The sequence below is a fragment of the Chenopodium quinoa genome, unplaced genomic scaffold (genome assembly GCF_001683475.1).
Source record: "Chenopodium quinoa cultivar QQ74 unplaced genomic scaffold, ASM168347v1, whole genome shotgun sequence".
NCBI classification, from domain to species: domain Eukaryota; kingdom Viridiplantae; phylum Streptophyta; class Magnoliopsida; order Caryophyllales; family Amaranthaceae; genus Chenopodium; species Chenopodium quinoa.
In genome coordinates this window covers 2455053-2527141 of record NW_018744949.1, presented here as the reverse complement: position 1 = coordinate 2527141, position 72089 = coordinate 2455053, and the positions used below count along the sequence as shown (strand labels likewise).

Sequence of the window (72089 nt, the reverse complement as noted above, 5' to 3'; positions counted from 1 at the left end):
AATTACTTGTAAAAACTTTTACACTTGCTTCCTTCTTGACTAGGTCTAACTTGCTTTTTTACGCTTGATGCAGCCAAGTCAATGATCAAAGTAGTTCCTCCATCTGAAAGGGAGGCGGTCAGGGGTGCCGACACCCTTGACCTTGATGGATTGCAGGGGTCCTTGCTGAGGTATACTCCTTTGAGTATTTGAATTCCAGGACGCCTGTTATCTTTTTTGTTTGGAAACTGACGCCTGTTTTTTTGTACTTAGGCCCTGCTCCGAGTTAACAGCCTTCGCAAGCCGCTTGATCGGAAAAACAAAGAGGTAAAGGCTGCAAAAGCTATGGCCGCCTCTAACTGTGATAAGGCAATGTTTCAAATTGCCCAAAATGAAGTACTGACCATTGATATTCTTTATTATCAGGCGCAGGCTACCGCCGCTGTTCGGGCTCAGTTAGAGGCGGCCCAGAAGAAGAATGACGAGCTGGAGGCGACCATCACAAATCTTAAGGCCGAGCTGAAACCTCTTCGCCAAAAAATGTACTCTTACGAAGCCATGGAGAAATCCTTGGCCAACGTAAAAGAACGCCTGGCGAGCCAAGAGAAGAGTCTTACCCAAGAGCTCTCGGAAAAGGCCGAGCAAGAGAAGAAAGAGCTCGTCCGGGAGATGATGGAAGACTCCGCTCAAATCCAGCGCATGACCTGGGCTGCCTGTTCCCCAATGCCGACTTTGCCTCTTGGGAAAGAACGTACCGATAGTGTTCGGAAACATATAATCAAGAGATCCTGGCGGCTGCTGAAGAAGAGGCGTTGGGAGATGCGTTGGAGGAGGAGGAAGAGCCGGTTGTGGCGCTTGTGCCACTTGGGGGTAAGGCATCAAAAGAGGATGCAGCTGAAGCCGAGTCCAGCAAGAAGAGTGCTGACCAGGCGGCAGCTGCTAATACTGAACTGCCCCCTTCGTAAGCTTAATGTATTTTTTCCACGGCCTGCGTGTCGTTTGCTTTGTATTTACCCGGCCAGGGGGCCGGGGCTTTGAATATTTTGCTGGTCTTTAATGACCGGCTTATTTTTAATCAAATTTTTGTTTTGCTTCAAATTTGTCTAAGTATTCCATATCTAATATCCCATTGTTCACTAGACCGACTGTTGTACATGGCTGAACGTTGCAGACAGGTACAATTAGTAAGTACGCCGCCTATGCCCCTGGACGACTGGTTGTCTGTTTCCAGGATAGACGATCAGTCGGCCATTTATTCAATCGGTATTCGAACTATTTAGTCTGGATCCTTTTTAGGTAGGCGTGCCTGTCTTTTTGTAATTTTAGCCAAGTAGGAAAGTGGTCTGACCAAGTAAATAGTATTACCTAGTCGCCAAGGAATTAAGTAAGTAGGATAACAAGCGGCGGGTACTGGTTGTTTCCCTTTATTGCCAATGTTGGCTTTTAACTCGTAATTTGTTAACCTAGCAAGAGTAGTGGTTGAGAGTCCCTGTTTGTTAAAAACAGGCGGACGACTCATACCTTTTAGGCTCCATACTAAGTTTGAGTGACTATTAAGTTAACATAGGAGTTACTTAGTCTTCGTCGCACTCTAGATTGAGTAGTAGAGGTACCAGGCGGCGGAGGCCGGCTGATCCTCTTGATTTGCCAATGTTTGTTGGCTATTAACTCAATAGGTTACCTAGTATGAATAGGGGTTTGAGTGCCCTTGTTTGTTAAAAACAGGCGGACGACTCATACATTTTAGGCTCCATACTAAGTTTGAGGGAGTGACTATGAGTTAACGTTGGAGTTACTCAGTCGCCGTCACTTTTGTTTGAGAAGTAGAGGTACCAGGCGGCGTAGGCCGGCTAGACCCCTTGATTCGCCAATGTTTGTTGGCTATTAACTCAATAGGTACCCCCTGCATTTATCCCAAGTAATACAGGCGGTCATCTGACTCAGATGTCAACTGCTACCACTGGTTTGGTTAGTGATAGAGTTATCCTTGTCTCAAAAAACGGCTACGTGGTTGCCCTTGGGGACAGTCGTATAGGTGCCGTGTAATTATTTTATAGAACAATGTTCCAACCAAAAGGGAGCTGCTCTCTGCGACGAATTTCATCCGGAGGGATGCCGTCGGACGCCTGCTATGATGTTGGGACAGGTCGTATTAGTTTTGTTGATTTGATCAGTTGGCTTGGCGCCTGGTCTGATCATTCGGCCGGTGGCCTTGGTAAGTTCTTGGTGAACGTAGGTGCTAAGTAAAAGAAGGGTAGCCGCCTGTTAGGCACAGGGTCGGCCAGGCCCTAATCTTTTTAGCTAAGTATTGTGAGTAAAATACTCAATGGAGAGTAGCCGATTGTAGAGGTACAGACGGCATGCCCCTCTGAAGATAGAGTGAAAAACTCAATGGAGAGTAGCCGACTGTAAAAGTACAGACGGCATGCCCCTCTGAAGATAGAGTGAAAAACTCAATGGAGAGTAGCCGATTGTAAAGGTACAGACGGCATGCCCCTCTTAAGATAGAGTGAAATACTCAATGTAGAGTAGCCGACTGTAAAGGTACAGACGGCATGCCCCTCGTAATACAAAATTGAATAGTAAGTGCAAACTTTTATTAAGTAGCTCTTTACTTTACATTATTCAGAAGAAATATTTTTTAAGATTATCTACATTCCAAGTTCGAGGCAACGGTTGTCCGTCTGGTGTTTCCAGGCGGTAGGAACCGTCCCTGACTTCCTCATAGATTCGGTAGGGTCCCTCCCAGTTGGGAGTTAGTTTGCCAGACTCATTAGCCCTACCAACTGCTTCCATTTTTCTAAGTACAAAGTCCCCTACTTTGAGTGGACGCCTGTGTACTTTTTTGTTGTATGATCTAGTCATTCTCAGGCGATAGATCTCATGGCGCAAGACAGCATTGCCCCTCTTTTCAGGAAGTGAGTCTAATGCCAGGCGCATGGCTTCCTAGTTTGCCTCTTCGTCATATAGCATTACTCGAAGAGTCGGCTCGTAGTGTTCTATTGGGAGAACAGCTTCCGCACCATAAGTTAGGAGGAATGGAGTTTCTCCAGTCGCCCCTTTTTCAGTCGTCCTAATGGCCCAGAGAACATGTGGTAGTTCATCCGCCCATAGGCCGCCTGCTCGTTCAATCTTTTTCTTGAGACCGTCTGAGATGATTTTATTAAAGGCTTCTACCTGGCCGTTTGCTTGTGGACGGCCGACAGATGCAAAGTAGTGTGCAATTCCTTGGTCTCCCAACCAGCTTTTGAGAACAGGCGTCTCAAATTGGGGACCATTATCAAAAACCATAGACATGGGAACCCCGAACCGAGTGATGACATTTTTCCAAATGAATGAAATTACATCTTTCGTCTTGATTCCCTTTACAGCCTCCGCCTCTACCCATTTAGTGAAGTAGTCAACGGCAACAAGTATGTACCTTCTGCCGCCTGTAGCAGGCGTATATGGACCCAGGATGTCCATGCCCCACTTAGCAAATGGTAGTGGGCTGTGAATGGTAGTGAGGTCAGTAGCCGGACGGTGAATTAGTTTCCCAAACCTTTGGCACTTGTCACATTTTTTCACCATCTCCATTGCATCTGCTTCCAAAGTAGGCCAAAAGTAGCCCTGCCGCCTTGCCCTTTGAGCAAGCATCCTACCACCTATATGCGAAGCACAGTAACCAGAGTGAAGATCATCTAGTATCTCTCGTCCCTTTTCAGGAGTAACACACTTTAAGAAGGGTGAAGGTACCCCCTCTTGTGAAGTTCTCCCTTAATCATTTCAAAACAGGTGGCTCGTTTTCTCAGTGCTGCCGCCTGTTGAGGATCATCCGGCAGTGTACCGTTTGTCAGATATGCCCTGATTGAATCCATCCAGGTTGAGCTTCTGTCTAGGATTCCAATAGGGTTTTCCTCGATGCTTCTCTTCTCCATTACTTCCCAAAAAACAGTTCGAGGAGTATCAGAGGAGGCGGATGATGCTAATTTTGACAGCGCATCCGCCTGGTTGTTTTTCTGACCTCGGCACTTGGATCAGATGGAAATCCTCAAGGGAGCCGACTGCTTGTCGGACCGCCTCTAAATACTTGATCATGGCCGGATGGGTTGCTTCATATTCGCCATTGTACTGACTCACTATCAATTGTGAATCGGAACAGGCGTCTATTTTTCTTGCCCCTGCCGCCTTGCACATGCGGATCCCGGCTAGCAAAGCTTCATATTCTGCCTCATTGTTTGAAGCCTGAAAACTGAAGCGTAGAGCATACTCGAACCTGTCGCCCTCTGGAGACTGACATACGACGCCTGCTCCACAACCATTTGAAGTAGAGCTTCCGTCCACATATACCTTCCATACTTGGTCTGGAACTTGAGAGTCAGGAGGACGAGTCATCTCTACAATAAAGTCAGCAAAGGCTTGCCCCTTCACTGCTTTTCTAGGCTCGAAAGTAACTTCGAGGCTCTGTATTTCTATGGCCCATTTGATCATTCGGCCTGACGACTCCATGATGGTCAGCGGCCGCTTGATAGGTTGGTCTGTATACACGACGACTGCATGTGCCAAAAAGTAGGGCTTCAATTTTTTAACAGCCATGAAGAGTGCAAGACCAAATTTCTCCACTAGGGAATACCTCAACTCGGCATTTTTCAGTACGTGACTGACAAAGTAGACCGGGAGCTGACAGCCGTCCCTTTCAGCAAGGAGAACAGCGCTTAACGCATGATCAGAGACGGCCAGGTACATATAGAGATCCTCTTTGGGCAAAGGGCTGACCAGCCTCGGCAAGGAATGCAAGTGAACTTTTAATTTCTGGAAGGCGGCCTCAGCATCCGGGCCCCATTCAAACCTTGCCTTTTTCTTAATTGCCTGGAAAAAGTATAGGCATTTGTTGCCTGATCGGCTTAGAAATCTTCCCAAGGCCGCCAGACAACTTGTTAACTTCTGAACCTCTCGGATGGTACGAGGCGACTGCATGTCAATGACCGCCTGCACCTTCTCAGGGTTCGCCTCTATTCCTCTCTGATTGATAAGGAATCCGAGAAATTTCCCAGACTCAACTCCAAATACACATTTCTTGGGATTGAGCATGACATGGTGCCGCCTGAGTGTGGCGAAAGTTTCTCGGAGGTCCGACAGATGATCTTTCCGAAGTTTAGTCTTGACAATCATATCATCAATATATGCCTCGACGTTTCTCCCAATCTGATCAAAGAACACAGTGTTTATCATTCGTTGGAAGGTAGCCGGGGCATTCTTAAGACCAAACGGCATGACCGTGTAACAGTATAGCCCCTGATCAGTGACGAAGGCCGTCTTCTCCTGATCTTTCTTCCATAAAGGAATTTGATGGAAACCAGAATAGGCGTCCATAAAACTCATCAAGGCATGGCCGGCTGTTAAGTCGACCAGGTTATCAATTTTATGCAGAGGGTAACTGTCTTTGGGGCACGCCTTGTTTAAGTCTGTGTAGTCTACACACATTCGCCAGGTGCCATTCGGCTTTTTAACAAGCACCACATTTGCAACCCAGTCTGGGAAGTAACATTGCCGAATGAACCCTGCATCAAGTAATTTTTTAACTTCGGCGGCTGCCGCCTGACTTCTATCTTCGCCATGGTTCCGCTTCTTTTGCCGTACCGGCTTCTTTTTTAGATCCACAGCGAGTTTATGTACCGCCAGATCAGGACTGATGCCTGGCATTTCATGGACTTCAAATGCAAAGATGTCCTTGTATTCTTTCAATAGGTTGTGAAAGTCGTCACCAAGGTTTCTCAGAGCAGTCGTCCTAACTTTGACTGTTCGGTCAAGACGTGAGTCGTCTAAGATCAGGTCCGAATGCTCACCAGCCGGCTGAGGGCGGAACTCATCCGGCCGCTCCTCTGCCAATGATTGCTATTTTCTTGCTTTTCTTGCGGACTCTGTCTGGGACGCCTTTCTCTTTTTGTCGCCTGTTTCTTGAACAGGCGCACTCTCCTTGACATTGTCAAGGTCTGTTTTTTCTCCACTTGACCCAGTGGCCATAACAGTGGGCTTGACATCCGAGAGATAGCACTCTCGGGCCATCCTCTGATCTCCCCTTAGGGAGCCGACTGTTCCATTATCCCTCTCAAACTTGAGCAACATAAGAGACGGGATTATAACAGCCTTGGAATTATTCAGGGTTGGTCGATCCAGAATCATATTGTAGGCCGAGAGTTCCTCTACTACTAGGAACCGGACTACCATGTGTCGTCCTTCCCCTTTTTCGCCAAGGCGAATGGGCAAATCTACTCGTCCCAGTGGGTGGACGACTCCTCCTCCAAACCCTATTAAAGGGTGGGAGGCCGGATGTATGCAGTCCGTCTGATATTTCAGTTTCGACAGACATTTGCTGCTGATGAGATCTGAGGAGCTCCCGGTATCTATGAGGATTCGGCCAACTCTCTGGTTGGCCACTTTACACTCAATAACGAGAGGGTCGTCATGCGGCCCCCTTATTCCTCCTAAATCCTCTTCAGTGATGACAATCTCAGGAAATGTATATTTGGACGGCCGTTCTTGGTGAACGGAATTTACATCTAACCGCCTTATATTATCTTTGTTGCCCCTAATAGTGGGGCCGCCTCCTGAGAAGCCGCCTGCAATGGTGTAGACGACTGCATCATCTGTATCGCAGCTGTCGGCCTGTTGATTCTTTTTGGCCGACAGCTTTTTTGAGGAAGTGTTCCCCGTAGATTTCTTGACATAAGTGTCAAGATCACCTTGCTCAGCCAGGCGGTCTAGGTACCGCATGAGACTGATGCAATCATTGGTGTGATGACCAACGTCATCATGGTAAGCACAGATTTTATCTTGGTTCCGGTTGTTTGCAGAACCCTTCATGGGGACCGGCTTCTCAATTGAGATATGTCCCTTTATTTCTTTTAGGATAAACTGGTTATCCTTGTTAAACACATACTTTGGGGAGTATGGTTTGAATTCTTTTTTCTTTTTCTGGGCCGGCTGTTTAGAGGAATCAGCCGCCCAGACCTCTTTTCTTTTCTCATCTTTGTTAGACGACTGTTTCTGTCGTCCTTCTCTTTTGTCGAACTTTTTCCCGTCCGACAGTTTTATCGTACACAGATCAGTCGCCTGTATATAGGCTTCTGCTTCAATCAAGGCCTCTTGAAGAGTCGCCACCCTTTTTCGAACCAAATCAAATTTGAAGGTAGACCCGTCTTTGAGACCTCTAAAAAAGTCGGTATAAGCTACCTCATCCAGTAACCCTTGAATCTGTATTCTCATCAGGTTGAACCGCCTGATGTAAGAACGAAGCCCCTCCTTCTCGCCCTGCTGAATCGTTCCCAAATCAAGGGTCGTTTTCTTCGCAGGGATATTCATGGCGAAGTTGGAGGCAAATAAATAAGCAAGCGTCCTGAAGCTGTTTACACAACCAGTCGGTAGGTTGCCGAACCATTGCTGTGCGATTCCCTTGAGAGTCGCTGGGAAACACTTGCACCAAGTGGGATCATCCAACCCTTGAAGGTACATCAGGTTGGTGAATGCCATCAGATGGTCTTCTGGGTTAGTAGTGCCGTCATAGGCGCCTACTAGTACATTTTTTACTTTGGCCGGCTGAGCGGCTTCAGTAATTTCCTTGGAGAAGGCCGACGGCTGTTCACCAAGTCTAAGCAACCGTAGCTGCCAGTCCATAGGTTGGGCGTTTTTTGCTGCAGGTCCACCAAATGGAGGTGGCTGCATAAAATACTGTTGTTGCGGCACAAATGGTAAGTTTGGTACCGCCTTGGCACTATGAAAGCCGGACTGACGGGAGGTGCCGCCTGACTGACTCTCATGGTACGATTGAGTATGCCTAATCGAGGAATTTCGCAAACTGTCTTGAAAATTTGAAGTAGAAGCCGACTCTGACAATCGGTCACTCTTCTTCTGCTCTAGCAGTAGCCGAGCATCTTTAAACATTTGCTTTGACCCGTCCGCCTGAATATGACGAACCGGTTTCCTATTTCCTGTAGGATAACGGAATTTTGTGAAGTCAAGGGCAGGTGGCTCCCGCTTCCTAGATTTAGGATGAAGAGTTGCCTCTCGCCCTTGAACTGGCTTCCTCTTCTGTGAAGTGGAAGGTTTCTTGGCCGACTGCTCCTTGACTGAAGCAGGCGGCTTCCTGTTGATCAACTCTTGAATCTCTCCCTTGAAGTCCCTCATGAAGGTCATGAGTTCGTTTCTTGTGATGGGAGCAGACCCATCACTCGGCTGTTGCCGAGCAGGCAGTGCGCCTGCTGGCTCGCTTCCTGTTTGAAGATGCTCCCGTTCCCTCCTTTCGGAATGACGGGTACGTCGGGCCCTTAGGGTCCCGTCTGGAGCTGTATGAGTTTCAACTTCAAATTCACTTTCGGTGTCATGGTCCGACTGAACTTGAGGGTCATTTAGGGGACGCCTCTCTTCAGGAGTCGGTACAGACTTGGATGCCATCTCTGAAGTACTCTCCCCACAGACGGCGCCAAATGTTTCGGGGTTTTCTGATGTCCTGCGGGAGAGTTACAATTCCGAGACTGGAACCGGACGCCTGTACCTGCAAAATAACGGAGACTCCTGAGAGCTCCGCCTCCAACGGTCAAGTTAGTACCTGATTAAGGAGTAATTAATACGGAAATTAAAGTAATAAGATCTCTCTAGGTGAGAGTGTTTAATGTTGGTAATCTGCGTTGTTAGCGAGATTAGCCGGTTATTAGTGTCTTCCGTAACGTTTCTGTTCTGTTCCGTTCTTCAGGTGAGATTAATTGCTTGATTTCTTGATTCCCTCCTCTCCTTTAATGAGGATTAATTAAGTATTTATAGTCTTGAGAAGCGTGCCACTCTCTAGGTTTAGGGTAAACCTAGGGCTGACCGGGCCTCTAAACAAGATTGGGCCTTGTTGGCCGGTTTTCCCATTTTGCATGGGTGGACACGTGGCGTGTCTCAATTGGTCCGTAGAGGGCGTATCTGTGATTGACACGTGGCAGGCTCCTATTGGCCTACGTGAAGGACACGTGGCGGAACCTGGTTGGTCCACTTCTCAAACGGTGATTGGTGGATAAAAATCCCCTAAACACCTTCCGAGGGGCAAATGTTTAGGGTAAAATTACCCATGACAAATGGACCAATCCGGACCTGCCACGTGTCCACCACGTGGGCCAATCAGCGTCCTCCACTTGTCACCCTAAGAGGTCCAACATGGACTAATTAGGCCACGCCATGTGGCCCATAATCCGCCAACCTGGAAAACAGCCATCACAGGCCCGATTCCCGAGGCAAGCCAAATCAGTCCAAGGTTTACCAATTAACCTAGTATTGGGCACGTACTTCGAGACTATATAAACAGGTCATTGGCCCCCATTTAACAGATACAGAATGCTTAAACACACGTGCATATTAATTGCTAGACCAGACTTAGCATTAATTGCACACCTTGATCAATCCTCCCTTTCGAGGACCCAGATCACCCTTTTACTTTCCGCACCATTTACTCCTCATACACGTTTGAACTTGATCGTCGGAGGCAGAGCTCCCATCACCCGGAGTTTCCGTTGTTTTACAAGTACAGGCAATAGGATACCAGTCCCAGAATTGTAACTCTTTCGCAGGACATCAAAAAACCCCGAAACACTTTCCAAGTCCAATTGTTGTTGTTGTTGTGCTCCCCTATTTCTCTTTCTTGTAGCCATTTATGTTGATGGAACTTTCTCTCTCTAACCTTGAAAATGGGGTTTTTTATGAGAATGGAATTTGGGGTGAGAAAGATGGTTGTGGATGTTGGAAATTGAAAAAGAATAATAGAGGATGAAGAAATTTGGAGTTTTGATTGAGAATTGTAGAGATTGAAGGAGGTTAGGGTTTGAGGAATTGGGTTTTTTTTTGGAGAGAGAAAGTGTAGATTATGAATGAAAATATATAGAAAAAGGGGGTAATTTTCCGGGTTTATGCTGCTGCTTGTACCTTGATGTTTTTATTGCTGGTTGATTTGTAAAATGCGCTATACCTTGATGTTTTTATTGCTGGTTGTCGCGCCCGATCGGGCTGGTTGAGCTCGGTCTGATCGGCAGCCTTATAATTTTTTTTAATTTTTTTTTCATTTTATTTTTTTGGGTAAGTGCCTGGATCAATACCCCTTGCGCCCGATCGGACAATCAGTGCCCGGTCTTACCGGGCAGATGGGGGCTAGCATCTTCGAAAATTCACATATTTAACAGCTTCCAGCATAACTCTCGCGTCCGATCAGGCTTACATTGCCCAGTCTGATCGGGCATGTGGGAGTTCAATATACTGCTTCGTACTTCTTTATTCCTTCAGCTTCCTCTGCTAATCGCAACAAACGGCCGATTAGGCATACATTGCCCGGTCAGACCGGGCAGCGAGCATATTACCTCAAATGCTACCCTTGATGAATTCTCTCAGTATCTTGCTTTTCCTAAGTATCGAAGTTCTCTAAAAAACAACAAAACCAACACACACACGACGTAAAAACACAAAAGGGAAATAAAGATAATAAGAAAAAAAAAGTACGAAAAGCGGGTTACCTCCCGAAAGCGCTTGTTTATAAGGTCTCAAGCTCGACCTCCTCTATGCTCAATTTTCCTGTGATGGGGTGGAGAGTGTGATGTCCACTCCCTCATCGATAGGGTCACCAACTCGATAATGCTTCACTCTTCGCCCATTAACCTTAAAGGTTTCCCCTTTTGCATTTCCTAGCTCAATGGTGTCGTAGGGATACACCTTCTTAACCTTGAATGGACCTGACCATCTAGACCGAAGCTTACCAAAAAATAGCTTCAACCTCGAGTTGAATAAAAGGACTTGATCTCCTTCCTTAAACTCTCTTCTCACGAGATTCTTATCATGCCACTTCTTCGTTTTCTCCTTTTATAATTTTGAACTCTCATAAGCTTCGAGACGAAGCTCATCTAGTTCATTCAGGTGTAACAACCTCTTTTCTCCCGCTACCTTAGCGTCGAAATTTAAGCTTTTAATGGCCACTTGTTTGAGGGTGATAGCCAATTCCAAGCCGGTGTTGTACTCCATACCTGTTCCGGGGTTTTTTGTGTCCCTTGGGAGAGTTACAACTTCGAGACTGGAACCACGCGCCTGTACCTGCAAGATAACAGAGACTCCTTGGGTAGGGAGCTCCGCCTCCAACGATCAAGTTAGTAGATGAAGGAGTTGTAAAGCAGAATGTAAATAGGTGTCGGATGCTAGGACGGGTCTAGCAGGCGGTACCGAGTGGTGTGTGATTGTCTTGGGATTTGTGCAATCCGAGTGTTTCTTGTGAACAGTTTCTGTCATAAATGAGCATTTATGACCGTATTTATAGCCTAGGGAAGCGTGCCAGGTCCTAGGGTTTTGGCCACCCCAAGGACTGACTGGGCTTTCTTGGGATTTGGGCCCAATCTATACCTACTTAGGCAAGGCTGAGAGGGCCACATGGCATGACATAGGAGGTCCATGGTGGACCAGTGGAAGCGTGCCATGTGGCAGGTCCTGATAAGCCCAACTGGGTGACACTTGTCAAGCCTTGTTTGGTCCACATGGCGAGAGGTGAGTAAGGAAAAATCCCCTAATCATTTTCCCCTCACAGGTGGCACGTGACCTGGCATGTGTGACTTGTGAAAAGCGTCGTCCATTGAGGAGGCGACAGGTGTTGACGGATAGCTGTGCCGAGAATTTTTTTCGCCCAAGTTTTTGAATTTGAATGTTCTTCTACTCATTCTCTCCCTATAAATAGGGCTGGTTAACAATTCTTTTGTTCACATTTGTTCACATTATTTTCAGAAAAAGATCTCTCGGACCCCAGCTTTGTGCGATTTTACGGAGCAGTCGTACCCTGCCGCTTACTTTCTTCTCGGGCGCCTACTTCCAGTCTACTTCAACTTTCGACTTCAGGTAAACATCCATTCTTTGAATCTTTTTCCTCTTTTATTTTTCAAAGTATGGTGTCTCAAAGACACTCGGCACGACCTAGGTTGTCGATTAATCGGTCACCGGGGACGGCTAAATCCAGGACTAGGAGTGCCGACTCCACTTTTCCAGGACCACCCTTGTCCTTTGCACAGCATCCGACTGTTTCCATGTCTGTGCAGGACGTCATGGCAAGAATCAAGACTACTGGCCGAATAACTAACTCAGACGGCTCTTATACACATTATGACCTTCCTGATCACAGATCGGGTACCCCAAATACACCTGGCGACTCAATCTTAAATGACTCTAGGGAGTCGTCTCCTGAGAAGGAGGCGGTCCCTGCTGGACCCTCTCAAACCCCAACCCAAATTGAGGAGTCGCCTTCTGAAACAGAGGCGGAACCTACCGAACCTTTGCAACCAAATGACTCGTCGGACTCCAGCGACGAGTCGGACGCCCGTAGCGAGAGGCGGAACTCTGTCGACTCTGAAGAGCTGTATTCTAGGATTCACACATCTGGAGAGTCTTTAAGTGTGTCGATGGGGGAGAGCTGGGCCGAGCCCATGGCGTCCTACCGAGACTTTTACGCCCCTTATTTTCACCATGTGCCTGAAGGGAGGCAGAAGGCCATGATAAAGAGATTTGGAGAGTTCATCTCCAAGCATGTAATGGGGGACGACTACTTAGTGTCGGTCCCTGATAGAGAGGATACTGTAGTTTTGCCGACTTGTTCCAGCTATGGGGACCAGTGCTTTGGTTGTTATGAGGCGGCTATTAAGGCCGGCCTTCGATTTCCTCTTCACCCGGCCGTCGAGGCCATTTTAGACGGATACCAGATTGGGCTGTGGCAGCTGGCCCCCAATTCCTGGTTCAACATACTCGGCTATGTGGCCGGGTGCAAAATGCATGAAGTAGACGCCAGTTTCAAGGCGTTTGCTCAAATGAATTACCTTAGTCGGACTCCAAAAGCAACAGGGTCCGGCTGGTATCAGCTGACATCCCATAGGGGATATGCCATGGCATAGGGTAAGGAGAACAAGTGGATGGACTAGCGGACCACCTTCTACATTATCACTTGCCCTGACAAGGCTAAAAATGCCAAGTACAATAGGTGGAATAGGGATCCACCCTTCTTAGCCGGCAAAGACCTGCCGCCTGTTCCTTCCAAGGCCAAGCGCGAGATTTTAGACGCTGGCTTGTTTAAGGTTGACTTCAGGCGGACCCTGAATCTGGGAAGAAAGTTTTTGTTCCCCAACAATATGTTCCCAAATACAACTGGTTGTACGATGGGACGTACTTGGTCACCTGTGGGCTAAGTACCGAAATGTCTGAAGGTAGCTATCCGCGTGTTTCCTGTACTGACTTTGTCACTTGTCTATTTTTCTAATTCTTGATTTCTTGATGCAGCTGAAGCAATGGAGAAAGTTTCTGCTTTGAAAAAGGCAGCAGCACAGTACCGCTCGGCGATTTTGGGCAAACGCCCAACTGAGGAGTCGCCCGCCAACCAGCCGGCTGGGGTAAGACTTCATGATTGAATCCAATCTCTTTATCTCTTGTTTTTTCAGTGAACCCTACTGACCGACTGTGACGTTTGATTGTAGGACCGGTCGACCCCTCAACCGCCGCCTGAGAAGGCCAGGAAGCAGACGGGAGGGGACATAAGCACCCTCTTCGTCCTCGAAAGCATGTGGCGCCCAAACCTAGGTCGTCCCCTGCTACCAACTTCCCCTTAGAGAAAAATAAGGAGAAGGCCAGGCAGTAACAGGAAAAGGACAAGCGTCCTACCGAGAAAAACAAGGGGAAGGCGTCTGATGGTAACTTTGTTTTCACAAATTCTTTGAAAACTTCTTAAACTTTGTCAGTCGGATATTAACCATCCGCCTCTTTTTGCAAGCGCTCATCCTCCTCGGCCAGACCTTGCTGCCATAGCAAAGACTATGCTGCAGGCTGTCCCTTCTCAAGAGAAGGAAACGGTTAGAGGGTTCGGCACCCTTAACCTGGATGACATTGTCGCCTTGTTGGCCGAGGTATCTTTAAGTTCTCACAAACTATTTCATTTTGAGAGACAATCCTTTAGCTGACCGACTGCTCTTTTGTTTTAATTAGTCGATGCTGCGAGTGCACGATCTCCGTCGGCCCATCCAAGAAAAGAACAAAGAGATAAAGTTTTCCAAAGAGCACACTGCCTCCATCATGGACAAGGCCATGTTTTCTATTTTTCAAAATGAAGTCTTCACGAATGATATATTGCTTGCACAGGCGACTGCAAATCAACAAGTCAAGGACGACTTGGAGGCGGCCAAAGAAAAAATAAAGGAGCTCAAGCTCAAAGTCTCTGAGAACCAGGGGAAGGCCGACGCCCATGACGAGGCTGTGAAGGCAGCGGAGGGCTTGAAAACCAGCAACGCCCGCCTGAAGCAGCGTCTGGCCAACCAGGAAAGGTAGCTTGCCAAAAAGTATAAGTCGAGGTTTGAAGAGGAGAAAAAGGCCCTGGTCGCTGACATGATGGAAGATTGTAGCGCCATCATGAAAATGACCTGGGACTGCCTCTACCCAGACACCGACTATTCCACATGGGGGAACCAGTTTTCAAGAGCAAGACGACACGGTCATGGGAGGAGGCGACGACCAGGGGGAGTCCGAGTCTTCTTCTACTTCTGAAGAGGAAGTGGCGATTGTTGCGAGTGAAGGGGAATCTTCAAAAAAGGCGCCTGGACAGGAGACTGTTCAGAGAAATCAAGTGTCCCCTCCCCAACAAGAGAAGGCGGCTGCTGAAGGCGAGGTCCCTCCAACTGTTTAAGCTTTTCTTTATTCATTCTTGATCCGGCATGCGTGCCGTGTATTCGTGTATCTTTACCCGGCTAGGGGGCCGGGGCTTCTGAATATTTGCCAGCTTGTCTGGTTTTAACTTAACTTTGCCAGCTTTTCTGGCTTTAATTTGACATGAATTGGCGACTATTGAGTCGTCTTTTGCTGTTACATATGCTGTTTTTTTATTTTTTGTTTTTGTTGAAGTTGAATTTGCCAAACATTTTGCACTTCGCAACTTAATAACCGCTTGTATGGCACATCCATGTTAAACGTTTTAGCTAAAATGTTGAACCTTGATGTCGACTGCCCTTGCCCCTGGATGACTAGGTTACTTCTTGAAAAGAGAGTAATCAGTCAGCCATAGACAGTCGGACCTTAGTAGCAAACATAACCAGCCTTGATTGAAATGCACCTAGTCACAGTGGTAAGGTACGGACTGAATTAACCAACTTATAGTGCATTTCAAGACACAGGGGTTCGCCTAGTTCTTAGAGAACAGTCGGCTAGTCACTGTTTTGTCGATTGTCATAAGTCCCTTGGTATGTTTACGAGAAACATAGTAGGGTGCTTGTTGTTTGGATGACTGTCAATTCAGATGTATCAGTCGTTATCACATCCAGTCGGACACCGAGAGGTCCTTCTAGATTGCTCAGATTCATTTAGTTTTTCTTAGTGGGAATGTTTGTCTGAGTGCCTTTTGCCAAAGACCAGGCGGACTGCTCAAACGTTTTAGGATTCCGGACCAAGTATGGGAGAACAACTATGGTTTAACAATGGTGTTAACCAATTGTGGCTGCTCCTAATCCTGAGTAGTAGAGGTATCAGTCGTCAATGGCCAACAAATCTCCTTGATTCGTCAATTTTTGTTGACTATTAACTCAGAGGGCGCCTCCTGTATTTATCCCAAGTAATACAGGCGGCTATCCGACGCAGATGTCAACTGCTGACACTTATGAAAATGTCGAGTTATCCTTGTCTCAAAACGGATACGTTGTCCTTGAGGACAATAGGGGCCGTGTAAGTAGTTTATAGAGCATTATTCCACCCAAATGGGAGCTGCTCTCTGCGACGAATCTCATCCAAATGGCATGTCGTCGGACACCTGCTATTTTTTGGGACAGGTTGTATTAATTTAAAAATTAAGCGTAATCAAGCAGCTTGGTGCCTGGGTTAATTAGCCGTATGGTGGGTAAACAGGCGTGCCCTTTAGTAAGTATGTGCTGGAGGGTATCCGCCTGTCTTGAGACAGACGAAGTGTACTCCTTTTTGAAACATATAAAAAGAGGATAAACTTGGAACTTTCATTAATAAACTTTAATTGATTACATCAGAAGTAATATTTTTTCAGATTGTCTACATTCCAAGTCCTAGGTAAGGGTCGGCCCTCTGGAGTTTCCAGACGGTAGGTGTCGTCCCTAACCTCCTCATAGATTCGGTAGGTTCCTTCCCAGTTAGGAGTTAGCTTTCCCAACTCATTGGCCCTGCCGACTGATTCCATCTTCCTTAGTACAAAGTCCCCTACTTTGAGTGGGCGCTTGTGTACTCTTCTGTTGTAGATTCGAGTCATTCTCTGGCGGTATATCTCATGGCAAAGGGCAGCCTTGCCCCTACGTTCTGGAAGGTAATCCAGTGCTAAGCGCATTGCTTCCCAGTTTGCATCTTCATCATACAACATAACTCGGAGAGTCTGCTCATAGTGCTCAATGGGTAGGACAGCTTCTTCCCCATATGTTAGGAGGAAAAGTGTTTCTCCAGTCGCTCCTTTTTCAGTCGTCCTTATGGCCCAGAGAACATGTGGTAGTTCGTCTGCCCATAGGCCGCCTGCTTTCTCAATCTTCTTCTGTATACCGTCTGAGATGATTTTGTTAAATGCTTCGACCTGACCGTTTGCTTGCGGCCGTCCAACTGATGCAAAACAGTAGGCAATGCCTTGATCTCTCAACCAAGTTTTGAAAACGGGCGTCTCAAACTGGGGACCGTTGTCGAAAACCATAGACATAGGTACCCCAAAACGAGTGATCACATTCCTCCAAATGAAGGAGATGACATCCTTGGTCTTGATGCCCCTGACTGCTTCGGCCTCCACCCATTTGGTGAAGTAGTCGACTGCTACCAGGATGTAATGTATCTTCTGCCGCCTGATGCAGGCGTATAGGGTCCTAGAATATCCATGCGCCACTTAGCAAATGGTATTGGGCTTTGGATAGCCATTAGATCTGTAGCTGGACGATGAATCAATCTCCCAAACCTCTGGCACTTATCGCACTTTTTAACCAGATCCATGGCGTCTGCCTCCAGAGTCGGCCAGAAGTATCCTTGCCGCCTCACTCTTTGAGCAAGCGACCTATCGCCTATGTGAGAGGCACAATATCCAGAGTGTAGGTCTTCTAGGACCTCTCGCCCTTTTTCTTGGGTAACACATTTCAAGAAGGGTTTAAGGTACCTTCTCTTGTAGAGCTCTCCCTATATCATTTCAAAACTGGACGCTCACTTCTTTAGTGAGGCCGCCTGATGATGATCATTCGGCAAGGTACTGTCTGTCAGGTATGTACTGATTGGGTCCATCCATGTTGAGCTTCTATCAAGGACTGCAACGTTGTTTTCCTCAATACTCCGCTTTTCCATTACCTCCCAAAATACAGTTCTAGGAGTGTCGTATGAGGCCGAGGATGCCAGTTTAGACAAGGCGTCTGCCTGGTTATTCTCGGACCTTGGGACCTGAGTTAACTGGAAATCTTCGAGCGAGCTTGCCGCCTGTTTCACAGCCTCTAGGTACTTGACCATAGCCGGATGAGTGGCTTCATAATCCCCATTGTACTGGCTGACTATGAGTTGTGAATCAGAACAGGCGGCTATCTTTCTTGCCCCGGCTGCTTTGCACATGCGAATACCAGCCAAAAGGGCTTCATACTCAACTTCATTGTTTGACGTCTGAAACTTGAAACGAAGAGCATATTCATACCTGTCGCCCTCTGGCGACTAACATACAATACCTGCCCCACAACCATTTGTTGTGGAACTTCCATCAACATAGACTTTCCAGAGTTGGTCAATTTTTTCACATTCTGGTGGTCGGGTCATCTCAACTATAAAATCTACAAAGGCTTGCCCCTTCACAACTTTTCTTGGCTCGAACGTGACCTCAAGGATTTGGATCTCAATTGCCCACTTTATCATCCGCCCTGACGACTCCATGGTCGTTAGGGGCCGCTTGATTGGCTGGTCTGTGTAGACGATCACCGGATGTGCCAGGAAATAAGGCTTCAATTTTTTCACTGCCATGTACAGGGCGAGTCCAAACTTCTCCACCAGTGGGTACTTCAACTCTGCATTCTTTAAAACATGACTTACAAAATAAACTAGAGTTGGCAGTCGTCTCTTTCGGCTAAGAGGACGACACTCAGAGCATGATCTGATACTGCGAGATACATGTAAAGCACTTCTTTTGGCAAAGGACTGACGAGTCTCGGTAGGGAATGCAGATGTTCTTTCAGCTTTTGGAGGGCCGACTGAGCATCCAGTCCCCATTCAAACTTTGCTTTCTTTCTGATTGCCTGAAAAAAGTAGAGGGACTTGTCGCCTGCCTGACTGAGAAACCTTCCGAGGGCTGCCAGGCAGCCTGTTAGCTTTTGCACCTCTCGGACGGTGCGAGGCGACTGCATGTCAATGACTGCCTGCACCTTGTCAGGATTTGCCTCTATTCCCCTTTGATTTATGAGGAATCCGAGAAACTTCCCGGACTCAACTCCAAAGACACACTTTTTTTGGATTAAGCATGACTCGGAGTGTGGCGAATGTTTCTCGGAGGTCTGCCAGATGGTCCATTTGAAGTTTTAACTTTACAATCATATCATCAATATACGCCTCAACATTTCTTCCAATTTGTTCAAAAAGCACAGTGTTGATCATTCTTTGGAAGGTTGTCGGGGCGTTCTTTAGACCAAACAACATGAGCGTGTAACAATAGAGCCCCTGTTCTGTGACAAAGGCAGTTTTCTCTTGATCTTTTTTCTATAGAGGGATCTGGTGAAAGCCTGAATAGGCGTCCATTAAACTCATCAAGGCATGGCCGGCTGTCGAGTCGACCAAGCTGTCGATCTTTGGCAAAGGATAGTTGTCTTTTGGGCATGCCTTGTTCAAATCAGTGTAGTCCACACACATGCGCCATGAACCATTCGACTTCTTGACTAGTACCACATTTTCAACCCATTTTGGGTAGAAACACTGCCGAATGTATCCTGCATCAAGTAACTTCTTTACCTCGGCGGCGGCCGCCTGATTTCTTTCTTCACCATGATGCCTTTTCTTCTATCATACCGGTTTCTTTTTCGGGTCGACATCTAGCTTGTGTACCGCCAGGACTGGACTAATTCCTGGAATCTCATGCACCTCAAACGCAAAAATATCTTGGAACTCTTTCAACAGTTGGCGAAGGTCATTGCCAAGTTCCGTCAGAGCAGTCGCCCCCACTTTAACAGTTCGGTCTGGATGACTATCATCAAGGGCGACATCTACGTGCTCCCCGGCCAGTGATTGCTATTGCTTATGCTTTCTCTTGACCTCCGTCTCGGAGGCTTTTCTCTTCCTACCGCCTGCCTCTTGAGCAAACGCTTCTTCTATGGCTTTGTCAGTTTGGCCGTCTGAAGTTACCGTTGTTTTGATGTCAGTGAGGTAACATTCTCTGGCCATTCTCTGGTCCCCCCTTATGGAGCCGACTGTTTTGTCGTCCTTCTCGAACTTGAGCAAAATAAGGGATGGAATGATAACTGCTTTGGAGTCATTAAGGGTGGGGCGCCCAAGGATCATGTTGTAGGCAGTACGTTCTTCCACAACCAAAAACGAATGACCATGTGGCGGCCCTCACCTCTCTCACCTAGACGGACGGGCAAGTCAACTTGACCAATCGGATGGACGACTCCCCCTCCAAATCCTACTAGAGGATGGGAGACAGGCTGTATACTCTCAGGCCTGCACTTGAGCTTGGTCAAACACTTATGGTTGATAAGGTCCGATGAACTCCCTGTATCAATAATTATCCTGCCGACCCTTTGGTTGGCCACCTTACACTCGATGACAATTGGGTTGCCATGCGGCCGTCGGACTCCACCAGAATCTTTTTCAGAAGTAATGACCTCGGGAAACGAGGTACCAGAGGTCTCACCCCGATTAACAGAGTTAACATCTATTTCCCTGATGCTATCCTTGTTCTCCCGAACAGTCGGGCCTCCCCCTGCGTAGCCGCCTGCTGTTGTATAGATGGAAACTTCATCAGTGTCAGAGTTGTCGGCAGGCTTCTGTCTTTTTTTTCTGGCCGACTGATTCTGTTAGGGGGTTGTTTTCCTTTAGGTTTCTTGACATAAGATTCCAGATCACCCTTGTTAGCCAACTGATCTAGCAGGCGCTTGAGACTAATGCATTCGTTGGTCTCATGCCCAACATCATCATGAAAATGGCAGTGCTTGCCTTGGTTGCGCTTGCTAGGATCACCCTTCATAGGTGTCGGCTTCTCGAGTGAAAGTCGGCCCTTAACTTCTTTGAAAATGGTATGATTATCTTTGTTGAACTCATACTTGGGGGAGTATGGAGTGAACTCTTTTCTCTTCTTACTGGACGACTGACTAGTGGAGTCGGCCATCCAAACATCTTTTCTCTTCTTCTCTTCCTTGGGGGCCGCTTTCTGTGAGCGACCCTCCTTTTTCTCGGACCTTTTCTGGTCCTCTTTCTTTCCCATGTGACAGAGGTCGACTGCCTGTATGTAGGTCTTGGCCTCCATCATTGCCTCTTGAAGAGTAGCTACTCTTTTTCTTACTAAATCGAACTTAAAGTTCGACCCGTCCTTCAATCCCTTGAAGAAATCGGTATAGGCTACTTTATCCAGCAAGTTGGGTATTTATATCCTCATCAGATTGAATCTCTTTATGTAGGAGCGTAACCCCTCCTTTTCTCCCTGATGGACGGCTCCTAAATTAAGAGTCATCTTCCTGGCAGGTATGTTCATGGAACAGTTTGATGCAAACAAATAAGCCAATGTTCTGAGGTTGTTGACATAGCCGGCCGGCAGATTGCCGAACCACTGATGGGAGACTTCCTTCAGAGTGGCGGGAAAACACCTACACCATGTGGCATCGTCCAATCCTTGAAGGTACATTAGATTGGTGAAGGCCATAAGGTGATCCTCTGGGTTAGCAGTGCCATCATAGGCGCCTATTAAGACATTTTTCACTTTAGCCGGCTGGGCGGCTTGTAAAATTTCCTTTGAGAAGGCGGTTGGCTATTCTCCTAGTTGGAGCAGCCATAACTGGCAGTCCAAAGGCTGGACATTCTTAGCCACCTGACCTCCAAAAGGAGGTGGTGGAAAAAAGTAGTGAGTTTGCGGCACATATGGCAGCTGAGTAACATATGGTGCCGACTGTTGTTGGTGAGAGCTAGAACCGGAGTGTTTACTGCCTGTCCGCATCTCATAGTTTGACCTTGAATGATTCATAGAAGTGTTTTGTATACTGTCAAGAAAATCAGAAGTGGAGGCCGACTCAGACTACTGTTGGCTCCTTTTCTGCTGAATCAGCAGCCGGGCGTCTAAGTACGATTTCTTTGAGCCGTCTGGTTGGACCAGGCGGATTGGTTTCCTTCCCGATGAGGCAAGGATGAAAGGAATTGTGTCCTTCCAACAAGTGTATTATTCCGATAGAGGGTTCAGAATTATTACAGAGCTAATTCTTCAGTAAGGTCAAGTGATCGGAATGCCTAGGTGGAGGCCGCTTCCGATCAGTAATATCAAGGTACAATTGATATTACACCTTAATCTTAATTGATTCCTTCGGGTCGAACCCAATCGAATCTCCGATCCGAGACGTCGAATTAATCCGAGAGGATTTAATGAGTCGATAGAGTTTTACGAATACAGACGTCGGAAATCGAGCCTAGGGCGTCGATACCGAGCGTCGCAAAATCATAAGCAACAAGTATGAGCGTAGCCGTAGCTAGGCTAGGCTAGCTTATAGCATGCCTTGGGGATCAAGGCAATGGTCCCCCCCCCAAGGTTCATGGTCCTCACCTAACCTTCTCTCTCTATTTGACATTTGTTGCATTGTGATTAGTTTTGTTTAATAATTTATTTTAGAAATAAATTAATTAGCAAAATACATTCTCCCACATTGGTGGAGGATGAAAAAATCAAGGGAACATTTCCCTATAAATACCAAGCTTGGTATTGGGATTTGTAACAACCTTGAGTGGAATTAAAAAGGCAACTCTAAGAAAGAGTAAACTTTTGATTCGTAAAACTCATAGTTATGTTGTCCAGGTCTTGACTAACATTCAAGACTTAGGACGCTCGGGACGGGTCGGGTCGGGTCAAGGGTACGATCCGTCGGAGATCTCGTCTTTTCGGGATTTTGAAGTAAGATCTCTTCGGGAGCGAAGCACGCGTCAAAGGTATAATTCGTGTCCTTAATCTTTGGGAGCGAAGCACGCGTCAATGGGGCGGGTCTTGGTGGGTTTCCTTCCACGTAGTGTCGGGTCACTACGAAACCCTACAGCGGTATCGGAGCCACGCTCCTTTTAATTTTTGCAATTATTGTTTAATTAAGGTGTTTTAAAGAATTTATTTTTCTGGTTCATGTTCATCTAATTAGATTAGATGCTCGTTTTAATTAATTTTTAAAACTCGATTTTATTATCGATTTGGCTGTCGAACCCAGATTTTGGCTCAAAAATAGTGATTTTTGGGTGGAATCGACATTCTGGAACTGTTTCAGTCCTTCAGGGTTGTCCAGAAGCCAAATTCGAACCAGAAACCCAATTTTTCTGGGGTTTTTCGTTTTTCAACGAAAGTTTTAATTCTTTTTAAACCTTGATTAATGCAAGCATTACAAGGTTAGATTAAATGCACATTTGCATCACTAATCTACTGGTTTTAAAATATCCTTGAGCATAATAATGGAGTGTTTATTAGTGCTTAAGTTGATATATCAAGTAATCACATAAACTTGTTTTTCACAATTTTGCAAATAAATTGCAATAAGGTGTGAAAACTTGTTGTGATTTTGTTTTATAAAATCCCAAGTAATGTTAAAGTTCTAATCTTTAAGTGTTTAAATGATTGGAACCCTAACCCTAAATTCCATGTTGAACAAAGTTTGGATTTTTCATGTTTTGGTTGATTAAAATCCATTAAGTTCAATTACTTGTGAGTAAAATTTGATTAATCTTCATATTGGAAGATGTAATCTTGATATTTTACACAAGAATGCAAGTTGGAAAATTTTTATCATTGGATGGTTAATTTATTTTTCCAACTCCCTTTTGTCAAATCCATTATTAATTTCCATATTGGCAAGATTAATTTTGGACATAGCTCATTTTATTTTAAGCATTATGTTTGACCTAATTTTGTTAAGCATTATGTTTGACCTAATTTTGTTCAAAATTGAAAATTTTGGATAAATTTAGGCTTGTGCACCAATTAAAATAAATTGTTTAAGTTAGACTTAACTTTTGTTTTATTTTATTTTTCCCTCAAAATTAATTCTAAAATTTAATTTAGAATTGATTATTGTCGCACACAAATCGGAATTAAATTCCGAGTAAAATGCACGCAAAACGATGTAAAACCGCAAGCGTCACCAAGGCTAGCCAGGTTGCTTAGCAGCCCACATGTAGGCTTCTTGTGGTGCGCATATGGTTGTGCATCGATTGGTGCGTAGCTGTGTGGCGTGGAGGGGCTGGTGTGTGGTGCATGTGCTGGCGCGTAGGGGCCTTTGGCTGATGGTACGCTTGTGCGGCTGCTGGGCAGCAAGGCAGCAAGCCCCAGCCAGCCAGCCCCTGATGCTTGTACCAGCAAGCTGCTAGCATGCGTAGCATGCTGCTGGTGCTAGCAAGCTAGGCAGGCTGTGCTAGGCGCACTTGCTAGCTGCCAGCACCACGCACCATGGTGGGGCATGGCTGCCAGCAGCCATGGTGCGCCAAGCATCATTGGATGATGCCCTTCTTGCTTAAGGTTGAGCTATGTTTTTGCGATTTTTCCCGAATTAATAATTTTAATTAATTATTTTAATGAGGCTAAAAACCTCGATTTTCTATTTTGCAAAATTTTGACAAATTATGGGTTATGCCGACTTAATTAATCGGATTAATTAAGTACGGATGCGGAATTTAGTGGGAGCTTAATTGAATGCGTTAGCATTTTGCGTTTAGAAATAATGAATTAAACCACTTTGACTAGTTTTAATTAGGCGCGTTAATTGGATTAACGACCTAAGTTAGTTACTAGTTTTATGTGTTTAATTATGTATTTCGTAAAATTGCATGGGCCGTTCACAAATAGTGAACGGGTGAATGAAAAATTGCTTTCAAAACAGGTTCTTTGAAAATGGCAACTAGTGGGGCCCGACTAGGATAGAAAATATGGACTGCGTTCCGTTATGTATTTTTGTAAATCTAAATACGGTCTGCGAACCATTAAGTATTTTTGTACTATTTAGATTAATCTTAGTCGTTCTAGCTAGCTTCTGTTATTTCATTTTGGCCAAGAAGTCTCAAGACGGCGTTTCGACGAAGACGAGCCAAGATGAAGACCCATGGAAATTGAAGATTTCAAGGGGTCATGCTAGTTGCCAAATGCATATATTTTTATGCCTTATATATTGTTATATATATATATGTTTGCTAGATGCATGTCTAGGATTTCTATGATGTTGCGATGATTAGTTAAGTTCACTAAATCAACCAACATAGAAACCCTAGGTCCCTTAATAATATTGAGCTAAAATTTGCAATTCCAAGAACAACAATTACCGAACTAATGCGCGTACGTGATGGATTACGCCAAAGCGAGGCATCACTACTTCCCTAGGAACGTAAGGTATACTAGGTATACAAGTTGTCTTGGTTAAGCTCAACGATATCAGTAAGGAGTCCTTAGATGTCGTGGAAAAAGAGATAAAATGTCAAGTATGCATTAGATGGGACATTTTATCAAACCGAGAGTAGCTTGGAGCTATTAGCAATTGGATTGCTTACCTTAAGATATTTAATGGTTAAGACAAGCCAAAGCATGCTTATCCATTTCTTGATCTTTGGGATCTCAGAATCATTTTATTCTCGCCCATAAGGGACAATCTTAAAAATGCGTGAATAAAATGTTCAATAAGTGTGAATAAGTGCATGAACGCTTTAAATTTCAACTTATTAATGTATGAATGGTTTTTCACTTCAAATTCTTTCAATTGAGAATCATGTCTGCAAGTAACTCGAACAACAACCATATGTGCCCGGAACTCCCCGAAAAGTTGGCCTTTCCCTTAAACTTGGTCAACTTTAAGGAATGGGAGGAGGAACTCAGGAGAACTCTCCGGAATTGTTCCTTGGAGTACACTCTTGATACTCCCATTCTAAGCTTCTTTGCCAAAGGGATCATGACCGACGAGGCTCATGAAGAATGGTCTTCCAATTGCAAAAGGGTCTCACGACTCATGGCAAATTCCATCCCGAAAGACTGGAAGGAAACTCTTTCCTCCTACCTTCCGGACATGTTCCTCAAAGCACTTGAGGACGTTGTCAATGTAAGAGTCACCAAGAGTGACAATGGCAACTTTGATGGACTCGTGTTTGACTTTACCAGGTCACTTTCAAACATGAGGATTAAGCCACCAAATGTTGGGTGTCTTGCTAAGGAAAGGCGACGGCTTTGGACCAAAGTCTACATTGCTAAATTGAGACCCAGGATGCCCCTCCGACCTCATGTGCTTGCTTCACTCCACTCGGGCTATGATGCACTTAGAGTACATATCGCTGCGGGAAAGGAGACACACTTCCTCAAGGAGGTGGTGCAACTACTTAGCCAAGCCACTGCCTATGGAATGACCAAAAGGCCCTTGAGAGCTAAGAAGAAGGAGTTCAAGAAGGTCAAGGCAAAGATGAGATGCTTCCATTGTGGCATGCAAGGCCATTACAAGAGGGAATGCATGCTCATCAAGGAAGAGGGGATCACTCCGACCACCTCAGGTATCTTCCTTAACACTTGTGGATTAAGCTTATCATAAGGTATTGGATACCAAGTATGACTCACTTAATGTTGCCTTTTCAGGGACCAAGTGAGAAGCTTATCAAGTGTTGGTTTTTCGGTCGTGCTTGCATGCACTATTTTGTCTATGACATGTAATTAAACTATTTCTAGTTTTCTTCATGCTTTGAACATATTATGATCCATGGTGTTGGACACCTAGGAATTTCAAATGTAAGACTTTTGACAATAGTTGTTTCAAGTTTGTCTTACAAATTTATGTTCAATTAAATTGCATGTTTTACATATGACAAAAGTTGATACCACTAAGCTAAGACCATCGAGTCGAATCAAACCTACTTGTGGCATTGTCGTCTTGGCCACATTAACATCAAACGCATCAAGAAACTTCTTCAAGAAGGTGTTCTTGACTCATTCGACTTAGAGTCGTTTGAAAATTGCGAAGGATGCTTATTAGGCAAGATGATCAAACAACCATTCTCCAAGTTGGGAGAAAGGGCAAGTGACTTATTAGGTCTAATACACACGAATGTATGTGGACCTATGAGCACACCTGCAAGGCAAGGTTACCGATATTTAATCACCTTCACCGACGATTATAGTAGATATGGCTATATCTACTTAATGTCGAATAAATCTGAATCCTTTAAAAAGTTCAAAGAATTTCAGAAAGAGGTTGAAAATCAACTTGGCAAGAAAATTAAAGCACTTCGATCGGATTGAGGTGGCGAATATTTGAGCCATGAATTCAACGATCACTTGAAAGAATGTGGTATTCTTTCAGAGTTGACACCTCCTGGAACTCCTCAATGGAACGGAGTGTCCGAACGGAGGATTCGGACCTTGTTAGACATGGTTCGGTCAATGATGGGTCTTAGTGAACTCCCTATCACGTTCTGGGGACATGCGCTACAAACAGCAGCACTAACACTGAATAGAGCTCCGTCAAAAGCTGTTGAAAAGACTCCATATGAATTATGGACTGAGAAACCTCCCAGGTTGTCTTTTCTCAAGATTTGGGGATGCGAAGCATATGTCAAGCGATTAATTTCGGACAAACTTCACCCCTAATCGGATAAGTGTTTCTTTGTGGGATATCCAAAAGAAACCAAAGGGTATTACTTCTACAATAAATCCGAGAACAAAGTGTTTGTTGCTCGTGATGGTGTCTTTTTGGAGAAGGATCACCTTTCCAAAATGACAAGTGGGAGGAAAATCGAACTTGACGAAGTTCGAGAGGATGAGCAACAATGTCAACCTGACAAAACTGACAATCTAGATACTTTGGAAGCATCTAAGAAGATTTGTCAGAGTCAAACAGACAATGAAAATGCTCAACCGATTACCCTACGTAGGTCGCAACGGCAAAGATCTCAACCAGACAGATACCTCGGTATCGTCTCAACTGATGATCAGGACATCCTAGTTATGGATGGTGATGAGCCGGCGACATACAAGCAAGCTATGACGAGCCCTGACTCTGCAAAATGGAAAGAGGCCATGAAATCCGAGATGGACTCCATGTCTGAAAATCAAGTCTGGGACATGGTGAATTTGCTCGAGGGTTATACACCCATTGGTTGCAAATGGATCTTCAAAGTGAAGACAGACAAAGATGGAAATGTATCGATATACTAAGCTAGACTGGTGGCAAAAGGTTATAGACAAGTCCACGGGATTGACTATGATGAAACTTTTTCACCAGTTGCAATGCTAAAGTCCGTTAGGATCATCCTAGCGATTGCTGCATATTACGATTACGAAATATGGCAAATGGATGTCAAAACCGCCTTCCTTAATTGGATTTTGGAAGAAACTGTGTATATGACACAGCTAGAGGGTTTTGTCGATCCAGGCAACGCTGGAATGGTTTGCAAGTTTAAAAAGTCCATTTATGGATTAAAGCAAGCCAGCAGGAGTTCGAATCTGCGATTTGATGAAGCCATCAGTAAGTTTGGTTTTATCAAGAATCCAGATTAGTCTTGTGTATACAAGAAGGTCAGTGGGAGTGATATTGCATTCCTAGTCCTGTATGTCGATGACATACTGCTCATTGGAAACAGCACAAAATTATTGGAGTCCGTAAAGGGCTGGTTGGGAAAGTGCTTTTCAATGAAGGACTTAGGAGAGGCACAGTACATATTAGGCATCAAGATCTACAGGGATAGATCTAAGAGGATGATTGGATTAAGCCAGAGTACTTACATTGATAAGGTACTGGCTCGATTCAACATGGAAAATGCCAAAAGAGGGCATTTACCCATGTCCCATGGCATAACTCTCAGCAAGAAACAGTGTCCACAGACACCTGTTGAGCGAGATAGAATGAATCAGATCCCATATGCTTCGCTAATCGGATCGATCATGTATGCCATGATACGTACAAGGCCGGATGTATCGTATGCCCTGAGTGCAACGAGTCGATACCAATCGAATCCAGGAGAGGCGCATTGGACTGCGGCCAAAAACATCCTTAAGTACTTGAAAAGGAACAAGGATAAGTTCCTGGTGTATGGAGGCCACAAAGAACTGGTTGTTGAAGGTTACACCAACGCTAGCTTCCAGACTGACAGAGACGACTTCAAGTCGCAGTCAGGGTATATATTTTGTCTGAATGGAGGAGCGTTCAGCTGGAAGAGTGCCAAGCAGAGCACCACGACAGACTCTACAACTGAAGCCAAGTACTTAGCCGCTTCGGAAGTATCCAAGGAAGCTGTTAGGATTCGCAAGTTCATTAGTGAACTTGGTGTTGTACCCTCAATCAAGGGACCGATAGACCTCTATTGTGATAATAGTGGAGCTATCGCTCAGGCCAGGGAGCCGAGAGAACACCAGAAGGTCAAACACGTGCAAAGGCGATTTCACATGATAAGGGAATTGAAATCCAAAGGTGAAATCAGAATTTGTAAGATCGGCACGGATGATAATGTAGCCGATCCTTTGACTAAACCTTTGCCTCAAGTGAAACACAACCAACACGTTGAGGCAATGGGAATCAAGCACATAGGAGAATGGCTTTGATATTCCCTGTACATGTGTTTTAATTAAACGGGTTGATTTAATGTAAGACACTGTACTAAAACCATTCATTAATGGAGTAATTAATTTTTGTGCAAAATTATCATTCACTCCATTACTATTTAATTGTGGTTTAGAATTAAATAATGAGTCCATTCGATTTATGGAAATATTCAAAACAGGGTATCAAGACCATGTCTTGGATAAAGAAACACCTATTAAGTGAACATTGAATATTAAATCGAAAAGTACCCCTAAACGAGGTCATCTAACAGATGGACGATTGATGACCGCCATAGATTAGTGTGTAGTATAATTTACAGCACCGTTTCTTGTGCTGCAAGAACGTGATAGTCATAAATCATTTGCATTGGTACAGTTTAGAACTGTACTGGATAAGACCTATGAGAGTACTTTAAGAAAATTTAAAATTTTGTCATAAGTACATTTCTCATTATGACTATCGGAACTTATTTCCTCCGACCATGAGTACTGTGAAGTTTTCTTGTTTGAGTACTAGGCTCTTTGATGTTTCCAAACGTCTGCCGTAACTGGGGAACATAACGGGAACACTCGGGAGTTTATGTCCTCTTAGTAAGAAGAACTTACAATACAAGACTGGGATTGTCCCCCTACTAACAATAGGGAAAATGTTTTGTTGTTTAAAAGGCCGCTCAAAGAGTGAGACTGTAAAATGCATGGCCATGCTCAGATGGATTTTAGAAATCATCTGCTTAATGACAGTCGAACTCGTAGATCGAGAAACACTTTTGAACGTAATAAGGATGACAAAGAATCTTACCTTAGAGTTCACGAAGAAACATTAAGTGACAAAGGAAATGAGCGATACCCAATATGCACACTTGTCCAGAAGGACAAGTGGGAGATTGAAAGGAATGGTGTCCTTCCAACAAGTGTATTATTCCGATAGAGGGTTCAGAATTATTACAGAGCTAATTCTTCAGTAAGGTCAAGTGATCGGAATGCCTAGGTAGAGGCCGCTTCCGATCAGTAATATCAAGGTACAATTGATATTACAGCTTAATCTTAACTGAACCCTTCGGGTCGAACCCAATCGAATCTCCGATCCGAGACGTCGAATTAATCGAGAGGATTTAATGAGTCGACAGAGTTTTACGAATACAAACGTCGGAAATCAAGCCTAGGGCGTCGCTACCGAGCGTCGCAAAATCACAAGCAACAAGTATGAGCGTAGCCGTAGCTAGGCTAGGCTAGCTCTTAGCATGCCTAGGTGCACCATGTGTGTGCTAGGCGCACCATGGTGTGCTAGGCACCATCGCAGCCTAGGCGCGCCCTGGCAGCCCATCGTAAGCTAGCAACATGCTAGTATGGGTGCCTAGGTGCGCATGGCAGCTATCGCAAGCCACACAGGCACCAGGCAGCCCATAGCAGCTAGCAAGCATGCTAGCGTGGTGCCTGGGTGCATATGGCGCCTATCGCAGGCAATGGCCGCACTAGGCGCACTATGGCAAGCACTAGGTGTTGCGTGCGTGTGTGCCTGGCTTGGAAGCACCATCGCAAGCACCAAGTGCTGGCATGGTTGGCTGCCTAGCAGTGGCGCGCCGTGTGCGTATGCTTGATGCTAGGCCTCGCACTCGCAGCCTCGCACAGCAGCTGCACTGATGCGTGTGGGCTGGTGCGTGTGCGTGCAGTGGCTGGCTGGGTGCTAGGCAGCAACACCACGCATGCATGTGCGTGTGCGTGTGTGCATGCCTCGCACCTAAGCACAAGCAATGCTAGGCACTTGCCAGTGCGAGTGTGTGCATGATGCGTGTGGGCTAGCAATGTGTGTGCGTAGGTGCGTGGCGCATGGCTGGTGCGTGATGCATGTGCGACCAGCCAGTGCGTAGCATGCGAGGCCAGTGCCAGTGATGCGATGCGAGAGAGAGTGTGCGTGGTGCGATAGGCAGTGCTAGGCTGCCAGCAGCAGCAGCGCCTAGCACTGGCCAGCACCAGCGCCTAGCATGGCCTGGCACCAGGCATGCGAGGCTGCTGGGCAGCACCATGCTAGCTAGTTGGGCTAGCCAGCGCCATGCTAGCTGGCGTGCTAGCTGGCAGCAGCCCAGCATGCCCATTGTATGTGGCGGTTTGAGGGAGTGGGGACCAATTGGCTTAGAGCATGCCTTGGGGATCAAGGCAATGGTCCCCCCCCCAAGGTTCATGGTCCTCACCTAACCTTCTCTCTCTATTTAAAATTTGTTGCATTGTTATTAGTTTTGTTTAATAATTTAAATTAGAAATAAATTAATTAGCAAAATACATTCTCCCACATTGGTGGAGGATGAAAAAATCAAGGGAACATTTCCCTATAAATACCAAGCTTGGTATTGGGATTTGTAAAAACCTTGAGTGGAATTAAAAAGGCAACTCTAAGAAAGAGTAAACCTTTGATTCGTAAAACTCATAGTTATTTTGTCCGGGTCTTGACTAACCTTCAAGACTTAGGACGCTCGGGTTGGGTCGAGGGTACGATCCGTCGGAGATCTCGTCTTTTCGGGATTTTGAAGTAAGAGCTCTTTGGGAGCGAAGCACGCGTCAAAGGTATAATTCTTGTCCTTAATCTTGTTTGATTAAGTTTATTATGCTTGTTTAATTGCTTTAATTAAGGGGCGGGTCTTGGTGGGTTTCCTTCCGCGTAGTGTCGAGTCACTACGAAACCCTACAAGGGATACGGTGCTTGGACAAATTGACTAGAGGTACCCGCCTCTCCTCTTGGCGAGGGTGGGGGGTTGCCTCACGGTCCTTCAATGACTTCTTCTTTCCTGAATAGGAAGGCTTTTTGCTTGACTACCCTTTTTGGGGGACAGTCGTCTTTTTGTTGATGAGATCTTTAATCTCACCCTTAAAACTTCTCATGATGGTCATAAGATCATTCCTCGAGACAGGAGCTGCCAAGTCGAACGCTTGGTGAGAGTCGACCGAAGGTCCGACTGTTTGGCCTGGACCAGCCTGGTCTTGTTGTTCCTGTCTTTCACGAGGGGTAGTACGTCGAGCTCTCAAGGACCCGTCTGGGGCCGTGCAAGTCTCAACTTCAGGCTCAGTGTCCTGATCAGAAGAAACGTGAGGCTCGTCTTCTTGGTAGTCGTCCTCTGGACGCTTGTCACTATTAGTCGGTACAGATTGTTATGCCATCTCAAAGGTACTCTCCCCACAGACGGCGCCAAAATGTTCCGGGGTTTTCTGTGTCCCTTGGGAGAGTTACAACTTCGAGACTGGAACCATGCGCCAGTACCTGCAAGATAACGGAGACTCCTTGGGTAGGGAGCTCCGCCTCTAACGATCAAGTTAGTAGATGAAGGAGTTGTAAAGCAGAATGTAAATAGGTGTCGGATGCTAGGACGGGTCTAGTAGGTGGTACCGAGTGGTGTGTGATTGTCTTGGGATTTGTGCAATCCGAGTGTTTCTTGTGAACAGTCTCTGTCATAAATGAGAATTTATGATCGTATTTATAGCTTAGGGAAGTGTGCCAGGTCCTAGGGTTTTGGCCACCCTTAGGACTGACTGGGCTTTCTTGGGATTTGGGCCCAATCTATTACCTGCTTAGGCAAGGCTGAGAGGGCCACATGGCATGACATAGGAGGTCCATGGTGGACCAGCGGAAGCGTGCCACGTGGCAGGTCCTGATAAGCCCAACTGGGTGACACTTGTCAAGCCCCGATTGGTCCACATAGCGAGAGGTGAGTAAGGGAAAATCCCCCTAATCAATACTTCTTTAGCATTGCCTCAAACCGATGCTCCAAGAAATGTGTTCCCCTGTCACTAATCAACACACGTGGGATACCAAATCATGGAAAAAAAGTTTTCTTGAAGAATTTACTTACCACTGGAGCATCGTTAGTTGGAGTAGCTATAGCTTCCACCAACTTTTATAAGTAGTCAACGGCTAGAAAGATGTAATGGTTGCCATAGGAAGAAGGAAACGGGCCCATGAAATCTATCCCCCGCACATCAAACAACTCGACCTTGATTATGTTGTTGAGTGGCATCTCATTCTTCTTAGAAATATTGCCCGTCCGTTAACATCGGTCACATGCCTTGACATAGGTGTATGTATCCTTGAACATTGTTGGCCAATAGAATCCACATTGCAAGATCTTTGCAGTTGTCTTCGAAGGGCCTGTATGTCCACCACATGGTAAGTCATGGCAATGAGAAATAATGTGATTTACCTCGTTTTCTGGAATGCATCTTCGAATCATAGTGTTTGCGCATTTCTTTTACAAGAACGGATCATCCCAGAAATATCTCCTTGCCTCATAAAGGAATTTCTTTCTTTGTTGAGAAGAGTAGCCATGAGGCATTGTACTTGTGGAAAGGAAATTAGTCAAGTCAGCATACCAAGGTGATTCAGTTTATAACAAAGCTAATAGATGTTCGGCAGGGAAAGAATCATCAAAAGGGATATCGTCCCCATCCTCAGGGTCGAGGATAAGACGGGAGAGATGATCTGTGACAACATTATTTGTCCTTTTTGTATCCTTAATCTCTATGTCATAATCCTGTAATTGAAGAATCCACCGAATCAACCTAGGCTTTGCATGGGTTTTGCTCATCAAATATCTCAATACTGCATGATTTGTATGAATAATAACTTTTGAGCCAACCAAATAAGAATGAAACTTGTCAATTGCATAAATTACAGCTAGCATCTCTTTTTCAGTTGTGGCATAATTCATTTGAGCATAGCTAAGAGTTTTTCTAGCATAATAAATAGCATGAAGCTTTTTATCCTTTCTTTGCCCCAAAACAGCTCCTACCGCATAGTCACTAGCATCACACATGATTTCAAAATGCAAGCTCCAATCTGGGGGTTGCATGACAGGAGCAGAGATCAAAGCTTCCTTCAACCTGTTGAAAGCTTCAAGACAAGCATCAGTGAATTCAAAAGGAACATCCTTAGCTAAAAGTTCAGTTAGAGGTCGAGCTATTTTTGAAAAATCCTTAATAAAGCGACGGTAAAAACCTGCATGACCAAGGAAACTTCGAACTACTTTTACAGAATTTGGAGGGCGTAAACACTCTATGACCTCTATTTTAGCCTTATCAACCTCAATACCCTTATTTGATACAACATGACCTAAGACAATTCCCTGTTGCACCATAAAATGGCATTTTTCCCAATTTAAAATTAAATTGACTTCCTTACATATATGGAGCACCTTTTTCAAAATTTCAAGACATACATCAAAAGATGTTCCATAGACAGAAAAATCATCCATAAATACTTCCATAGAATTTTCTATGAGACCTGAAAAAATTGCCATCATACAGCGTTGAAAAGTGGCTGCAGCATTACATAATCCAAATGGTATCCTGCGATATGCAAAGGTGCCATATGGACATGTGAATGTAGTCTTTTCCTGGTCACAAGGACGAATAGGAATTTGAAAGAAACCAGGATTTTCATCCAAATAACAGAAAAAGGAATGCTTTGCCAACCTTTCAAGCATTTGATCAATGAAGGGTAGGGGAAAATGATCCTTCCGGGTGGCCTTATTTAATTTTATGTAGTCAATACACATTCGCCACCCTGTAACAGTCCTAGTGGCGACTGGCTCACCCTTGTCATTCTTGACAACGGTCATACCTCCTTTCATGGGTATCACTTGTACAGGGCTAACCCACTTACTATCTGAGATAGGGTAGATTATTCCTACAACAAGCAATTTGAGAACCTCTTTTTTCACTACCTACATCATATTTGGATTAAGCCTTCTTTGAGGTTCTATAGAGGAAGCATGATCGTTCTCAAGAATAATTTTATGCATACAAAAAGAAGGATTAATACCCTTAATATCATCAATGGTGTACCCAATTACACTTTTATACGTTCTTAAAACATTGAGCAACTGCTCCAATTCTGTGTCCTTGAGTTCAGCATTAACAATAACAGGGTATGAATTATTAGGACCAAGATATGCATATTTCAGATTATAAGGGAGAGGTTTCAACTCTACTTCGGGAGGCGTAGTACTCTCCCCAACACACATTGCAATTGCACTAAGCACTTCTCTGATTGGATTAGTGACTGGGTTGGCCTTTGCTTCTTCAAGTAGCCTGACATACTCCCTTGATTCCCAATCTCCATCATCATCCTTCTCTATTAGCACTGTTTCAAGTGCATCATCTGTTTTGCTCAAAGAAAGTTGCTCATTCTGCAAATCATCAAGCACATCTACCTGACAAACAGTTTCTCCCATAGAGGGAGTACCCATAGCATTTAAAAGTGAGTATTCCATTTTCTCATCGCCAACCTCAAAGGTGATCTTACCATTCTTCATATCAATGATTGCACCTGCAATAGCTAAGAATGGCCTACTAAGAATAATAGGAACATGTGCATCCTCCTCCATTTCCATTACAACAAAATCACAAGGAATAAAGAATTTACCTACACGAAGAGGTACATCCTCAAGTACACCCAAAGGAAATTTGACTGACCTATCTGCAAGTTGCAAGGATATGCGTGTGGGTTTAAATTCATCCATTTGCAGATTCTTACAGATAGAGAGTGGCATAAGACTCACACTTGCACCAAGATCACATAGTGCCCTGTTAATTTCAATATCTCCAAGCTTCACTGGAATTGAATAGCTAACTGGATCTTCTAATTTCTTAGGGAGAGTATTCTGCAAAATAGCACTACACTCTGCCATCAAAGCAACTGTAGCATTATTTTCTAGCTTTTTCTTGTTAGAAAGCATATCCTTTAAAAATTTAGCATAAGAAGGCATCTCGGATATAGCATCTAAGAATGAAATATTAATATGAAGCTTTTTCAAGATATCTAGAAATTTATCGTACTTCTTTTCTAGTTTAGCTTGAGCTAACCTTTGTGGAAAAGGAACCTTTGGCACATATGGAACGACAGATGGTGAAGTTGCTTCTTTTGGTTCTTCCTCGATCATAGCACTATCAATCACCTTCTCACTTTCACCTACTTCTTCAACAACCTCCCTTAATGGCTCCTTGGTAGGAGGATTTTCCAATTGCTTCCCACTCCTCAAAGTAACAACATTCATATGCCCTTTTTGTGGTTGCTCTGTCTGGCCTGGAAAAGTGCCCGGTGTCTTTAAGGATTGGCCAACTTGGTGAGCAAGTTGACTTATCTGATTTTCCATGAGCTTACTCTGGGCTTATAACTGTTGTATGGAACTGTTTTGTTGTTGGATGGAATTATTGGTTGTGGTGATAAAATTTGCCAGCATTAGTTCAAGGTTGGACTTTTGAGGAGGTGGTTGAATAGGTTGTTGGACTAGAGGTGGCCTTGGTTGGAAACCAGGTGGTGCATTGTAGTTGTTGTTTCGAGGTGGTGGTGGAGGTGGATTTTGTTGGGCTTGGGTATTCTTGTAGGAAAAATTTGGGTGATTCTTCCAACCTTCAATATATGTGTTAGAGTGGGGGTCATATGACCTTTTGGGGTTGGAAGTGTAGAATGCATTGGCTTCTTTAATCGACATGTCATTTGAATTTTGTGGGCAATTAGGTGCAATGTGACCTTGCACATTACACATTTGACAAGTCTCAGGTAAGCTAGCAGATGTTCTAGCTTGGAGTCTATCAAACTTACTTGTCAATGCCTGCACAGAACTAGTAAAAAGAGTTAGAGCATCAACATCTAATTTACCTCCCTTTTTAACATTATGTCTGCCTCCTGGATGATAATTATCATTGGCTGCCATCTTCTCAATCAGCTCTTTTGCCTCAGTTTGGTTCTTTGTCAAGAGAGAAACCCCCGATGCAGCATCAATGTAGATTCAGAACTTATGGGTTAAACCATTATAGAAGTTTTGGATCAGCATCCATTCAGGAATACCATGGTGGGGGCATTGCCTCTGCAATCACTTAAATCTCCTCCATGCCTCATAAAGGGACTCATCATCTGTCTGCCTGAAAGTGGATAGTTCGTTCCTTAACCTTGCAGTCTTCTCCTGTCCCAAAAACTTTACCAGGAAAGCTTTCACCAGCTTATCCCATGTATTAAACGAGCCAGTGTCTTCATCTCTTAACCATTCTTTCTCCCTATCCATTCCTGTCTAATAGCATCATCTGTAACACCATTCATTTTCATAGTATCAAATTTTTCCAGAAAGCTATCTATATGACTAACAGGGCAATCATGTGGTGTGCCTGCAAATGAATCATTAGAGACGAATTCAATGAACTGTGGTTTCAGTTCAAAGTGTTGGGCAGTGGCAGGTGGTCTGACATTGCTTGAGAGGAGTCCGGTTATCGTATCGAGAATACTGTACTCCAAAAGAGATTTTGTGTCGTCTTCCATATAGTTGTTGTTCTGATTTCTCCTTCTTCTTCTACCTCGTCGTCTCCTTATAGTTGCTTTGATTTCAGAATCAAAAGGTGCTAAATCGTCTAACCCTGAACCTCGTGTTTGCATGCAAAAAAGAATTAAAAGCAGAGTATCGAAAACAGTAGAAACAATAGCCGAAGCAACGAATAAAGCTTAGAAAAAACGAATCACAATTAATCAAATGAAACCGTTAGTCCCCGGCAACGATGCCAAAATTTGATAGGCATGTCGCGTACCTAACAAAAAAAAACCTAACGAGACCACTACTATGTAGACGGGAAAGTAAGGATCGAATCACAAGAGACTAAGGTTCACCGAATTAATTAGACTCAAATAATCACTAAGCAAGTATCAAATCAATGGTGAATGGTACTAGAAACTAATGTATGAAGAACTAAACTAATCTAAAGAATGTAATGAATTAATATACTAAAACATCCAAGATCAAGTATCACCACAATCACGATCGATGCAATTATCTATCTACCCCTAGCATACAAATCCAATTAATATGGGGAAAAAGCAAATCCTAATCAATACCAAGGACCTCTCTCGAATATCAATGGCTTCTCTAACCACAATCAAGCCTATTCTCATGAAATCATGCAAATTAGATACATTAAACACTTTACTTCGCTTCCCAATTATCAATTCAACTACTCTCGTGATGAATCTCAAACCCTAAATTGATTTACTCAAATCCGTTAAAACCCAACTCTCGTTGTGATTAAAACTACGGAATAATAACAATACTAATTATCTCTAATCTAGTATTGGCATAATCACAATCAAATTAGCATAAATAATTGCATTTGTCACTAGAGAATTTAAAGAATTAATTCATGCATCAATCACAATTGGGCTACCCTAGATCTTGGAATATAAAAACTACTCACACATATTAGGAAACCCTAAAACAATAATCAATGGAGAAAACATAATTAAAAACAATAATAATTGAAAGAGAAGAGAAATAGATGAATACCAATGATGCTTCAATTGAAATAACTCAAATTGTTGATGAACAATAATCGAATCTAATGAAATAATTAAAATGCTTGAAAGAAAGTAACTAGGGTTCTAGAGAGAGAAATAAAGCTTAAGGAATTAACTAATTGTTTTCTAATGATGATTACAAGTGGTATTTATTCCCTTAATGAAATAAAAATCCGAAAATAACAAAGTCGATTTCCGCATAACTATGCTCGATCTAACCAGGCGAGAACCACCCGATCGGGCAGGTGGAACTTCAATGCTACACTGCTTCCGTCGTGACCTTCTCCTTGGAGCCCGGTCAAACCAGGCAATGGCTGCCCGATCGGGCGCGAGGCACACTCTTCAAATGCTGCCTGCATTGCTTCGTATCTTCGCAGCTGCTTCAACCACCACGCGCTCGGTCCAACCGGGCACACATAACCCGATCGGGCGCGTGGGATAAATGGCTTAGCTTGCTTTAATTCTTCGTAATTAGCAGCTCACAGCAACCATTCTATGCCCGGTGCAATCGGGCAAGCATGGCCCAACCGGGCACAGCAGGGTTAAATGCTTTATAGCTCGTTCTTAGCTTGGCTCTCCATCATTACTTCACTAACATCTCCATATACAATAGAAACGTATCCGAATCATCCAAGAGACTCCAAATTCCTGTAAAACTTACAAAAACACATCGAACACACTAGAGAAGAGATTCTTAGCGAGAAACGGATCTAAAGAGCCTAAAACCGAGCAAGAATATGATGTAAATTCGGGATAAATCAATGTATAAAACGTGTACATCAGATTATGATGATGATTGTTATGTGAATTATATATTGCTTGATTATTCATGATTTATTGCTTTGCTTGATCACGCCCTTTCTGCAGGTTTAAAAGGAATTTGTACTTAAAATCATGCCTAATAAGATAATTAATAATTTGATTTAAGCTTAATATGTTTTTTATTCAAGTGATCACCAATAATAGATTTTTTTGTGCAGTAATAACCAACTAACATAGATTAAACATGCTCTGGATTAATTTATTGTATTTATGTTGATCGGAAAGGGCACATGAATATCATAAGAATTAAGTAGAGGCCGATTTAGGGCGGGTTCAATCTCTTTTAGGTTGGATTCGTACCATCATGAAGTTAGAGATCTCCGTGATCGTGAATGGGGTATAACCTTCACACCCGTGAATGGTTTACAAGTTCCTAAAACAATTAGGCATCTCTTTTATCTCTAGCTTCCTTCCCTTTGGACGCCACCATGCCTAAAAGCATGATCACAGTGGGGATCAAAGTTGAGTTTGAAAAATTCCCTATAGTTTTTGGCGGCTCCACTTGGGAGGATTTCTAATTTTGATTCCTAAAATTTATTTTGGCAATTGACTTTAAAATGAATAGATGAGACTTGAAAGATTCTAGATATTCGTATGCGTAATTTTAATTAACATTGTGGCATAAGCATAAAAAGGTCCGCATTTGAATGACCATCCGTAATGCAACAAAAACATAGGATTTTTACACGTAGGAATAGTTTGAATTATCTTTCACAACTCGAATCGAAAAGATACTACGAAAATTAGAAAAAATCGTAGAACATAGAAAACTGCCGCGACGCGTTGGAACTGTCGCGAGATGACAGTGTTTGTCGCCCATGCGACAACTTTATCGCTGCGCAACAACCTCTGTCTTCTCGCGCCAAGTTCTCGCAACATTGCGCCAGGAGTCTGTCTTCTTGTTTTGACCATTTCTAGTACTGTCTAGACGATTCCACTTCCTGATTGAGTTTTTCCAACTTTTCTAAACCCGTATGTGTTCTACATATGGTCTTAGCCCCTGGGAATTCACACTCCATCCACCCTAACAAACGCTCCGTGCAACGATGGGTGCATCCGAGTTTGTGAATTCACCAAACCATGGTAGTAAGTCTGACTTGCGGGGTCCCGTCTATCGTGCCAACCCTTCCAAAGTTAAGGCTTCCACGCGATGCATCCGGACTAATAACCATGGACCCTTAGTGGATTCCATAATCCTTTATCTTAGAGAACTAGAGCCATGGTTAGGTTGCAAACTCATTGCATCATATTGTGACTACTTGGCTACTTGTGCATATCTTACTTGTGCATAGCTTGTTTGTGATTAAACTAACCCTTTGTGTTGACTTTTTTCTTGTAAATATGTCTAAACATACTAACCAAGGACTTGTTTCTCTTATTTAACCCTCTTCTTTTTATTAAGTCGAGTCATAGTTCTTTTTTATTTATTTTAAGTCAACCCGGATTTTTAATTCCCGTATCCTGCACAAGTGTGAAAGTTTTTTAGTCATAACCAGAGTTCTAGAAAAAATTACGTGTCATGCTACCTATGGATATGTAGCCCAGAGTTTTATCTTTCATTTGGCATTGGTTTCGTCCCAATCAGAGTCACAGATCAAAAGTTATGACTGAAATGCCACAAGCTGTCCAGTTTATGAGTTTTTTTTAACGTCCAACCTTTTTTATTTCTTTTCGTGTCAAGCTAGTTTAGGCAATCCTCTACTTTTCTTAGTCCTCTAATCCGTTTAAACTCATATAAAATAGAATTGTAGCTTTTTATTTTTATTTATTCCCATGAGTCTTAACTTATGTAGAATTCTAGTCCATCTTAACAGTCTTTTGTGATTATTGTGCTAACCTTAACATGTGTTCTTTGTCTTTGATTGTGGTTTAATCTTATTTATAACTAACTTTTGTCAATGGACTGCTTTCACCTAGTAAATAGCACATATATTAAAATTGGACAAAATTAAGCAAGTTAGTTTGTGTATCGTTTAGTTTTTCGGCTATTTGGTCCATGAGTCCTTCGTTTTTCACACCGTTCACATGTCTAGTTGCATGGTCATGACATGAGTCTTGTAAATATCACTTACACTTACGAGTCATTGCACACACTTTGTACATACCTTATTCACACCATGACTATGTCTTAGGTTCATGCATGAGTCGTCCTTTCCGTCATTTGAGTCGAGGGTCCTTTCTATTCCCGAAAGTTTTCACAAATATATCCTTTCCATTTACATCACTTCACTATATACATATACCTTCCTACATACCTTCTTAAAACATGTTTTCCCCATACATATCATTCCCCTCATACACTATGATCTTTCCTCACACGTGCATGTTGAATCGAGTTCGAGTCATGTGAATGACAAGACCAATTGATGATAAACACTAAGTGATGAGGAGAAAAGGCATGATGCAAGCTTCTCATCAAGATTTCATGCTTTCTTCTTCTTTTTTCAAACCCTTTCCTCAATAAGTCTAGCATAGCACCCTCCATCATTTCTTAGAATTATTTCATGAGTTTAATTTTTCTTTACCCTTTTCATTTCAATAAAATGAGCATTTTGTTACTTGCATATGATCATTGCATTTCTAAAAAATAAAAAATATATAAATAAAAAATATCCACACCGAGCTAAGCACAAGGTATAGTAAGGATTTGAGGCACCCCTTATAGCCACATCATATTACCTGTACCCCTTTTGAATATAAATCCTCTCTTGATAAACCACTTTGAGCTTTGTCTCACTACTACATTTTTGACCTATTGCAACCCCCAAATCCGTTGCATTAGGCATTAAAATCCGTGGCATTAGGCCTAATGCAACGGCCATGTACCGTGGCATCTGCTGGCGTTGCAGTAGGTCTAATGCAACGGCATATAATACCTAATGCCACGGCATCAATGTTCTGTTGCGTTAGATCAGTACCTAATGCAACGGCAACATTATTGTTGTGGCATTAGCTATAATACCTAATGCCACGGTTTCCTATACCTAATGACACGGTGCATATACCCTAATGCCACGGTTCCCTAAACCTAATGCCCATAGTGCATATACCTAATGCTAATAAGACAATTATATTGAAATTTCATTAATGAAAATAAAGGGTTTATACATTGTTTTCATTGGAAAATTATAAAATAAATTATCACTATTTAAATTAACATCAAAATTCATAACTAAATAACTGAGGAAGATTATTACAAAAATTTAATACATTTAAATGAAAGTGTTGCATCTTTTGTTCCCAAATTATATAATGTAGAATTACTGGCAGCTTCAAAAGGTAGGGAGCCAAAAAATATAACCGAGGAAGACCAAACGTTGATGATCGATGCGCCATTAATTTATATTCTAGCAGTGAGCTTATAAGGTACCTGCCACCCATTGTAGGCAGTTAGGTACCAAGGAAAAACAAAAGGAAAAAAAAAATTAGATAAACACCATCAAGATTCATTCAAAAGATTGATTATTATAGTAATAGCAAGGGCAGTGGTGTTAAACTTTCAATGCACTATGGCCAAACTACAGAGATAGACTCGAAGTAGGATCTTACTTGTTACTATACTAAAGACTCAAAGTAGTATTATCAATGCAGATTTGCTTTTTCGGGGACATAACAAGAAACTTCAGTATTCATATTCACTTCAAGTTCAGCCTTTTTCCTCTTTGAATCATCAAGTCACCTACATAACTAAAAGATATAATATAATCCAATAATACCCTATATATTAGCTCAACATCAAAATAGAATCATCAGAGAGCAGCATTAATTTACTCACAATAGAATCATTAGAGAATCATTATACAAACAGCTAGCAAGAAAAGAAGAGAATAATTAATTTACTTCTAAATCTTGCTCTAAGTTTGACAAAGCTTTACGATCAAACTTCACCAACTGAAAGTTGATCAACATGTCAGGGTACAAAACAAATAGAATTATCTAGGAATATAGGACAGGGTAATTGAGGGATCAAACCTTTTCCTTACACTAATTGTGCCACAATTTGTTTCCTGGCCCTTCCTTTTCTCCACCAAATTAAACCACTGCATTAGCCTACTGCATTCAAAATGTTCCTTTTCAATCATTAATTGCTCACAAAATGTTCCTTATGTAATAATAGTGGCAATAAGTATTAATTATAGGATTAATCAAGGAAAAGGCATGAGAAGAGGGGGGGCTCTAATTTATCTTTAGCAGCATAAAAGAGAAAGAACTAGCATCATAGCACATATAATGCACACATAATTAAGTCCTACTCCTCAAAAACTAAATTATGTCCTTAGTGTTCTCCACTGCTCTACAATATTAATATCGATAAATTTCGGGGCTAACTGACCCAATATAAATTGATTCAACCTGTCTGGGAGTGCGCTCTACAAAATCTATAAATTTTAAGGGCCTAACATATTAAAACTTACACTAACAAATTTTTAGGCAAATGAGGGAATCACCTCCCTCCCTTCTCCTCTTATTCTAAATGACTTCAGCAACCCCATGGGCATACAAAGCTTCAAGAGATGAATAATTGTAATTTTTTTTATGTCTTATTTAGATAATGAGATACTCCTTGGTTAAATAAATAAAAAGATATTAACCATAAATAGCACGACATGATTATGTAGTAAATAATGCAATCTCACTTAGTTTATAATCTTATTATCATGTTGCAATTAAGTTTTTCTAAGCTACTTGGAGACAAAGTAGTCAAACAAATTCATAGTATTAGCAGTTATACAATTGAAAAGATCTGAAGACTTGAAAGATAATTAGAATAAAGAAAAAACTTGAAACTGATTAAAGTTAAAACTATAATCTATATCTACCTATTAATGTTATCCCCTCCATCCATTTACAAAACTTGAGAGAAGGAATTTATTAACAATAAACAATAAACTTAAAAGGATATACTTAAAATTCATCCTTAATTAATCATTTTTTTTTCCTTTTCCATAATAGCTTTTTGTGGAATTTTGGGATATCTTGGAATTTCTTAAGTAATATTGTTGTTAGGTGTAGGTGTAGCTATTAGTTAGTGTAAGTTTCATTAGATCATTTCTTGTAGGTCGTCCTCGGTTTTTTACCCCGCTTTAGCTGCTAGACAATGCAGCAGAATAGTCAATATTGATGCTGGTACCCTAGGTATGAGTATATTGACCACATTCATTTGCTCACTTGTTTGTAGACAAATTTCTCATTTACATGACAATTAAGAAGCTCAATAAGTTATGAATGTATTGAGTTTATTGGACAGTCACTAATACATTGGACATAAAACCAAGCTATAAATTTTATCAATCCCTATTGTTTCAGAGATTCTGTGAAATGATGTAAACAAACAAAAGAACATAGAAACATATTCTGTAAATACTTAAGGTATGCACCACCAATAAGTATAGTATTATCATCTTGATACTTATATCATTATAATCCCATAGAATTCACAAGCTATAGGACAACGAGCTGATCAAATAGACTCAAAACTCGACAGTAAATCACGAAAAATACCAGAAACTGCAACTTACATCAAAAAATTATGATGAACATTAAAATTAACAAATAACAATCAAGACAAAAAATTTATTATAAATAAGTTATACAATTTTCAAAAACCACTGCATATAACAATCAAAATTTAAAAAAAAAATTACATGAAAAAATCAAAATAGAGAATAATAAGGAAGAATTAGGTACCTGATTTTTGTGATGATTAGGAGGAAAGAGATAAAAGGTTGAAAGGATAAGAAGACTACAAAAAATCGAAGACTAAAATTGGGGATTAAAATCAAATAATAAGCAATTGAGCTTGTTTATTATTACAATTGAAACATTAGAATCCGAAAAAATAGGGTTTACAATCAAAATTTTAAATTGGGGATTTCGATTATAAGAGCAAGATATACTAAATTAATTAATTAAGAGTATAAGACATAAAGACATACCATTGATGCATCGAAGACGACCAACGGTGTGGCAGCAACGCAGCCGAGTTCCTGTGAGGCACTGAGGCACGACGGGCCATGGGTGACGATCGATCTACTGGATTACAGGAGGCCGGTGTGGACTAAGGTGTGAGGCAACGAAGAACGAAAGATTGGAAGAAGCCAGCCGACAGTGACGGTAGCGGTGGAGCAGTGAACAAGGAGTGAAGGAGATTATCTGATAGTTCTAAGATTTTGAGGAGAGAGAGAGAGGTAGAGAGCAATTCTGAGTTTTCTATTTTTTTTGTGAAGAAGCTGAAAAGAAAAAAGGAACAGTAATAAAAGGGGTATAATCCTAATGGTCGTGGCGTTAGACCGCTCTATTGCAATGGCAAACTCACAACCGTTGTGTTAAGCTCTACTACTAACCAGCTGATATATTAGACCATGCTACTGCAACGGTAATCAATGCAGCCGATGCATTGGCCTAATTTTAGCCGTTGCATTTGATAAAAAATGTAGTAGTGCATCAATGATTGAACTTTTTTTTTTCAACCCACATATACCTAACCTTGGGATGGGACGGTGAGCAAATTATGCAATTTTCAAAGCCAAGTACAAAAGCTTGAGTGATTTTACTAAAATTTTGCAATAAAAGTGTGTAAAAGGGCAAGTGTTCCAATGTCTTTGATATGAACACGTCTCAGACTACTTCTCTTATCGAGTGCTCGGCACTGTGCCTAAGAAACATGAATGCCAAGTGAGTTATAGACCGCATGATCGAGATTGCTTACACTTATCCAAACAAGATTCAAATAAAATAAATCAAGAGGAAAAAATGAAGAAAAGAAGTTCAAAAGTGAGAAAATCTCGAGTATACAAATACCAAGATTCAAATGCAAGATTGCACACCTTGGGGGCTGATTTCGGGTCTTGAGCCTTTATCCCTTCTTCTTCAAACTCTTAGCATAACCCCGTTACAACCCTTAAAAGACCTCCTTGAGGTGTACACACTTGTGCGAGGTTTGGCTAGAGCTATGTTCGGCCTGACTCCTAACGGATACGTAGACAACCTCACATTGAGGTGCGCCCGTAATAAAAATGCATTCATTCATTCACATTCATTCGTGATCATATCGAGGGATCACCAATGCTCATCCTTATCCATTTAGAGCTAGACTTGGAGAGTTGATCCCTACTTCATTAGCCTACGCAGCCTAAGAGTCACCATCATTTGGCTCTTCTCAAAATATTTCCCATACCCTTAGCCCTTGCAGCTTAACCTTAGTGACACTCTCACACACATCAAGAATACATAGCTAAATGATTTTTTCCCTTAGGAACCCTTTGTCATGAAATCTTAATACAACCTTGAAGCATGCCCTATCATCTTAGAAGCACTCATTATCATAATCATCATTGCATCACAAATTATGAGTTACTTAGCTTCCACGCCTAAGTTACCCAAATACTTTCATTATCGAATCATCAAACTTGGTACCATGAGATACAACATCAACGCATACACTTGATTAAGCTCATTCCACATGCACCATCGCTTCATCTTTTTCATCTTAAGGAAGTTCAAAACCTTCAATTATCACCTACCTTCTACCTCTTTTCCTTTTCACGTCTTTCTTTTTCGGGAGAAAGTCAATACCCTCCACAAAAATGATGGAAATTTTTTGCTTTTCTGCATTTTCGAGTCGCACGAACACAATCACTACATAATGCACACACGAGTCATGCACATTAAGTCATATCAAGTCCCATCACATCAAGTTGAGTCTGCACACACGTGTCAAAGCACATCGAGTCGAGTTGAGTATATTGAGTCACACATTGAGTCGAGTACACCAAGCCTTGAGTTAACCTCAAGCCAGCCAACCACAATGAGTCAAGTACACCAAGTCTTGGGTCAACCCCAAGAAAACCACTAGCAAAGTCCTTTTGCAATTTTTTATTTTACAGGATACACTTATTCTTTGAAGCTCCTGTTTGCAACCAACAAAACACTCTCACCAATTCATCACCAATGCATGGAAGCTTTTGTTCGCAACCAATCGAACGCTCTCACCATCTATCTTTTAAGGCTCTTGTGTTCAGAGACGCGTAGACATTTCAATCAAAGCTCTTTTGCTCAGGGACGCGTTGGCATCCTTTTCAAAGCTCTTTTGCTCAGAGATGCGTGGGAATTCCTCTCATGCTCTTTTTTTCATAGATGCATGGACATTCCTTTCAAGCTCTTTTGTTTAGAGATGCATGGACTGAAAGGAATGGTGTCCTTCCAACAAGTATATTATTCCGATATAGGGTTTAGAACTGTTAGAAAGCTAATTCTTCAGTGAGGTCAAGTGATTGAAATGCCTAGGTGGAGGTCGCTTCCAATCAGTAGTATTAATGTGTAATTAATATTACAGCTTAATCTTGACTGAACCCTTCGGGTCGCACCCCAATCAAATAACCAATCCGAGACGACAAATCAATCCGAAGGATTAGATGAGTCATTAGATTATTACAAACAAAGACGTCGAATATCGATTATGGAGCGTCGAAACCGAGTGTCATTAGTCGAGTCGAGTTTAGAATTCGACGAGACGAGAAATCAAGCAAGCGAAAAGTACGAGCTAGGCTGTAGCCTTGCATTGTACTAGCCATGCGAGTGCTAGGCTAGCCTAAGCTACCAAGCGCATGGCAAAGCATGCTGCAAGCCTAGCATGCATTGCGTGCTAAGCCAAGCATGCTAGCATGGCTAGTGCTGCTGGCCGTAAGCATGCTAGCAGCTACCGCATGCTAGCGTGCTAGTGTGCTGGGCCAAGCACCCAGCCACAAGCAATGTACAAGCAGCGCACTCGCACAGCACAAGCATCGCAGCAGCGTGCTATGCGTGCTGGGTTGTGCGTGCATCCTAGCGTAGTAGCACCAAGCAGCACACGCATCGCGGCCTAGCAGCGTGCTGTGTGTGCGTGTGTGTGTTATGCGTGCTTGCTAGCATAGCAGCACCAAGAACAAGCTCTGGGCCACGCCTCTTGCACAACAACTCGCACCAAGCAACAACATCGCAACAACGCATGCGTGCCCTGCTTGCTGCACGCATGCGTGTGCTGGCTGGCTGTGTGCTGGCTAGCTGGGCTGCCCAGCCTTGGTTCTAGGCGCCAACTGAAAGCCTTAGCAGCCAAGGCAGGCTGCTAGCCAGCCATGTGGCGTTGTTAACCCGGTCAAGGGAGGGGACCATTTGCTTGGTGTTTGGATTGGGGAGCAAGGTGTTTTTGTCCCCCTCTTTGGTTGTCCTTACCAACCCTTGATCATCGTATGACACTTGGAGCTTGTTGATTGCTTTGCATTTTAATTTGTTTTTGATGAAAATAAATTGGTGGAAAAATGCAATTATCCCATATTTACGGGAGAAGGGAGATCAAGTCTCCTTTTCCCTATAAATACCCATGTTTTGGGTTTGGGAAAAATCACTTGAGTTTAACTCAATAAGGCATCTCATCATTAGTGAGAAAACCTTTAAGTTCGTAATACTCCAGTTTTATTTGGTCAAGTACCGACTAACCTTCGGAATTAAGACCGCTCGGGTCGGGTCAAGGGTGCGAGCCGTCGGAGGCCTTCGCGCTTGCGAGGTTAAGCTTTCAAGTAAGAGCTCGTTATCGAGCGAAACACGCTTTGATGGTAAGAACTTCTTTTCTCTTTCTCTCTCTTTTGTTGTTTAATTATGTTATTGCATGTTTAGTTGCTTTAATTAGTGGGCGTGTCTTGGGCGGGTTTTACTTCCGCATAGTGTCGGACACAACGAAACCCAACAGCGGTATTGGAGTCGCGCTCATTTTAATTATTGTCACTAATAATCAATTGAGGTGATTTAAAATGGATTTAAATTCTTATTTTGCTTTCTAATTTGATTAGAAGCTCGTTTTAATTAGTTTTAATCTCATATTTTATACAATTTTGGCCAACGAACCCAGATTTCGACTCAAAAATAGTGATTTCTGGGTGGAATCGATGTTCTAAACCGTTTTTTTCCCTCTTTGAAAACCATCCAGAAGATAAAATCCACCCATAAACATGTTTTTCGAGGGGTTTTTTCGTTTTTGACGAAAAATTTTAAATCTTTAAACCTTTATAAATTATGGCATGTTAAAGGTAGATTAAATGTATGGTTCCATCACTAATCTACTGCAATTATAAACTTTATTAAGCATGTTTATGAAGTCAAAATTGGTGCTTAATATGTTGAGTAAATTTTTCACATAAATTTGAAATTTTGACATTTTTGCAAATAAATTGCTTCAAGTGTGAATATTTATGGTGAACTTGTAATTTTGATGTCCCTAGTATGTTAAAGATCCAATTTTTAATTGTTTATTTGGTTGGAACTTTGATTGCTAAATTCCATGTTGAACTAATTTTTGGATTTAATCATTTTTGAGTTGATTAAAGTCCTAAAAGTTCAAAACTTTTGATTGAAATTTAATTAAATTAATTAGACACAAGTTACTGTTGGAAAATTTTCATTAGATGAATGGGTTTATTTTTTCAACCCCTTTAATTTTTTCAAATCTCATTATTAATTTATGGTTAAATTTATTGTGAGTATAGCCCTTAAATTTGTAGAATCAAGATGAACCTAAAATAATGTAAAGAATGTTCTTGATTTTATTTTGGTTTGTGCAATAAATTTGAATTTAATTAAGTTGGACTTGTTTTATGTTCATTTTTTCTCTAAATTGGTTCTAAAATAAATTTAGAATTAATTTTTATCACATATAAATCGGGAATTGAAATCCCGAGACAAGTGTACGCAATTCGACGCAAGGACCGTTCAAAACGCACCCTTGGGCTAGCTGGGCTGCTCACGCAACCCACATGTGGCTGCCAAGGTGCGTGTGTGTGAGGTGCCTTGCCCCATTGATGCGCTAATGTATGGTGTGTGCAAGCTAGTGCACACTTGTTGTTGCGGTTTTGTTGATATGTGCTGCGTTTTTGAGCAATTTGCTGCGGTTTATGCGGCACAAAGGGGCAGCAAGCCTGCCATGCGAGCTGGCCACCCACAAGCTGCCAGCACCAGCAGCATGCGAGCATGCGCAGCATGCTGCGAGGCTGCTAGTGCCAGCACGCGTGGGGTACGCTGTTGGCTGGGCAAGCCAGCACCCTAGGCAAGCTAACCACAGCCCTTGGTGCCTAGCAAGCCTAGCCCCGTGGCTTTGATGCTAAGCACGTGGGCATGTGGTGGGCTATCATTTTGCATAATTGGGCCGTTTTAATTATTTATTTAATTATTTTAACAAGGCTAGGCCTCGGTTCCTCCGGCACTTGCAAAATAATTTGGCAAAATATGGGTTGACCGTCTAAATTTTGGATTAATTAAGTTGGATGAGGAATTTAGTGGGAGCTTCATTAATTACTTGAACTAATTGTGTCATAATCACATAAAATGATAAACAACTTTGACTAGTTTTAATTAAGCGCGTTAATTGGATTAACCACCTTAGTTAGTTACTAGTTTGCGCGTGTTATGCATTGTTACTTGTTTTTTCGTTGTAAAATGCATGGGCCATTCACAATTAATGAATGGATGAATGGAATGTATATTGTTTCACAGGTTTTGTGCAAATGGCAACTGTTTCGGGGGTTTTTGGAGTCCCTCGAGAGAGTTACAATCTTGAGTATGCGCGCTTGACGTTTGTACCTGCAAAACCACGAAACTCCGGTGGGGTGGAGTTCCGCCTCCGACGATCAAGTTAGTATGATTCCGGACTGGTAAACGGGCGAAAAGTAAATGAGTTTTTCTCATTGATTCAGAGAGTTTCCGCAATTAATATTGCTCGGGTTTTGTGTAAGTATTTATGAATAGGTAATAAATGAGGGGTTTCCTCTATTTATAGCAGATGTGGATTCTCTCTCCCATTGGGAGTACAATGCCACGTGGCATCCTCTGATTGGATCCCCTTGGGCCTCTACGAGGTTAACACGTGTCAGCCCCATATTGGGCCACGTGGAAGGGGTAATTTTTACCCCAAACATTTGCCCCTCACAGGTGTGACGTGGCTTGCCACGTGGCACCTGTGGCACTTGTCACAATGCGAGAAGGAGACGGTTCGCCACCTTCCCTCCATTTTTGAATTTTGAAATTGCTAAGGGGGAAGGTGACGGTTCGCCTTCTGGGGTTTCCTATAAGTAGGAACCTCCCCCCTCTCATTCCTCACTTTGCCAAACTTTTGAGAGATTTATTTGAGAGAAAAAAAGAGTTCCTGATTCTGGCTGCTCTTTCTTGCAAACAGCCTTCTATTCCAATACATCCGGGTACCGGTTGAGTGGTTTCTTTTGCCCGTCTCACTAAGGTACCATTCTGACCTTGCAGTTTCTTCATCTTGATTTCTGTTATAGCTGCAGCCGGTCTTATGTCGTCTGGAGCATTTTTAAGCAATTTCATAGTGAATTGCATTAAATAGACCCACAGTCGGTTTATATCGCCTAGGGTATCCTTAAGCGATTTCATTGTGAATTGCATTCAATAGACCCACATCCGGTTTAAACCGTTTGGGGCATCTTCTATAAATTTTTCTTTTGAATTGCATTGCTGGCCCCTCAGCTGGTCTCATATCGTCTAGGGTATATGCAAGCAATCTCTTTCTCAGCGTCTATTAGACCTTCGGCCGGCTCTATGCCGTCTGAGGGGCTTCTGAGCAGCTTCTTAAGCAATTGTTTTTAACGGACCTACAACCGGTTCTATGCCATCTGTAGTATCTCCGTACAATTCCCTTCATGAGCTGCTTGCGATAATCCTCAGTCGGTATTACAATCGCCTGGGGAGTCTTGGGCAATTTTTCTTAAAAACTCCAGCCCATTTGCTTTCTTTACAATTTCCAGTTCAACCACACCCGGTTTCTTCCGTATGTGGTATCTTTGAGCAACATTGGTAAATAACTATTGCTTTCTTTTGCCAATTTGCAGTTGTTCAAGGGGATACCGTCTGGGGTATCTTCAGGCAACATTTATAAGCTTCTTTTGCTGGCTACTTCTCCTACTACAAGGTACCGCCTCTGCTCCTTGTTTCTTGAAGTTTTTTAAGTTTTTCTGGTTGTATATGTTGTTAGAATAATGGATTCACCTAACACATATAGAGCACACCACGATTTAGAGGTCAGCCGGTCCCCTAGTACGAATGAGTCTAGGACTGGGGGTGCCGCCTCTAGGTACTGGGACTCTCCTTGCTCATCTCCAAAACCGACCGTCTCTGTCTCTGTGCAGGACGCAATGGCTCGGACTAGGAAAACAGTTGTTGATCCAGAATATAGAGGGGAAACCTCTGAATAATTGCCACCTGACTCTAATCAGGCTGAGATGACAAGGGGATCCCCAAAAGGTACCCCCAGTACTCCCAGTGATGGAATCTTGGGGTTAGATAAGGAAGGCGGCGAAGATGTCGCTTCCCCATCTAGGGTTGAAAAGGAAAACCCTTCTTAGGACGAAAGCAGCGGGGGGACTGCTTCCTCATCCCACTCAAAGAAACGCAGCAGTGACAACTATCTTACGTCGGTCGTAGATTGCGAGGAGGAGGAGAGACCCACATGGAATAATAAGGGTGATCCCTTCCTTATCGCCATCTCTGCTAAAGACAGGGCTAGCATGGCCAGAAACTTGGGGGACTTCGTCCGCATGCGGCCTTTAGGAACAGATTGGAAAATTATTGTGCCGCCTGAGATGGGCACAATAGTCTGGGAAGATAATCAGCCGAATGTAAACGGGTACTTCGGCTTCTATGAGGCGGCGTTTCTAGCCGGTCTTCGCTTCCTTCTACAGAACACCATCAAGGCCATCCTTCGAGGGTATGGTCTGGGAATTTGGCAATTAACCCCCAATTCCCAGGTTAACATCTTAGGTTACATTGCCGCCTGCGAGATGTAGAACATTAACCCCGGCTGTGAGGCCTTCGTCCATATGCACTATTAAAGTCGGAGCCCAGGCGGGTGGACCTACAAGCGGAAGCCCGAACTTTTGGGCCACAAATGTAAAAAGCCTCGTGTCTCGGATGAGGACTACGAGAGAATAATATAGGCGGGGTTTTTTGAACAAACCACAACAGCCCTCTCAACCGGAGAACTAATAAGTGTGCCCAAGAATTGGGTGCCAAAACACGAGTTCCTTCGAGATGAGGCGTTTTTATCCGCCTGTAAGCTAAGTACCCAGTTTAAGAAACGTAGGTCGCAAGTGCCTGGTCCAATTATGCCGCTTGTACATATTTTATGTTTTTCTTGCCCTTAATCATTCTTCTTCTAACCAGACGGTTTCATTTCTACAATGAGAGCTTTGGCAATGTTGCCCGCAGACAAGACACCGGCTAATTCTACCGCCGACATCCGTAGAGAGAATGCGGAGAAAAAAAAGCTGCCCAAGCGGAAAAAGATAAGGTACGTACGCCTGCTTCCTAACCTCATATTTTGAAAATTTCTTGCCGGCTAACTTTTGTACTTGCTTTTTGGTTCAGGATGGGGGCAAGGCGCCTCGCTCCCTTACAAAGCTTATCCGACCCCGGCCGGGGGAGGAGTCGGCCACCCAAAATAAGGCGAGGAAGACCTCCTCCCAGACAGTTCCCAGCCGGCTGATGGTTGGGGGGAAATCTGTCAAAAACACAAGTCTGGGGTTCGATCTAACCCCCAGGCAGCCGGATGTTCCGGGGTCATCCAGGGGGCCAGCGCTGCCTAGGGCGTCCGGCGCCTCTGTGCTAGCTGAGGGCAGTTATGACCCTCACCCAATCTCTCAAGGTATAATAAATCCCTTCAACCCTTCTTTGCTTCACAAGCCCATGCGGGTCAAGTCGCACTCCCAGCTCCAGCCAGAAGACTCTTCTGGCAGCCGGTAGTCCGTAGGAGGGAAGTATGTTGCTTTCTCACCATCTCTTTCTGATGCAGATCTCTCCTCTCGCTGGTCGGATGTACAGCAGTACGCCCGGGCCATACTGAAGGCCGTCCCTAGGGAGGAGAAGGAGGCGATCCCAGGGATCAACACCTTCAATGCTGACCTAGTCATGGTCAGCCTGGCTGAGGTATGAATTCTTTCAACTGAATATTTCAAAGTTATTATGCCGTTTGACCCTTCTAACACCGTTTGGGTCTTTGCAGTCAATGCTTCGCGTGGAGAGGCATAATAAGGCTTTCGCCCACAAGCAAGAGGAGGTAAGACAGGCTAAACGGGATGCATTTGATGCTCATAACGTTGCCCAATATTCCATGATCGTGCATGAAATAGAAACTAAAAGCATAATCATGAAACAGGCGGACTCCATCAAAACACTCCAAAAGTCCCTCAACGAGGCTCAAACCAAGCTCCACAACCTTCAAATAAAGAAGGAAAATGCAGAAGAGGAGGTGAAGAAGACGGTTAATTCTCTCAAACTCCTGGAACTAACCAGGAAGGAGAATAATTCGCTGCTGATTGAAAACATCCGCCTGAAGAAGGAGGCGGCTTCAGCTAGTCAGAACTTCCAAACCACCTTGGAAGCAAAACAGAGCTGGCTCATTAAAGAAAATGAGCAACATTGTGCCAACAGTATGCATATGGCTTGGTCCCTGGTACATCCGAACACCGACTACGCCGTCTGGGAACTTGCCTACAAATACGCCGATCTTGCCATTAAGGCCCAAGAGACGAACCAGCCGGCTCCGGAGCCGTATGAGGAGTGGGTCAAGAAGGAGATCGAAGCCATGCAGGCGGGGATTGGCTCAAACGGAGGGGAGGAGCCCCATGTTGAGAATCAAGAAGAGATCGTCCCCCCTCTTGCTTTGGATGCCGCCTCCAAGGACCCGGCTCAGACTTAAGCTTTCTGCTATTTAACTTTTCCGGCCTGCGTGCCGTGTATTTCTGTATCACTTTTCATCGGACGGGGGTCTGGTTAACATTTGAATTTTAATTTATATATATATATGCCGACTAGGTCGGTTTTCTTTGTCACTTCATCTCAATTCCTTTCAATTTTTGCAATTTTTTAATTTTTGCCATTTTGCTTTGCATGAAATCTTGTGATATACCGAATGCATTCGCTCTGTCTGCCCCTGGATGGTTGTTTGCTTATAGTTACCAACTCTAAGCAGGCAGTCGTCCATAAGCATCCGGATAAATGAGTAGGCGGTCCTTGACCGTTTTAAATCAGGATTGATCCGAGTTGAATCTGTCGGCTCGGGCGGCTAAATCAAACTCAGGTTACGCGCATACCCGGTTGCAGGTTTCCCCTTGGGTATTCATAATTCCATTGGCGGTTTGCAGGCGGCCTTGTACCGGACGTATGCATTTCAAACCATTGGCGGTTGCGTACTAAAGTATAGCTCACCGCCTGTATTGCCTTGAGGCAATAGCCAGGTGGATCTTGCGGTCAACATGGTTTAACCTTACGCATGGGAGCTTGAGTCAGCTGGGATGCTTTTTGGCAACAGCCGGCTGCTGATCAAGGTTGATTACATTGTTTGTGTTGCCTTGGAGCAATAGTCGGTTGCAATCTATAATATAATTCACCGGTTGTATTGCCTTGGGGCGGATGCATGCTCATTGTTAGAGCAAGTAGTTTAAAATATACTGGCCTTGGGCCTTTTAAATAGCTAAGTTAGGTACCTAGCTTTCTACTCATCCATAGCAAGCGGGTGCCCGGTTGTGCATTGCACGGGTGGGACTTAGAAGGTGCCCGGTTGTGCATGGCACATGGGACTTAGAAGGTGCCCGGTTGTGCATTGCACATGGGACTTTATATAAAGAAACAATTAAAACAAAGTATTCTTTTCATTAATATACTCTATTTACAGGAATATTTAAAACACCTTAGAAGTAGTACTTTTTCAAGTTGTGAAAAAGTTTCAATCACTACAAGAAAAACGGGTTTGGGCGACGAACTTCATTAGTATGGGCAACGAAATATGTTGTCGTTGCACAAAAATGTTAATATGGGCTTCTAATCCAATTTCGTTGCCCAAATCTATATTTTGGGCGACGAAATACAATCCCGTAGCCCAATATGACTTTTGTTCCACGAGTATATATATATGGGCTACCAATTTTTTTTTCGTTGCCCAAATTTAATAAAACGACGAATTAATTTAATTCTACAGTCGCCCAAAACTTAAAAATAAGGCGGAAATTTTAATTTTTGTTTTGTAATTTCCCACGTTCACAAATTAGTATAGAGTTCTCTCGCGGTTTTTCCCAAACTAATGAAATCTTAATTCTATTCAAAAAAAAAAATGAACTACTCTTAATTAATCAGGTATTCAACTCCCACCTCACCTCTAATTCAATCTTCTCCCTAAAACGAAACCCTCGTACTCTACCTCTAATTGCATAATCTTCTCCTCAAATCAGGTTTTTTCGGTGGCCGCTCCGATCTAGTCTGGTTCTCTCCGACGCGGCACACAAAATCTTACACTACACTCGCATCTAAAGATTATCTATTCAGGTAATTCGCATCTACAAATTCGGTTTTTTTTTTAACATTTTTGGGTGAAATTTGGTCTTTGAATTGATAAAATCTACTATGTGAGTCGATTGATTTAACATGCAAGGTAGAAATCCCATTTTATTTGTCGAATTATAGAAAATTTGAGCGTTTTTATAGAAGTCGATTGATTAATCAATGAATCATGTTAACAATGGTTTTGGTTCGTTGTTTATTCTCTTTCAATTTTGTTGTGATTATGTGTTTTTGGTTCAGATATGTTTAGTTTCTTGCTAATTTTGTAGTTAATTGTATTGTTGTTTTATTTACAATTTTATTGTGATTTTCATTGAGAATTTCTTGCAATTTTAGTTGATTGATTATACTTTATATCTAGGCAATACTTAAAATTATCATTACATGTAATTTACATAATCAGATTAATATTTGCATAGATAATATTCATTCTGTTGGACATATCTTGGGATTTTTCTCATACAGTGGGTCTAATTTAAAGTATTAAAAGAAAAGATGGATAACTTGACTACCTGCACAATCTTTTGATACTTAAAAATGGAATGAGATTGATGTAATTGAGTTGTCTTTGCCTAAAAATTGAGCTACTGCCTGTTAAGAATCTTTAAACTATATGTTAGAATATATTGGGATATATTCTGACTTTGTATATTTGTTATATATGTTAGGAGTATAATTAGCTTTAGATGTATCCCTTAATTAGAGCTAATCAATTTGTATACTCTAGCTAATTCCTAGCTAATCAGTTTGTATACTCTGCCTAACTTCACGCTTGTAATCTTGTATATAAGCCAAGGATGCTTAATGAATTGAGGAAGGAAAGATTCCCCATAATTCTTTCACTGTACAATCTCATTCCAGTTAAAACTATAACTTTGTGTCAAAAAAAAGTTAAAACTATAACATAATAACCATATTAATATTTGCATTGATAATTAGGTATCTTAAATCTAGAGGGTTCAAAAGATATATTTCCCTTTAATTCAAATATCTTTATACTAGGAACTAAACCAAATTTATAATATTCAATTAGAAATGTCTTAAGAAACAATTAAATTGGTACGACATCATTCCATAAGATTTAGTATTTGTTAGTCTAAAGTCTAAACTTTAACAGACCAATATAATAATGCAAGTAATAAAGTTTCAAGTTTAACTTGAAGTTCCTATTATATAAAAAATTAAAACCTCCAAATTTTTCATCACTTGTGTTGGTATGTTTGTTTTTGTGATGAATCTAATGATGTAAGATTTTCTTGTTCACACGGTTAATAGCTAAACTATCTAATGTGATCATTTTTTTGTCGCTAATGTTTTTTTTTTTAATTATTGTTTGTAAGAATGAATGTGGATCGAAGTTGGATGAATCATAATGGTGTAAAGGATAGACAAAAAAAGGAGTACATAGCGGGTGTTAATGAATTTCTACGGTTTGCTTTTAGGGGAATAAGTGGCGAAACAATGTTGAAATGTCCTTGTCTTAACTGTAGATTGGTTATGTCACAAACTCGTATAATATGCTATGTCACTTGCTAGTATATGGCATTGATCGTAGTTACAACCCATGGTTGAGTCACGGAGAAAGTGTAGAGCAAATTGATAAAAATAAAGATCAAGGGTATGTAGCAGAGGTTTCAGATAATGAGAGTGAGGATCGTCCTTTTGATGACATGGCTCCATTTGTTTTCGATGCAACAAGCGCGTGGAATTCTATAAACTCTACATCAATCAATGAAAATGAAAGAACCACATATATAGGATCAAGTAGTGGCACTAGTGAAACTCCTATGTTGCTCCAAAAATTAGTGGAGGATATGGAAGCTGACTTGTATCCAGGATGTAAAACATTTAAGAGATTGGAGTTTATTATGTCATTGTTGCACATTAAAGTTAGCAACAAGTGGAGTGATAAGTCTTTTTCAATGTTATTGAATGCATTGCATAGGGCGTTTAATTATGATAACAATTTGCCTTCAAGCTCTTATGACGCAAAAAAATATACTAAAGCGCTAGGGTTAGATTATGTTAAGATTGATGCATGCGTCAACCATTGTGTATTATTTAGAAAGGAGTTTGCAAATGAAGTTAAATGTCCTAAGTGTTCAGCACCTCGATGGAAGCAGGATATTTCTCAAGATGATGAGAATTCAGATGATGAAGATGAGGGTGTCCATAGAAAAACACGAGTACCTTAATTAGTCTTGCGCCATTTTCCACTTATTCCAAGGCTCCAAAGGATGTTCATGTGCTCCAAGCTCGCAATGCACATGCGGTGGCATAATAAAGGACATGCTGGTGATGATGACGACAGTATTATGAGACACCCAAGAGATTCAAAATCGTGGAAGTCTTTAGATGAGCTATATCCCGAATTTGCTGCAGATGCACGTAATATACGCTTGGCTTTAGCTAGTGATGGGTTCAATCCCGGGGCGAACATGAGTAGTAGATATAGCATATGGCCTGTTATGTTAGTACCTTATAATTTACCTCCTTGGATGTGCATAAAAAGAGACAACATGATGTTGTCATTATTAATTCCCGGCCCTAAATCTCCTGGTAATGACATAGATGTTTTTTTGCAACCTTTGATAGATGAGTTGAAGGAATTATGGGAGAGTGGGGTACAAACCTTTGATGCCCATAGTAAGGAGACATTTAATATGCGAGCAGTGTTAATGTGGACAATTAGTGATTTCCCAACATATGCCAATTTGTCTGGCTGGAGCACTAAAGGGGCGAAGGCTTGCCCTAATTTCCACAAAGACACAAATTCCGAATGGTTGAAACATGGCCACAAATGGTGTTATATGTGTCATCGTGTTTTTTTAGAACCAGATCATAAGTGGAGACTTAATAAGAGGTTCTTTAGTAAGAAAGTTGAAAGGCGCGCACCACCTAATCCATTATCAGGGAATGATGCTTTGGAGCAGCTACATGGATACCCTAATGTGGAATTTGGTAAAGATAATAAAGGGAAACGAAAAAGAGGGGAAAGATATATTATTCACCAGTGGAAAAAGATTAGCGTTTTTTTTCAATTGCCTTATTGGAGACATCTGTTAGTTCGACATAACTTGGATGTGATGCATGTGGAAAAAAACGTTTGTGAAAATATATTAGGCACATTGCTTGACTTACCTGGAAAGAACAAAGACTCTGTAAATGCTCGGTTGGATTTAGAAGCCATGAAAATGCACGATGATCTTCGACCGAAGAAAGTAAGGGACAAGTATCAAATACCGCGAGCCCCTTTCAACTTGACCTTACATGAAAGGAGGAAAATTGTCACATTTTTATCGAAATTAGCGTTCCCCGATGGTTATTCATCTAACATTTCTCGATGTGCTTCTTTGCAAGATGGAAAAATCATATGAATGAAAACTCATGATTTTCATGTTTTCATGCAAGATTTGCTTACCCCGACCTTTCAAGGTGTCTTAGATGAAAAAGTTTTAGAACCTTTAAGAGAGCTTAGTTTGTTTTTTAAGCAGCTTTGCGCTAAGACCTTAAAAGTAGCCGACTTGGAACGAATGGAAGCAAATATAGCAATCACATTATGCAAGCTAGAACGTATCTTTGTTCCGGCTTTCTTTGATGTGATGATTCATCTTCCCATACACTTAGCTACAGAAGCAAAATTGGCTGGACCTGTGCATTATCGCTGGATGTATCGATTTGAAAGGTAAGTTTAATTTATTGTATGTCTAAATATCTAAAAATAAAGTGAATTTTATTACACTTATTCTAGTCTTTATTATTAGAGCAATGCGGACATTTAAATCATTTGTACGGAACAAAGCGCATCCTGAAGGTTCAATTGCCGAAGGGTATATTCAGAAGGAATTACTAGTATTTTGTGCTAGATATCTCTCTAAGATTGAGACACAATTCAATCGTTTAGATCAAAATGAGGATATGAACTATCCACAACTTCATAGTCTTTCGGTGTTTTATAACACCGGCAAGACATTGGGGAAGCCAAATTTAAAGCAATTGAGTATTGAAGATTGGAGAAAAGCTCAATTGTATGTTTTGCAGAATTGTGAAGAAGCACAACCTTTTTTTTGAGTAAGTATATAAAATTATAATTATATTATTATACGATTATACGGACTAAATGTTGCTAAACATTTTTTTTTTGTTCGTAGTGAGTATGAGAATAACATAGGCCATCGAGATGTTGAATTCTGCAAGTGGTTTGAAAATAGAGTAAGATAGTGCTTTATTCCTATATATATATATATATATATATATATATATACACACACACACACACATAAATACATTAAATTCTGCACATATATTCATTTTTTATTTGTATTTATATTGAAAATAATTAGATTATACAACTTTGGGAAGATAAGGATGAACGAGTTACAGAAGAATTATTGTGCTTGGCACGAGGGCCAATGAAGCGTGTTGTAACTTTTGATGGATATGTTATTAATGGGTTTAGATTTCACACTAAAAAGCGTCAAAGACATCGAAAAACCCAAAATAGTGGCGTTGTTGTATTAGGGGATGCAGAGAGTGGAGGGAAGGACTTTTACGGGACTTTAGATGAAGTTATTGTTCTGAAGTATGATGCCTTAGAAAACCGAACAAGTCCTAAGGTGGTATTGTTTAGGTGTAAGTGGTTGGATGTATTCAGCGACGAAAGAGGGATTAAAAAGGACAAATTTGGGTCTACGCTTGTCAATGTTTCTCGTACATTGCAAACAAATGAACCTTTTGCATTAGCCTTTCAGATTGAACAAGTTTTCTTTATCTCTTCTCATGATGAGCGACATTGGAAATATGTAATTAAAGTTAAGCCACGTAACTTTTTTGATTTCCCTAATGATGAAGACGCTGAACAAAATGAAGATCTATGGAATATTGTGGAAGAAGGAGCAACTAACCTTGAAGAGTTCACTGCACTTAGTGATGAGGAAATCAATATGGTAAGAGATGATGTTGAACCAGAGTTGGTTGATGCAGAGTTCATCTTAGAATGTACTAATAACATTGTTGACACGGATAATGACGATGAGAAAGAAGAGGAAAGTGAAGAGGATGATGAAGACGATCTTGATACAAGCTCTAGCGTGCATGAGATAGATGAGAATCTTGAGGATATAGAATCTGACAGCGATAGTTCTACAGATTCCCCTTCTTAGTTTCTGGTAATTGATGTTTTCTAAACTAAAATGAAGTAAATGAGTCACTTAAATCATTTTTTCTTCATTAATAAATATATTGTATTGGTATAATTGCAGTTACCCAGCACCCGCGGAGAATGTCGCAATTTAGGCGCTACTACAATCTATAATCAAATCTTTGTTGCTCTTAGTTAGTAATTTGCAAAACTATTTTTATGCATTAGTGGTTTTCAGCTCATATGGTGACAAGTTAATCACTTGACATAAACTAGCTCTAGTCTTTGTGTTAGTTTCTTTGTTTTGTAGCAGCTTTCTTTTTTCAATTTGTTTGCTTTTCTTGTTTTGTTTTCTCTTGTTTGGGTTCTTCCCTCCATTGCAATGCAACTGCTAATTAGTTGAGTAAGTCTTTTCATTTATATGTTGCTTTACATAGATTGGATTTGATGGAGTTTAGTTTTTCATAATTTTATGCTGCTTTTATACTTATTTTAATATCACTAATATTATGCACAAGAAATTGTTATAGGAAAATGGCAATTGAGCAAGTGCAGCGGGATGCATCACAGTTGCCTAAGACAAGGCAAGCGTCAAGTACAAGGCAACATGTGCACAATGTGCAACAACAGAATACAAAGCAGCAACAACAACAAAATGCAGAACAACAACAAGAAACTGTCCAGTAACAACAACTGCAGATTGTGAGGCAGCAACAACAAACTGTCCACCAGCAACAACAGCAGAATGTGCATCAGCAGCAACAACAGCAGATTGTGTGGCAGCAACAACAACCGAATTAGGTGCAGCAGCATGATGTAGAAGCATCAACTAGTGATCAGTCCAGAGAGCAAAGATTGACATACCGGGAGAAACGAAGGCTTGAACAAGCTGAACATCGACTAAAGTTTCCTGATCGTAAGAGGCGTGGGCCAACTAGGGGTAAGAAATATGTTACTAAGATGTGGAATCCTAATTCTGAAGAAAAGATTAAAATAAATTTCATGGATGAGCTTCAACGGGTGGTTGGTGAAAAGGCAGATGAATTCATATGTGATTGTAGCAATTGGGGGAAAGAATTTTGTCCCCTCAAGTCATTGTATGTGCTATAACTTACAAGTTTTTTGAATATATGCTGCTAAAGTTAATTTTCATGACTCTAAATTTACTTTATTCATGACAGGAATTGGGCTAAAATGGATTCAGGTGCAAAAGAGAGGTTGTATAAAAAGATTCGAGTAAGTTTTGGAAGTATTTGAGACCATGAAAAATGTCTGAATGTGTTTAGCATGGATACATATTTATTATGATTTACGTTGGAAGGCTAAATATGATTTACCTGATAAAGTTGCTGGTGCTGATGTTACTGATGCGTTGAGCTTTCAGTGCTCCATGTTGTATAAACATTGGAGATTTAGGCTTAAAGAGCAATACTTTAGAAACAAGTCTATTGCAGATGCTATAAATAGCAGACCAGATAATATTGATGCTAACCAATGGACATGGCTAGTATGTGAGTATTGGAATGATGAAAAGCAAAAGGTAAAATTCCATTTGACTCTTTTTTTACCTGACCATTAGTTGAATTTATATTATGATAATCTGATAGTGCCTTGTTTTTTTATGGCTTGTAGCGTATTAGTAAAGTTAACACGGATAATAAGCTTAAGCAAACTGAAACTCCTGCAAATGGTGCAAGGTCTACCACAAGAATTTTCCATGAATTGGTACGGCTTTTATATTTTTACAATGATTTATATAATAATTTGTTTAAAGTGGTGCAAATGAATAATTTCATGGTAGATTAGTTCTGCTAGCTTTTGGACTGTAACTATTATTTGAGCACTGATCACATTTCATTGTATAATTTGGCATTGCTTATCATAAATGCAGATGAATGTGCAACAAACTCAAGGTAGTCAAGAACATGAAGGATCATCAGATAATCCACTTGAAACTCAACAGGATCCTCTGTACATCACCTTATTTGAGAAAACTAAAAAGTAATCAATAGTCCCTTGGTGGTTTTTTTTAGTATTTTTTTATATAAGTTTTTAAAATTTTATAAATCATTGAATTGAGTTGTTTATTCTTGTGCTTGAATTAATATGCTAGGCATAAAGACAAGGGATTTGAACCTAATGTTGAAAAAGACTATGAAGCGCTTAGAAACCTTCATGAAAAAGAAGTGAAAGAGCATGGTGAAGATACACTAAGTGTCAAAGCAGCATACATGGAGGTTTTCAAACCAAAGTCTGGATATGTCAAGGGACTTGGTCCTGGAGCTCGTCCACCTAAGAAAAGAAGAGTTGAAGGAGAAACTAATGAAGTTAGAGTGAAATTATCGGCTGAGATTCAACAATTAAAAGAGGATGTCGCAACACGTGAGGGTGTACTTGTATCTCAGATTGAATCCCTGAAGGAATATAATGAAGAGCTTAGAACCTCAAATGAAGAGCTTATAGCATCAAATGATGAGCTTAAAGCGACCGTATCTAGAATCAACATAGAAGCTCAGAAACGTGAAAAGAAGCTCAGAGATGATATGATGAAAATGTTTGAGCAACTTAGGTATGACACTTACTCATCTTCTATTTGAGATATATATTTTTAGTTATTATCAAAAAAATATGTTGCTGCGTGTTGTTGCTGTTATGGTTCTTGGTAGTGTCTATTAGCTTTTTATGAAGTTTATGAAGCAAGCATACTGAATAGTTGGATGGAGTATTCAGTCAAATATAATTCACTTCTATAAACATGTAAAATATAATATCTCCAAGATCTGACTCTTTCTTGGAATTGGACCTAGTCCTTGTATACTATGTCTATGGTGTCTATCATCATCCCCATCACTCTCCTCTGTAGAGCCTGACTGTTTCTGTAGCATTGGGTTCTTTCTTACATCCTTTTTAGCATAGCACGTGTCTTATCCTTAAACCTCGAACTTTTCCTTCTTTTCTTTTGTTGCCTCTTTTCGACCTTTAGTTCGAGGGAGAAGTGTAGCAACAAAAGGAGTTTACAAGCCTACTATCATTAGGACATTGAGAAGCACTGCTGGTTGATTCTGCTTCATATTTTATCGTCCTTAATTTTTCCTTACCACGACTGTGTTCATCTCATTGTCCTGACTATCACCACAACTTTAACTGGAGATAAGTGCATGGAGCTATTATATGAACCTGTGAAAGAGTAGAGTTAATAGATGACTCCTCTGCTCAGCCGACTATATGTATTTTAAGTTGTCGGCTGAGTATGCAGAATCCCCTCTCGCCTTTGTGTTCCTCTATCTGCAACTTTGGTTTTGCATTACTTGTATTTTCATAGGAAGTTTTAGAAACATCAGATTTGGTAACTTACAAGCTCTACTGGCGGAAGATGAAGTTATTCCCGTGTAATTTGCTAAATAACTCGTTGTACCAAAAATTTCTGATGTGATACAGTTGTTTGAGGATGGGATTCCTGAGAATTCCTAGGCAGGTTGAAAGTATGTGGACTTTCATTTGCCCTTGTATGACTATTGACTAGGTTCTGTTTCGGAAAAATGAGTAGATATCATATGAGCAAGTTATTATTTGTACAAATACATGCTTTGCTTGGAATGAATAGGTTTCTGGTCGTTGTTTGTGCAAGCTTTCTGGTTTTAGAGTACTGATAAAATACCCTTTCAGTTCAAAGATATTGTTGTGTGATGTAGGGATAAATAGTTTTAAATCTGATTTCTATTATTGGGATCTTTGGGCATATGCATATTAGCTTCTTTACCAAGCTTAATTCCGAGCCAGTCACAAAATTTATAGCTTCATCTGAATATAGACCAGTTTTAAAAACCTGATATAACTAGTCAATATCTATTGTGCGTTGGTCTGGCTCAGGTCAAAAAGCTTGACCTAGAGCCTGATAACATAACCAAACCTAAAACTGATCCTGTGGCAACTTAGTAGTATACATTTTGAGTGTCGAATTCTAGATTCAGGAAAAAAGCTTGTGGATTTTTTAGGCAAGCATTGGGTGGAGGCCCGTGTTCATCATCAATGAATTTTCGTGAGGTATGCTTTATCATTTCGAATGAATTTTTCTGAGGTATGTTGAGTCTCAAATTTTGTAGGACAAAGGTATATTATTTTTTTGAAAGGAAATGTAAATTCTTCTTGCATCCCCTTTGATATATCCTCATTCGCAAGGTGAAAATAACTAGTATATATTTTTTAATGCAGCAATTTTAATACTATTGTGTAATAAAGTTTAGATTTGTGAAAATGATTGCATGATTTATATACTAAAATATCGGATGCTTTCAATAATTATTTTGATGTTACTAACTTATGTTTCACTTACATAGGAATAACATGGGCTAGCAATGAATTCGAAAGATGGATGATCGCAACTATTGAAGGTGGTATATATGAGCAGCGTTGAGAAGGGGTCGATGTAATTAAGTTTGTAATTAGTGTTATTTTATTTAATTTTTAAAGGATCATGTACCTTGTTGACAAAGTGGGATTATCTTATAATTTACACATTTTCTTAATATGTTTTTATAAATTAAACTATTTCATATAATAATTATTCAAAATGTTTGGTATTTGAATTCATTTTCAGATTTATTTGTTTTTTAATAGGTTGTACTACCCATAGTAAGAAAATAATAAAAACACTCGACCCTATTAAAAAGCATATGATCGATACTGACAAATATGGACAACGAGTAACTTTGTTGCACAAAGTACTATGGGCAACGACATAACGCGTATTGGGCCATTGGGGAAAAGATGGTCGTCGATTAATGTCGTTGCCCAAAATATTATGGGCAACGAAAATAATTTGTCGCCCAAAGTATCAAATATAGGGCAACGAACTTGGTCGTCACCCAAAATATTATGGGCGACGAAATGAACAGATCATAGGCAACTAACTTGTTCGTTGCACAAAGTAACCTTTGTGCAACGAAATAAAAATTCGTCGCCCAATATGTAATGGGCTTCGACCTTAGGGCTTCGGACCCATGTTTAGACCCATTTCGTTGCCCAAGGTTTTGGGCGACGAAATACTGGTTTTGGGCTTCGAGTTTAGTGGTTGCCCAAAGTCGAATTTCTTGTAGTGAATATAGCCGGGAAGCATCTGCACCAGGCAGCATCATCCAACCCCTGTAGGTACATGAGATTGGTGTATTCCATTAGGTGGTCTTCCGGGTTTGTGGTACCGTCGTAGGTACCGACCAACACGTTTTTAACCTTGGCGGGCTGGACCACCTCGGTTATTTCCCTAAGCAAGCCGAAGGCTGTTCCCCAAGGTTTAGCAGCCGGAGCTGCCAGTCCATAGGCTAGACCTGATATGCCGCCTAACCCCCAAAAGGGGTCGACTGCATGAATGGAGATCCATACGGCGCGTATGGCTGTTGGGGCACATACGGAGCCTGCTGGATAACATGAGGGCCAGTACGTGCGGACGTGCCGCGTGACTGACTCCCTTGATGCGTCTCTGAATGCTTCATTGAAGTATTTCGAAAACTGTCTGGGTAGGTCGACGTTGAAGCCGACTCAGACATGTGCTGACTTCTCTTCTCCTGGATAAAGATTCGGGCATCAGAGTAAGTCTTTTTGGACCCATCCGGCTGTACCCTGATTTAGGGAAACGAAGTTTAGAGAGGTCGATCAGGGGCCCATCTGTCCCCTTGGGTTTGGGGTGTGGAGTAGGCACCCGGTCTTTAATCTGCTTCTTCCCGGAGGGAGAACGCTTCTTTTTCGGCTGACCCTTGCTTGAGCCAGTTGACCTTTTGATTATGTCCTTGATCTCCCCCTTGAAACTCGTCATGAATTTCAAGAGCTCGTCCCTGGTGACGGGGCTGTGCCCTCCGCCGTCTGGGGTTGCCCAGGGCGTTGGCCGCCTGGGTTTCTAGGACCAGCTTTGTCTTGGCCCCGTTCCCTTGTCTCTTTAGAACGGGTGCACCTTGATTGAAATGACCCGTCTGGGGCCATGTAAGTGTCGACTTCATAGTCGACACCACTGTCATGGTCTGTATGGACCTCAGGGTCAGCCGTAGGCCGGCTACCCTCTGCACACGGTACAGTGTCGGATGCCCCATCTCAGTAGTACTCTCTCCATAGACGGCGCCAAATGTTTCGGGGGTTTTTGGAGTCCCTCGGGAGAGTTACAATCCTAAGTATGCACGCCTGACGTCTGTACCTGCAAAACCACAAAACTCCGGTGGGGTGGAGTTCCGCCTCCGACGATCAAGTTAGTATGATTCTTGACGGGTGAACGGGCGGAAAGTAAATGAGTTTTTCTCACTGATTCAGAGAGTTTCCGCAATTAATATTGCTCGGGTTTTGTGTAAGTATTTATGAATAGGTAATAAATGAGGGGTTTCCTCTATTTATAGCATATGTGGATCTGCTCTCCCATTGGGATTACAATCCCACGTGGCATCCTCTGATTGGATCCCCTTGGGCCTCTACGAGGTTGATACATGTCAGCCCCTTATTGGGCCACGTGGCAGGGTAATTTTTACCCCAAACAACAACTAGTGGGACCCGATTAGGATAGTCAATACGGATTGCGATCCGTTATGTATATTTGTAAAGCTAGTAGTTGCATATTTGGCGTAGATGTCTCAAGACGGAGTTTCTAAGAAGACAAGCCAAGAGGATGCATTGAAGACCCTTTGGAGACTTGAAGGCTCAAGGGGTCATGCTAGTTGCCAAATGCATCTTTTACTTATGTTTTCTTATATATAATTGTGTTTATATATGAATGAATGGTATGATAGATGCATGTTTAGGATTTCAAATGTTGCGATGATTAATTAAGTTCACTTAAATCAACCAACATAGAAACGCTAGGTCCCTGTAAAATTGAGCTAAATTTGTCATTCCAAGAACAACAATTACCGAACTAATGCGCGTAGTGATGGGCTACGCCAAAGCGAGGCATCACTACTTCCCTAGGAACGTAAGGTATACTAGGTATACAAGTTGGTCTTGGTTAAGCTCAACGATATCAGTAAGGAGTCCTTAGATGTCGTGGCAATGGAGATAAAATGTCATTGAAGCATTAGATGCGACATTTTATTGAACCAAGAGTAGCTTAGAGCTATTAACAATTGGATTGCTTACCTTAAAATATTAAGTGTTAAGAAAGGCCAAAGCATGCATAATCACTTTTTGATTTTAGCGATCTTGGAATCGTTTTATTCTCGCCTAAAACGAACTAATATTCATGCTTGGATTAAACCGCTCAATAAGATGGAAAATTTGCATGTATGCTTTAAATTTCAAACTTGTTGGTCTATGAATGGTTTATCATTTCAAATTCTTTCAATTGTAGAAACATGTCTGCAAATAACTCAGACAACCAGTTTTCATTATTCTTAATTCTTGACAAGGAGAAGTTGAGTGGGCCAAATTTTCTTGATTGGCAAAGGAACTTGCGTATTGTTCTCATGCAAGGTCCTTGATGATTGGCAAATTTTCTTAATTGGCAAAGGAACTTGCGTATTGTTCTCATGCAAGGTCCTTGATGAGGAAATTCCCAACACTCCTAATGAGGAGGTCACTCAGGCTGCCCTTAACCGATGGCAAAGTGTCAATCGGGATGTCAAGTGCATCATGCTGGCCACTATGTCTCCGGACCTTCATAAGACTTTCTTTGAAAAGGAGAAAGCTTTTGAGATTATTTCTGAACTTCAGAACATGTTCCAAGAGCAGGCCTGAACTGAAAGTTTCAAAACCCACAGGCATATCCTTAAGAGCAAGCTCAAGAAAGGAGAGCCAGTCAGCCCGCATGTTCTTAAAATAATTGGATTATTTGAGAACATGGAAAGGCTTGATACTGGGTATTCAACCAAGATGGAAATTGACATCATTCTCCATTCGCTGCACAAAGGCTATGATCAGCTCAAGATGAATTATAATAGGCATATCATGGAGAAAACCCTCACCGTGCTTCATGGTATGTTGAAGCAGGCCGAGAAAACCCTCAAGGATGAGGGGAATCATGACATGCTCATGGTGAGAAAGGGCAAGCCATTTAAGCGCTAGGGCAAGAAGATAAGCTTTAAAGGGAAAAAGAAGAAGAATTTTCCGCCTAAGTCAAGTGTTGCTAAGAGCGGCAAGGACAAGAAGGTAGCCTCTTCTAAATCCGATTCTAAATGTTTCTACTACAAGAAGAAAGGACATTGGAAGCGTGCTTGCCTCAAATTCAAGGAAGATAAGAAGAACGACGCCGTTGCTTTTGTATCGGGTATTTTTGTTATAGACTTAAACTTCGCTAGCAAATCATGGGTATTAGATACCAGATGTGGCTCACACCTTTGTTCCAATGCTCATGTACTACGGATAAATAGGAGGCTAGAGAAGGGAGAGGTCGAGCTTCGGGTCGGCAATGGAGCAAGGATGTCTGCCGTATCCGTCGGAACTCTCAGTTTATCTTTGTCCTCTAGGCTTGTTTTAGAACTTGACAATTGTTATCATGTTCCAAGAGTTACCAAAAACATTATTTCAATTTCAGCGTTGGACGCCAAGGGATTGGAATTTCGAATAAAAGACAATAGTTAATCTTTTTATTTCGATAATGTTTTATATGGTAAGGCATATTCAGAAAATGGTCTTTATGTGCTTTCTCTAGACAAACAAGTTTATAACATTAACGATACCGCCAAAATAGCTAAGACCATCGAGTCAAATCAAACCTACTTGTGGCTTAGATACCCACATTAACATCAAACGCATCAAGAAACTTCTTCATGAAGGTATTCTTGACTTATTCGACTTAGAGTCGTTTGAAAATTGCGAAGGATGTTTATTAGGCAAGATGATAAAGCAACCATTCTCCAAGTTAGTAGAAAGGGCTAGTGACTTATTGGGTCTAATACATACGGATGTATGTGGACCAATGAGCACACCCGCGAGGCAAGGTTTTCGATATTTCATTACCTTCACCGACGACAACTATAGTAGATATGGCTATGTCTACCATATGTCGAACAAATCTGAATCTATTGAGAAATTCAAAGAGTTTCAAAATGAAGTTGAAAATCAGCTTGACAAGAAAATCAAAGCACTTCGATCGGATCGAGGTGGTGAGTATTTGAGCCACGAATTCGACGATCACTTGAAAGAAAATGGTTTTCTTTTAGAATTGAAACCTCCCGGAACTCCACAATGGAACGGAGTGTCCGAACTCCACAATGATGGGTCTTAGTGTGTTGGGTTTCGTAGCGCCCAACGCTACACGAAAGAGAAATCCGCCCAAGACCCGCTCACTAATTAAAGCAACTAAATATTTAATCACATAATTAACAACATAAAAGAAAGAAAGGGAAATGACATTCTTACACTCGACGCGTACTTCGCTCCTATAGAGCTTGGACTTCAAAGCCTTAGCTCCGCAAGCGCGAGAGCCTACGACGAAGTCCACTCTCGAGACCCGGCCCGAACGGCCTCTACCCCGGAGGTTAGCCGAGGCTAGACCAAGATAAGACTAGAGTATTACGAACTTAGAGGTTTTCTCACCTAAAGGGAGATGCCTCATTGAGTTCAACTCAAGTGTCCCTTCCCAATCCAAATGATGGGTATTCATAGGGAAGGGAGCTCTTGAACTTCAATCTCCCATCCATGTGGGAGAGTTGGTAAAATACATTTTATCCAATTTATTTTTAATTCAAAAATTAAATTGAAATGCAAGTGAATCAAAAAATGACAAGTGTCAAGAGGTGAGCAAGGGGTTAGGTGAGGACCACAAGGGGGAAACCATTCTCCCCTTGCTCCCCAAGCAAAACCCTCAATATTGGTCCCCACACAAAACCGCACCACTACACCACTTGGCTGGCTGGCAGCCTACCTTGGCTGCTAGCTGGCACCTAGCACCAAGGCTAGGCAGCCAAGCCAGCTAGCACGCAACACGCGCATAGCCAGCCAGCACCCAGCCAGCCAGCGCATGCCGCTGCTTAGTGTGTGCTGATGCTATGCGAGTGGCGTGGTGCTTGGTGTTGCTCGTTAGCACACACATACAGCCCAGCATGCCTAGCACGCTGCTGCTGGGTACGTGATGCCGCTATGCGAGAGCGCTGTTCAGCACACAAGCATGCCCCGCCACAGCATGTTGCGATGCCTAGCACACAAGCATGCTGCGATGCATGGCTGCTATGCGAGAGGCTGCGATGTGCTGGGCTATGCCCAGCATGCTGCGATGCTAGCGATGATGCGGTTGGTGCTGCTATGCTAGCCAGCACGCAAGGCAAGCATCTTGCGATGCTCGTGCTGTGCGATGTGCGTGTGCTAGGCAATGCCAGGCACGCTAGCACGCATGCGGTTTGGCACCTCTCCTAGCCTAGCACTCATATGGCTAGACCAATGCGATGCTACGGCTTCGCTCGTACTTGTCGTTTGCTTGATTCCACGTCTCGTCGAATTCTAAATTCGACGAGACTTACGACGCTCTGTCTCGATGCTCTAAGCTCGATATCCGACGTCTTTGTTCGTAATACTCTAATGACTCATCTAATCCTTCGGATTGATTCGTCGTCTCAGATAGGTTACTTGATTGGGTGTGACCCAAAGGGTTCAGTCAAGATTAAGCTGGAATATTAATTACACATTAATATTACTGATCGGAAGCGGCCTCCACCTAGGCATTCCGATCACATGACCTCACTAAAGAATTAGCTTTCTAATAATTCTAAACCCTCTACCGCAATAATACACTTGTTGGA

General features: G+C 42.2%; 2 protein-coding genes across 2 annotated transcripts; one reads left to right on the top strand and one right to left on the bottom strand.

The window, feature by feature from the left end:
• Positions 1 to 34434: 34434 nt before the first annotated feature.
• LOC110706226 lies at positions 34435 to 35865 on the bottom strand. Its single transcript, XM_021884120.1, has one exon. It carries the CDS (start codon positions 35863 to 35865, stop codon positions 34435 to 34437), a length of 1431 nt encoding a protein of 476 aa, XP_021739812.1.
• A 27403-nt stretch (positions 35866 to 63268) lies between these two features.
• LOC110706225 lies at positions 63269 to 65990 on the top strand. Its single transcript, XM_021884119.1, has 3 exons — positions 63269 to 63384; positions 63497 to 63952; positions 65721 to 65990. The coding sequence occupies exons 1-3, from the start codon at positions 63269 to 63271 to the stop codon at positions 65734 to 65736; spliced, it is 588 nt and encodes a 195-aa protein (XP_021739811.1). The 3' UTR covers positions 65737 to 65990.
• Positions 65991 to 72089: the final 6099 nt, after the last annotated feature.

What these genes read in the sequence shown, in the direction of transcription:
- LOC110706226 (XM_021884120.1), bottom strand. Translation starts at nt 35,865, where the DNA reads ATGGAAAATCAGATAAGTCAACTTGCTCACCAAGTTGGCCAATCCTTA.
- LOC110706225 (XM_021884119.1), top strand. Translation starts at nt 63,269, where the DNA reads ATGCAGATGAATGTGCAACAAACTCAAGGTAGTCAAGAACATGAAGGA. An exon ending in TTATTTGAGAAAACTAAAAA is followed by an intron (nt 63,385 to 63,496) that starts GTAATCAATAGT and finishes TTAATATGCTAG; the next exon opens with GCATAAAGACAAGGGATTTG.